Raw genomic sequence first — 72,089 nt, 5'->3', positions numbered from 1 at the left:
AAATAACTAGCACATATAAGATAGATACAGAGTACAAAATAAGGTCATTTTTAAAAGGAAGTGTTAAGGGGATCAGGAAAAGCCTCTTACAGAAGACAGAGTTTCTGTTTTCTTGAAAGAAGACAAGGTATCAAAAAACCAGATAACTTAAAAGAATGAAAATGGAAAATAGAGTACACTATATAAAATATATCAAGTAGGATAGTATTGCTGGATCATAGAGGAGGTGGAGGAATAAAATGCAAAAAGACTAGTAACCTAGGAAAGGGACAGGTTGTGAAAGATTTTAAATGACAGAATGTTTTTATATGGAGGTAATAGGGAGTCACTGAAGTTTACTAGGTCAGGGAACAGGGAGCGTTTGTGAGGTCTACATTTTATAGAATGGCAAAGAACCCCACAAGACCATATACTTTTAGGAATCAACTGCATAAAGAAATGATAGGTGGATGGATAAATCGATAACATTTAGCAAAAACTTACTATGTGATAAGTACTGTACTATTTCTGATGAGGATGAAGGTCAAAATAGAGATGGCACAGAAAATGAGACAAAGGCTTAGAGATGATAACTGACAATGTGGAAACTCATGGAAGCTGACAATATCACCAAGTAAGACAAAGATGAATATCCAGTAAAAGAGACTGAGAAGAAGCAGTAAGTCAGGTAGGAGAATCAAATTAGAGAAAGGATGGGATTCCTTTTCTTTTAATGACATTGTAATCTTTGCTCATAGCAAGGGTTCCCATTCCAGGGAAATAACATGTCTTTGGTACACATTGGTGATGCTTTTGCTCAAGATAAGAAATTTATCCCCAACCTGTGGCAATTCAGGAGTGCTAGTCTGTTGCTAGTATTTCTCAGCATTGTACTGTTTTGCCCCATGTACATTTAAAGTAATGTTTCTTCTGCAGACACTTTTGTTGTTGTTATTTTTGAGTTTACCTCATAACAGCTACTCAGGTTATTTTCTATTCTTATATTTGCTGAGCCTTTCTATAATTGTCTTTGGCAAGCATCTTGTTTATGTAGGATAGAATTATTTTTTTGAAATTCATTGATACATTTTGTTTTTATAATACAGTAATTCTAAGATATAATTGCACACACACACACACACACACATATATATATATATACCCCTAATGAGTGTTAATGTGTAACAAAATAAAAAATGTTAGGTGAAATCAAAAAAAATATATCTGATATCATGTAACATTTCACATTTGTTGTTCACAATTTCTCCAATAAAAGAAAGTTCATTTATTATCTCTCTCGAGGTTTATTGTATTTCCCAATATTTGGCTTTGCTTAAATTATTCTTTTTTTATATATTGCTATTGTCATTGTTTTCATGGTTCAACATATTCCATGCTGCATTAGATCATAAAAGTCTAACCATGTTTCTCTGAATCCTCTTATATATTCCTCTTATATATTTCTTACAACATAATGATAATATTCCCTTACCTTTACATATTATGGTTTATCAGCATTTCGCTAATTAATTGACATATATTTTGTTTCCAATTATTTGCTGTCTCAAAAATGCTTCTATAAATATTTGGGTATATAAGGAGCCACCTTTTCTATCTTGAACATCTGTAGGGTATATGTCTACCAAATGGAACAAATGACAGAAGAAAAGAATAGTTGTTCTCGCATATCCAAAGTGTTTCACAGAACATTTGACCCAAGTCACAGATTCTCCAATAATGTATTTCTGTGCCTCTCTTATATGGGTAGGCATTTTTGTTGATGAGACAGTTTTGTCCTTTAATGTTAGTCTAATAACTCAACAATATTCCTGAATAAACTGCTTGAAAACTGGTTGTGACCAATTTTCCATAGCTTTGAAAAAGATTAAATACTACATATAGCTTTATTTGAGCTTAGCAACACATGGACATCTTTCTTTATCCTCCAAAATTCATACTTGATTTGTTTTCTAGTTCTCTTTACACTAATTATTCTGCTAAAGTTTTTAGTTTTTTTTTAAATTTCATTTTATAATGTTGTTAAGTAACTGATATTTAGATTGTGCTTTACAATTTGCAAAACAGTTTGCAAGCAATATTTCCTTTGAACTGCTGTTTTCTAGACGAAGAAATTGAGTTACAAGTTCATGGTTAAATAGCTAATGATAAAATCACAATTCTAAACCAAATCTAAACCAAATAAGATAGAAACATAAAAATATGTTGCATCCAAGAAGCACTCCATAAATGTCAGCTACTATTACTATGACTGAAAGATCAACAAAGAGCATGATATCACTGAAAAATGAAGCTATTTAATACTAATAATAATATCTAATATTTCTACAATTATTTAGAATTTATAAAGTAGTTTATATATTATCTCATTTTATCCTCACAAGAATACTGTGAAATAGGAACTACATATGTTATCATGCATGTGTGTATATACATGTATACACACACACAAATGAGGAAAGAGGCCTAGAGAGACAAACTAATTGACTTAAAATTACATATGTAGTAAACTAATTTCTCTTACCAAAAAATCCTGGTCTTCCCTCCACTTTACTTTGCCTAAGATATTAAAATTTTCTAAAAAGCCAACATTATGGATCTATTTATCCATTAACTTATATGAACTTGACATTTTAATAGGTAAAAAGCTAAACCTTGAGTTCAAAGTATGATATGGAAGCCTTAAAGTTAAAGCAAACTCAGGCAACATCAATAGTGATAAGATGTCTTGAACAAAGATGATGAGAGTCTGGTTGAACCCTGCCATCATCAAAGCACATCAGGAATATTGGATTCAGTCTTGGGGATACTTTGGAAAGGACATGGATTACCTGGAAAGAATTCAGAGGATGGGAACCTCAGTGGTGGGGGAGAATTGAAATGAAGATTTGTTGAAAGAACTCAACTGAAAGGTGTTCAGTTTGAACAGGATATAATTTGTGAGGGATATTATCAGCAGGTTAATAGCTCAGGGACAGGTTAGATTCAATGACTGCTGCTATTCTTTCAACTTAGATGTTCCATAATTCTATAGAGTTGGCTATATTACCAGTTTCATTCATTAGATCCATATTTTTCCCTACCTATTGTGCTTCTATAATTTGTCCTAAACTTACCTCTTTTGATTAGTCAACCAATCAATGTTTGTGCCAGGAACCTTTCTAAGCCCTGAGAATACAAAGGAAAATAAATGACAGTCCCTGTTATCAAAGAACACATAATCTAAAGTAGGAAACAACATTCAAGCAACCGTGTAAAAGCAAGCTTTACAGGATAAATAGGAAATTTCTCATCTGAAGGAAGGTTTTGGAATTAAGGGGGATTGGGAAAAACTTCTTATTGAAGGTGAGATTTTAGTTTGGACTTAAAGGAAAATAGAAAGCATAGGTGAGAAGGAAGAGAATTCTAGGCATGAGGGTCAATAAATAGAAATGTACAAACTTGGGAAATGGAATTTTTTGTTGGAAGAACAGTACAGAGACCAGTGTTATTTGATTATACAATACATGGTGGGTAGTAACATAAAAGAAAAGTAGAATGGGGCTAGATTATAAAAGCTTTTAAAAGTCAAACAAAGGATTTTATATTTTATCTTAAAGGTAATAGGGAATCACTAGAGTTTTTCAAATAAGAGATGAGACTTGTGTTTAGGAAAATTAATTTGACAACTGAAGGAATGGAGGATAGAATGAAATGGGGATAGATTTGAGGCTGGAACACCCATAAAATTATTGCAATCATGCAAATCTCATCTGTCTTCAAAGACTAGGGCACTTGATTGATCAAACATTTAAAGCTAAAGATTTCTGGTACTCTTGAGTTTTGAGGGCAGCTAGGTGGTACGATGGGTAAAGGATGAAGCCTGGAGTCAGGAGGACCTGTGTTCAAATTTAGCCTCAAGCTGTGTGACCTTGAGCAAGTCACTTAATCCTGTTTGTCTCAATTATTCATCTATAAAAATGAGCTGGAAAAGGAAATAACAAACCACTCCAAATATTGTTGCCAAGAAAACCAGAATGGTTATTATAACAACAAACAATAACAAGTTTTAGTATTTTTCTCCATATTTTTCATCATTTTATAGACTATGGCACAGATCTTTAAAAAGCTATTGCACAATTCATGGGATGAACCATTTTTAAACAAATGTAATCTAATTTAATTGAGGTTTTGCTAATACTAAGTGTCAAGTATTTTACATTAAATAATATTCATGTTTTTAAAATGCCAGAGCTTTTGAGTGAGGGAAAAATTTCAGAGCTGTTTTCTTTTTAATTCTCCTTCTATGTGAAAAGGGTGGGGATAGGAAGATGAGTACAAGGAATATCACTAAGGAGATGAAGAGTTTGGAGTAGGGACAATGAAACAAACTATTAAGAAAATCACAGAATTGTAAAGTCCCAGAGCTGGAAGGAATCTACATAGATGCCAAATCCAGCCCATGCTAGATGAATGAAACTTCTCTACAAGTCTAGATGGTAGGTTGGAAAGTCCCTTTTGGGACTTTCCAACCCACCAACCAAATTCCAGCAAACTAAGATACCAAGAATTAATGAGAAGGATGAGAATTGCATTAATTCTCTTTTGCCAGCATAAACATATCTAATGTTGAATCAGGACAGTGGTTTTTGGACTGGACTTGGAATGGAGTAAGGAAAAGAGAATTAGCTAAATGACATATCATCTTTGCTTCCCTTTACTTCCTAGCCAACTTCTCTCTAGCTGCCCTGCTTCTGTACCTTCAGATCAGAGATTATGACCAGATGGAATTAATACTTTTTGTAGTGATCCTTCATTCCTACTGAGTGGTGAGTACCTCATATTGCCTACTATAATAGAAAACCCTGCATATTTGATGCCATTTTTATATCCTTTAGCCAGCCACTTTGCCTTTCCATATATACCTTCCGCCCCTGTTTGCAAGTTCTAGAAACATAATCAGTTTAATATTGCCATTATTATTAGAAAATATTTATTAGTCTGTTCCCTAATGGCTCCATTCACCATCCCTACAGGAATGAATGACAATTTATTAAACTCATCATGTGCCAAGCCTCTAGGGATACATGGAGCAAAGATAATCTATATCTTCAGGGAACTTGTGTTTTAATGAAGAAGACAAAACATAGAGAAATAGCACAGATACAACTGAGACTTCCAGCTAAGACTTATAAAGTAAGAGATTCATTGATTATACAAAAACTGACAAATTTTCCAGGTTATATGGGAAAAGGTTAACCTTCAGGACTTCAAGGACACACTCCATTGTCTAACTTAAAAAATAAAGGAAATAGATTCTTCTGTGACAATTACAGCAGGATCTCTCTCTTAGTTATTGCTGGCAAAATTCATGTCAGAGACTTCCTTAATAGACTAATCCTTCACTCAAAAGATGGTCACCTGAGAGTCAGTGTAGCTTTGGAAAGAGTTGAGGAACAGTCAATATGGTGCTTGCTGACTGACAACTCCAGAAGAAATTCTAAGAGCAGAGCAGAGGTCTGTATACAATATTCATCAATCTGACCAAACTCTTTGATGCTGTCAGTCATGAGAACTTATGGAAAATTATGTCAAAATCTAATTGTCCAAAGAAGTTTATCAATATTGTATTCAATTTCATAATGGCATGTTTGTCCAAGGTTCTTGGTAGTAGACAATGCTCTTACGCTTTCTCAGTCACCAACCGAGTGAAACAAGGCTGTGCACTTGCTCCCAGGATTTTTAGCATGATGTTTTCAGCAAAGTTGTCAAATTCCTCCAGTGAGGATGAACATGGCATCAAGGTGAGCTACCAGCCTGATGGTAAATTGTTCAATTTAAAAAGGCTACAAGCCAAGACTAAAATGGAGAAAGATTGGTACATGATTGTTTTTGTTTGCAGATGATTATGCACCCAATGCAGCCTTTAAAGCTGAGATGCAACAAATAATAGATCAATTTTCCACTTTATTTTTGGCCTAACAAGCATAGGCACTCCATCAGTCAGCACTGCACCATCCATATGTAGAACCATTGGTTACAGCAAATGGAGAAATTTTGAATTCTGTGGATAAGTTCAGTTACCTTAGCAGTAGATTTTCCAGGGATGTCCACATTTATAATGAAGATGACATAGGTAACATCAGAACTAGCTTAATGTTTGGGAAGCTCTGAAGGAATATATGGAATAAAAGAGAAATAAGACTGAATACCAAATTGAAGGTCTACAGAGCCATTGTACTGATCTCATTGTTGTAAGCCTATAAAATCTGCATGGTATACTAAAGTTATGTCAAGAAACTGAATCACTTCCATTTGAATGATCTTAGGAAGATTTTGAAAATCACTTAGCAGGATAAGATATCAGATATTGGGGTCCTTTCTCAAATTAAACTGTCAAGCATTCCAACTGTGAAGAACACAATTCTGATGGATTATCCATGTTGTCATGTTGTTCAAAGAGGAAACACACATTTGCCTTAAAGACTATTTTATGGAGAACTCACACAAGGCAAACACTTAAATGGTGTCAGAAAAGTTATACAAGGACATTCTCAAGGTCTTTCTCAAGAACTCTGGAGTTGATCAAATGACATGGGAAACACTGATATGGTATCCCCTAATTAGAGTGGGTGCTGTGCTCTATGAGTAAAGCAAAATTGAAGTAGCTCAAAAAATTAGAAATGCACAAATTTAGAGAATCCACCCAAATGTGCATTTGGACTATTTGTGCCTGAGTCTGGCACATTTTTTAAACTCATTTTGGTCTGATCAGCCAGTCAGATACAGTGTACCTTGACTCTAATATAGTGATGTCATGTTGGTCCTCTTAAAGAACAAAGGAAAACAACCAAACATGTTCCATTCATCTTTTTAAATGTACTACATGCATATCTAATAGAATATAAGCTCATTGAGGACAGGAAGCATTTTCTTTTTATCTTTTATTCTCAATATCCAAAATAGCATCTTGTACTTACTGGGAGTGTAACAACTGAATTGATGGTCAAACTGCAAAGTAGTAGTAGATCCAATCCAGCATTAGAAAAAGAGATTTTGCTCTTTCTTGTAGATGAGATGGTTCATCTATTCTTTGAATGCTGACCCTTTTAAAGGTTGAGAAATTGATGTGTAATAACTGCTAAGCTTATCAGTTTACACATAGATCAAAGACAGTTACTAGTCTCATTTATGTTTGGAACTTTCCATGGGTGTGTGTTTGATCTAGACCAAGTTTACTTAAAAGTCACACCTCTCCTATTGAAACTGCTTTTACTCATAACGTTTTACCTGTAAGATGCTACAAACATCATTACTTACAGAAACTAGTTCTTACTCCCCTGGTATACCATGACACATCTTTTCTTCTTGTAAGTATAATTCATTTTAGACAATGAATAATAGCGTAAGTTTATTTCTCCATTTTGGGATTTTGTTCCGAGTTGACTTTATGCTCATAGCATGTCATCTTAATTTGAGTCATAGAGTGTCTGTTCTCTACGGTTTACTATTTAAAAAGTAAGTTTTCTCCTTAATTTATCTTATTTTTCTTTCTTTAAATTAACATAATCTTAAAGATACTTGAAGTCCTATTTCAAAAATGTAAATCTATATAAATGATTTTTTTATCTTTTTACAGCTTTCTCTCCATGTACAGATTATCAAAATGAGTTATATACTAGAAAAACCAAGAAATCTAGGTGTCATGACTCTGACTTAATGGGCGAGTGACCATGAACAAATCATTTTAAATCCTCTCAGTCATAGTTTCTTTACATGCAAAACAGAGACGATATTGCTTGTCCTGCCCCATAGTGAGGGCAGGATTTTATCAACTTGAATGTATTGAAAATTATTGTTGCTATTATTATTATCTTTGGGTTCAGTGTAATGGCTTATGTGACTTAAGGCATTGAAACATTTGAGAGGTTCCAGAGGAATAGCATCATCTGATATAAAAGAGTGCTTTTCAGTTTAAAAAAGCAAAATTATTTCTATAAGAAAAAATTGTTTCAAAATACAACTTAGAAATGAGTTTTTGAACCACAACCAGTTTGTAAGTTAGGGTATGTATTTTGTTAAAAATAGTATCCATATTTGTGGTTTTCTGTTACTTTCAATCATATTTTTTGAATCTGGGATGTTTGGGGGGGTTGGTTTTCATCTTACTTGGAATGAAGAAGTTAATAGAGAAACATAATATGAAGTATGATATTTGGAGTATATTTCAGTGTGATGTGATCAATACAACCAGAGGAGAGTTTGTACATTAGAGTGTCCCACCACTGAAATAGTAAGTCCTTGACATATTTTCATCCCTACCTTTATGAGTGCTATTTGAAGTCCTTAACATATTTATATCACTACTTTTATGAGTGCTATTTGATGAGAATTTGTGATTTCATCACTATGAGATTCCCAAAATGGGAATTCCCTTCAATGATATAAATTGTAACCTATCTATTTAATTTGTAATCTCTGAGAGTTCCCTGAGACCTAGACAGTTAATAGACTTGCCATTAGTCAGTATATTAGTGTAAGAGATATGATTCAGACCTAAAAGAAGCAAAATTTGAAAACAGGTCATCCTAACTCTAAATCCAGCACTCTGTTCTCTGTGCCTATTTTCAACAATCATTTCTATGATATATGTAGATTGGTAATACATTTTATCATAGTTCAATAGAAAAGATGCTGGAATTAGAAGCAATGAATCTTTATTCAAATTCCAGCTTTAGCTCCTGCTTCCTCTATGACCTTGGGCAATTGATTTAACTTGTCTGTAATTTCCTCCTCTGTAAAATAAAATAGACTGGAATAGATTACATCTAAACTCTCTTCTCTCTAAATCGATTATCTTTGTTACCAGGAAAATGAGTAGAATAATCCTAAAGGAGGATGTCATCTAAAGACAAGTAAGAGGAATATGCTCTTATGTATGCTCACATGAATATACATTGTGGTACACAGACTTGTCATGTCCAAGCAGTATTCCCTCCACTTGTTAAGTATGGATAGAGATGGGAAAAGATAAAGCCAAGATAAGGGCATTTTAAAATCAGACTACAGATTTAATTCAGTAATGAGATGAGACCATCTTGACTTACAGGGTTTTCCCCTTTCTCTGTGTTAGGTAATAAGCAAAACAAGGAATTTTTCTCCCCTTTTTCCCTTAACATATACTATAAAGTTGGTACATTGGTTCCAAAGTCATGTCTATTGTACATTTTCCTCTGAACTGTCTTCAGTTCTCTTATATCTTTTTAAATGTTTCATTGGCTAAACAATGGAGTTTTGGAAAATAAATCCCCTTTTTCTTGAAACCAGGCCATCTCCTATCTAGAGTTGTCAAACATTGGTAGAAGCATAGAGTGAGGCGCTTATGAGATTAAAATAGAATTAGGAAATATTTAACAAAATACAACAGAACATATGTTGAAATGTGATTTTCTAAGTCAGTATGAGCCAATAAAGATCCTTATGTAGGCCCCTGTTTTTATTTAAGTCTGACACCACTGCCTTATAAACTATATGAGCTGGAAGCTCTGCTGTTATCTAATATGACCTTGCAACCCTATAAATGTAAATTATTATTTTTAATGTTTTATTTGTGAAAAGAAAATCCACTATTTTTGGTACTTTGATTAAAGGATTTAATTTCCCTTTTTTAGGAAGAACTAGCACTAAATAAATCAGACTAACATAAATAGTCTAGGTTACTAAATTTAGTGAATGGATAGATTGAGAAGACTTTATCATTTAGTAGCAGATAATTTAGAAAAAGACATAATAAAATAATTATAGGATTGTTTTTTATAAAAAGCTAAGTGTGGTAGTTAGGTAATATGTTGGATAGAGCACTGGCCCTGGAGTCAGGAGGATCTGAGTTAAAATCTTACCTCAGGCACTTGACACTTACTAGCTGTGTTACTCTGGAAAACTCACAATCACAATTGCCTCACCAAAAGAAAAAAAAAAGGTAATTGTTTTCCCTTTCTGGCAAAAAAAAAAAAAAAAAAAAAAAAAAAAAAGAGGCTTTCTGGAAGTTAGAGAAAGGTCAGTTCCTCTTTCTAGTTTTAGTAGGCAAGATCCTTCTTTCCCCCTTGAACTGGAGTCTAAATTGAGTTGTAGAATATTCTAAGATGAAGGGGTTGGGGTAACTGTTAACCACTGACCACAAGTTTCTATTTCCCAGAACATTTTTCTGGTTACAAAAGGAACTACCTGCAGGAAAGGACCTCTGGCAAAGGATTAAGAAAGTCTGGGAGAAGCTAACTAGTCAGGTGATTTTCCTTGTCCAATAGAATTACAGTCAAAACTAGTTTCTGTAATTTTTCCAATTCCTTTTTTTCTGTCATAAAAACCATCTCTGTAAATTGCTCCTTGTCTCTGACCTCAGAGAAGTCACGAGACCTGATTTGATATACTTATTAAATTATAGATGGCTTTGTAACTTTTTCTTCAGCTTTCTTTTTATTTGAGATAATCAGTTTTAATATTTGAGAGAGAAGGAATGTGGCATAGTAGCAAAAATGCTGTATTGTGATCAAAAGGTAGAGTTTTGAATCCCTACTCTGACACTAAGCATGGAAACAATTTTCTTCATTTTTAATGGAGGTAATGAGATTCCTGTAGAATTTCAAAGCCAAAAAAACCTTAGAATTCATCTGGTTGATCATTTTACATATGAAACATTGAGATCAAAAGAAAGCACATTACACCATATCTTATAGTAATTTAGCTACAGAACTGGAAATGAACCCAAATTTCTGTCCCAGTCCAGTGGTCTCTCCATTGCATCAGGCTGCCCCATGAGGTCAGTATGAGAAAAACACTTTGTAATCCTGGTGACTCCATTACTGCTCCTCCTATTCTGCCTCCTTCTTTGTCCCTATCAAATACAAAACTTTCCCAACCTAGTAAGGATTCTCCACCCTTCACTCCAACCCCATACCAAAGCACAGGTACCTGCAAACTCCAGTGATTTATCCAGGTTCCAATCTCATTGTAGTCCTTCACCTATTGTCTCTTCCCTCCTCCAACCCAGATTACAGCCTATGTCAACCTTCCTGCTTCCCTCCTCTTCCGTCTCCCTCCTAAACCCCTAGTAATATATTTCTCTTCACTAGCTCCCCAGTCATTGGAGTCAATTTCATTAATTATTAGAATGAAACTAGTTTTATTTAGCAGCCAAATACTTCTCTCCAATTACCCAGTTCTAACTATAAAAATAGTTGGGATTCTTGAAGAATATATAGGACAGGGTTTCTTAAACTTTTTTCACTTGTGATCCTTTTTCAACCGAGAATTTTTTACCAGGTATATAAAATAGGTGCAAAATCAAATATATTTACTGATAATAAATCATAATTTTGTGATCCTCAAATTCAGTTATGAGATCCCCCATGGAGTCATGAATCACAGTTTAAAAAGCTGAAATATAGATGGCTCTGTTTAATGTGGTCTCACCAACAGAAAGGGAAAAACTAAAGCTGGATCTACATTGGTAAGACCTGCACGGAAAATAATGAATTCATCTCTCTCTTGAGCATGTTGAGAGGCCCTAGTGAATTCTGTACTATAAATTTCCTAGAAATCCTTGCTGCTGTACAGTAAGGAGTACTGGAATTATATGAATTGTGTGATTTTGAATATTCTCCCAACAGTAAAACCCAGAAATATCCCAGACAAGGATAGGGAAAAATGAATCAATTAGGCAAAGTCAAATTGAAACTGCCATACTTTAGCTACATTTGTGCTTACAATAGTCTCTGACTTTGCTTCTGCTGGGCTTCTAAAATAACTTGTCAGAAACCCTCCCTTTGCTGGCATCCTAGAAGTCACTCACAGTGCACACACACCTGAACAATTGTCTGGTAACCTTTTTCTTATGTTAACAAACAAATCAAAAGTTAGTCCCACACCTGGGATGGCAAAGAAGTACAATACAGCAGAAAGAGGCCTGAGTTGTTAGGACTCTAGCTCTGTCACGACTCCCTGTGTATGACCTTATTTGGGTCACTTTGTATGAGTTTCCTTATCTGCACAATGAGGGAAGAGGACTAGATGATCTCGAAAGTTTCTGTGTTTCAACACGATGATCCTGTGAGTCTAATTATTCCTCAGGAAGAAGTTGCTCTTGGGAGAGAGAAAGAGAGAGAAGATGAAGGAAAAGGAATCATGCAGGAAAGCAGAAGCAGGAATCAAACTGAGTAGGAGATAATCCGGAGAATCCTTGCAAGAATCAAAATAAGAAGGAAATACTCTGGTAGTCCCTGACACAAGACATGACTTACAGATAATGTAATCATGCAAACAATTGTTCCTTCTTCATTCCTTTCTCTCCCTCACAAACTCCCAAAGGCAATTCTGCTACAGCTGTGGAAGGTACTTTGGGAAAACAAAATAAAACGTCACCAGTTTAGTGTTTTCAGAGAACTTGTATATTTAGAAGTAGAGAAAGTCCAAAAAGTCTCAAAAGCAGGAACATCATGCAGGGAATGACTTTTGGGGAGACTCTCAGGCAGGGTTAATCAGACTATTTAACAGGTTCCTTGATCAGAAATATTGTGTCTACATTCACTTAAAATTCTGCCTAGAGAGATTACTTTGAACTAAAAGTATCTTCTTTGGAAAAGTTAAATACATTTGGGAGAGGCTGTTCTATCAATTCTTTACACTTCAGTATAAATTAATTTCCTATAATCTTTCCTCAGAAATTCCTAATTGCACTGAAATTTTATGAGAAAGATTCCCTCACCCTCATCCCATGAAAGAGACATGGTAAATAAATAACTGGAGCATGGAGCACTTAGAAAACTGCTCTCAATGGAGTACAATAATGAGGACCTTAATGAAAGAGGAAGGCTCACCTACCTGCCTGAATAGTAATCACTATTCTAAAAGAACATTGTAGGTTGGTTAATTGATCTAAGTTCTTTCTTTGTTATCTACAGGGAGAAAAAAAGAGCAAAATCAAGAATTTATATGCAAATTCTAGTCCTCTAAATAAAATATTTGAGAAATTATTTCCTTGCCCCTTTAACCAACCTTATCCAATATAGCTAGAGACCCCATTTTTATAGGACACTCAGTCCATTTGGTGTCTGAGTGAAAATAATGACTTTCTTTGCCAAAAGCAAAGCAAAATGGATCTTCACTATTGCTCACTTGGATTGCCAGTAAGGCTCTAGAATGAATCAAAGTGACATAGAGCTCTGACTATAGGGCTCATTTTTGTCTTGCTAGAACCTGGCCTTGAAGGCCTCTGAAATCAATTCCAACTGGCAATCTGTGATTCTGTTTTTATAGCCCTGCCTATGCTAAGAACAACTTGTTTGTCCTTTGGAAAATCACTCCTAACATGTCTGGGCCTTAATTTCCTTACCTATAAAATTAGGACAGACTTAATGAATGTTAATGTCCCTTCCAATTTAAAAAATTCTATGGTGTAACTGAGTCCTTTTTACTGATTACCACCTGCTTTCCACTGCATCTGGTACCATGTGAGAAACAGCAGATGCATTTGCTGATTGCTCTCAATAACTTTACAAGTTAGTTGAGGAAGACAGAATGAATCTTCAAAAGTATTAGGGGAACATTTATATGAAATGTTAATTACTTTCTAGGAAAAAAAGCATGTAATCTTAATTAGAATAAAAACTACACTAATCTTATAGACAAAAATGTTCTTACTTCAAAAAGTTAACTTTGATTTACACTGAGGGATATCAAAAAAGTTTCATTCCAATTATATTATATTATGTATTATTTTATGTCATTATAGTATAAACATACATTAGGGAGAGACAGAGAGAGACAGAAACACAGAGACAGAGAGAGAGGAGAGAGAGAAAGAGAGGGGGGAAAGGGAGGGAGGGGAGAAAGGGAGGGAGGAAGAGAGGGAGAGACAGAGACAGAGAGACAGAGAGAAAGAGAGAAAGGGAAAAGAAGAAGAAGAAGAAGAAGAAGAAGAAGAAGAAGAAGAAGAAGAAGAAGAAGAAGAAGAAGAAGAAGAAGAAGAAGAAGAAGAAGAAGAAGAAGAAGAAGAAGAAGAAGAAGAAGAAGAAGAAGAAGAAGAAGAAGAAGTAAGAAGAAGAAGAAGAAGAAGAAGAAGAAGAAGAAGAAGGAAGGAGGAGGAGGAGGAGGAGGAGGAGGAGGAGGAGGAGGAGGAGGGAGGAGGAGGAGGAGGAGGAGGAGGAGGAGGAGGAGGAGGAGGAGGAAGAAGAAGAAGAAGAAGAAGAAGAAGAAGAAAGAGGGAGGAAGGGAAGGAAAGAGGGAGGGATGGAGGGAGGGGGGAGGGGGAAAGGGAGGGAGGGAGAGAGATCATTTAGGTGGCATAGTGGAGTGCCAGACCTGTTCCTGAGTTCAAATCTAGCTTCGGACAGTTACTAGCTGTTAGGCAAGTTAGCAACTCTGTTTGCCTCAGTTTCCTCACTTTTGGGAAATAGTTAATAATCCAATTTCCCAGAAGAAACATTAGATGATTTTAGGAAAGTAGGTTGGAAACTGAATGGAAAAAGCCTTGAATGTCAGACCAAGAAGTTTCAATTTCATTTAGCAAGGTATTCATACAATGTCCTAGACGATGTGGAACTTTATAAAGACTTTTATCTCTTTATCAAGATTTCCTCACCCTGGCAGGATTTCAGCATTATGTCTCCACATCTAAGTCCTGAATGAATAATTGAAATGGGTTCTAGTATATTCAGGGAAGTGGCAAGTGTTACTTGGGATAATAGACCCTCCTACTCAGAAGAAAACAGGCTGAACAGGTTGCTGCTGAGAACACACATTTATTATATCTATTATTCTTGCAATAGAATGGTAATATTGCTATGAAGCAACCATACCAGGTGGTATGTTAATGAGCACAGCCGACTGGAAACATAGAGTCTGAGCCAAATCTCTCACAAGAAAGCATCAAAAAACCTGCATGTTCCTCCCATTTAAGAGCTTTTATATCATACAAATAGCCCCACAGTGCATCCTGTGCTAGAAGGAATTCTGATGATACAAAATTTAAACAATCCAATCAGTAAAATAGACATCCCTTACTCAGCAAAATATGGTTTGAGTCATTATAAACAGAGGGGCAGTTAGATGACCTAGTGAATAGAGAGTCCTGGCCCTAGAGTCAGGAGGATGTGAGTTGAAATATGGCCTCAGACAAATGACGTTTTCTAGCTGTGTGACATAGGCAAATCATTAACTACAATTGCCTCACCAAAAAGAAAAAAGAAAAAGAAAAAAAAAAAGACATTATGAACAATAAATTAAGTCAAAATTCTATATAACTAAAATTAGGATATCTTGTACTACTATTTATGCCATTTGTTTCTAGTGTCTCTTTTACTGAATGCTCTCAGTCTCTCCAGGTCACTGTGACATCACAGTCCTGGACTTTTTCCAACTGTTCCATTGACTGGCTAGTTTTATAATTATTTTTTGCTAATACATTTTTATCTATTGGAAATTGATATAAGTTGTAACAATTAGTCAAGGTGAAAGTTAATAGATAATTACTCTGTGACTGCATGGGATCAGGGAGGGAGGCAAGTGGGACTTAAATTTTTTTTTGGTCTTTTAATTTTTTTATTTATATTTTCATGAAGTCTTTTATTTTCAAAGTGCATGCACAGATAGTTTTCAACATTCGTTCTTACAAAACCTTGTGTTCCAAATTTGTTTTTCTTCCATCTTTTCCCTATCTCTTCCCTTACATGTTAATCCTACATATGTTAAAACATGTGCAATTTTTCTATAAATAGTTCCATAATCGTGCTGCACAAGAAAAATCAGATTCAAAAGCAAAAAAATGAGAAAGAAAACACAATCCAAGCAAACAACAACAACCACAAAAATGAATATATATATACTCAGTCCCCCCAATCCTCTCTATGGGTGCAGATGGATTTCTTCATCATGGAAACTTAATTAAGCATGACTTAAAAAGTCATCATGGGACTTAATTAACTAGTTTAAACTTCAGTATTTTTCTATCCTTTCAGCTGTTTTACAAAATTATTCATTAAACTTTTAAAATTTTCTAATGTAAAGTTATACTTATCTTCTGAGTTTTGAATGATTGCATTTTAATATATATTATATCCTTTGCAAAATCATCATTAATTTTTTGAGGGGAAGGCCATTGTGATTAAGTGACTTGCCCAAGATCACACAGTTAGTAAGTGTCTGAGGTCAGATTTAAACTCAGGATCTCCTGATTCCAGGGTCCGTGTTTTATTGTCTGTATCACCTAATTGACCCATTATTAATTTTAGAAATATATGATGCCAAGTTCATAGCCTCATAGTTATTCTCAACATTTCCCTTTTTCATTCCCATATCCAATAAATTGTTATGTTAATGCTACTTCCATAAAAGATCTTCCACTCTTCCCCTTCTCTTCATTCATAAAGCCTCCAACCTCAGTTTTTCTTGCCTAGACTTTAGCAATTGCTTCTTAAATTCTCTTCCACGATCTCCTCTCTCAAGCTTCATCATAGTTGCTGAAGCAATATTCCTAAAAATAGTTCTGACCATACTCAAGAAACTTGAACAATTCCCAGTTGCTTCTGGAATAAAATACAAATTATTTAGTTTAGCATTTAAAATCATTTGCAATTTTGCTCCAGTTGCATGTCCATACTTAATTCACATGTCCCTCTTTATATGCTTACGTTCTAACCAAAGTGGCCTCTCTGATATTCCCTGAACTCAAAATTCCATTTTCTACCCCCATTCCTTTTCACAGGTTATTGCATATGCCCAAAATATAATTCCTTCTCATCGTCTCTTTGATAACTCATCTTCCACCAAAGTTTAAGTGTCAATGCCTAGAGCAAGCCTTTCCTGATCCTAGTTGTTAAAAACTTTCATATTTAAAATGTTATGTTTTCTTTCCAAATAGGATATATGCTTCTTGAGCTCAAGAATTGTTTTTGTTTGCTTATTTTCTCTTTGTATCCTCAGTGACTAGAATAGTGCCTTGAACATAGTAGGTATTTGATAAAGACGTTTAATTGAATAATCATGTTTCACTAAACTCTTCCTTTGATGATGCCTTTTCAAAGTGGAGATTTTGCAAGCTACCCCACAACTTTATCTTTGAGTTTCTGGAAATATCTAAATTAAGAGTTAACAAGCAAGAGGCTTAATAAGCATGAAAATATAATATTTTAAGATTTTTAATGTGCTTTATATACATTATCTCATTTAATCCTGTGAGGTGACTGCTATTATTCCATTTTACAAATGAGGAAATTGACTTGTCCAGGGCTGCAAATCTAGTAAATGTCTGAGACAGGATTTGAACTCAAGTTTCCTGACTCTAAATGAGAATAGGATAAATATGAGACAGCTAGCTTCATATGACTAAGTCACATAAAAACATCATTGATAAGCTGAATACCTGACAATATGTAAAGAGGAAGAAGGAAATGTAGAATGTGAAAGGAGAAATCTCAGCACTATCCAGAGGACAGCTCTGAGTTATTGCTCTCTGTTGGATCTACACACTCAAGTAACAAGAGCTAAGACTGTGATCCACCTGAAAAAAAAAAAAAAAAAAACTCACCAGATAAGCCAAGTGGACAAATTGTTCAACAACTGGGAGAGAATTGACAACTACCTAACAGTTAAGGAGATAATTTTGACTTGGGCTATGCAAATAAGGCAGAACCTTATATGTGACCACAAGGCATATGCATTAGGAATTTCACTCTCAAGCTATTCAAAGCAGAAGTTATTTGTCACTAGGAGTAACAAATGGGTGAATTAATCAAACTATTGAATAAACATTCAGAAGTAGCCACTTTCCAGAAGAATGATGTTGAAAAGAACTGGATGAGCGAGTCAAAGATTAGCACAACTTTATGGGTGGCCACAAGGATATGCAAAGATGTCCAAGGCTTTCCTTCTTCACCATGATATAAATGGGCTGGTATGAGGAGGAAATGTAATCTCTGAAGGCTCAGAAACCCTGAGAAGCCCTGTGTAGATGGGAGGAAAGAGTGAGATAGGTCACATTGTTACAGAGCAAAAACAGTGATTTAAAGCAAAAGCAGAAATGAATAAACATTTGTGAAGCACCAGCCATTTGTCAGACACTGTGCTAAGTATTTTACGAATATCTTATTTGATCTTCACAACAACCATGAAAGATAGCTGCTAAAGCAAAAGTATGACCCTGCCTTTTGCTCTTGTTGGGTTGTGTCCAATTCTCCATGACCCCTTTTTGGAGTTTTCTTGAAAAAAAGATCCTGGAGCAATTTGTCATTTCCTTCTCCAGTTTATTTTACATATAGAAAAACTGAGGCAAACAGGGTTAAGTGAATTCCCCAGAATCCTATACAATTAGAAACTATCTAAGGCCAGATTTGAAGTCAGGAAGAGGTCTTCCTCATTCCAGATCCAGTGCTCTGTCCACTATACCACATAATTGCATCATAGCACCTATCACTCAATAAATTTCACTGGTTCATCTAGAATCAAATATAAACTATTCTGGTTAGTATTTAAAATGTTCATAGCTTGGCCTCCAACCTACTTTTTCCAGGCCCATTAAACATTACTTGCTTCACGCAAACTAATGACCAGCTAAAATGATATTATTACACAGAACACACCATCTCTCTGCTTCTACACTAGTTTCATATATAGAAATCCCTCCTTCCTTACTTCTACCTTTTAGAATTCCCAGTGTTAAGACTCAACTAGAACACCATCCTCTACATGTAGCCTTTCCTGATTCCTCTGTCCCTCCAAAGGCTACTGTTTCCCTACCTCTGCCCACCTGATTTGTATCTATTTTGTCCATATCTACCCAAAGGCACAATGTTTGCTTTGATTAGATTTTTAAGTACCCTGAGGTCAAGAACTATTTCATTTTCATTTTTCTATCACCAGTACCTAGCACAATGTTTCACACATAATAGCTACTTTATAAATGATTCTTGATTCATTGAGACAATCATAACATGGCTCCCCTGATCCTTCTCTTTGTCAACAAAATAATGGGTATAACCTTATTCCCATCCCAGACAACATCTACTGTTAGGGCCTTGTTTCTTCATTCCATCATAGTGATCAGGACTAATTTTTTCCTGACGATATTCAAAGAGCATTTTGTCCAACACATTTAGCACTTTAAATTTTCATGTGGTAAATAATGTGTGATTTTTACATCAATTTGTTATCTTTTTCACTCTTCTTTTTATTTTATAGACACCCCCCAACTTTAAGAAAGTATGTATGCATAATTTTTAATGTATTGCCAAATCTAGAGTCTGAAAGTGAATTTTTAAAAGGTACCATTAATTTGGGATTTAAATTTATGAGTTTTTTAATGTCATCGATTATCTGACTGTTGGATCAATCACAACACTATAGTGAAGCATTACTGATCAAAAAGCCTAAGCACCTATGACAAGGGAAATGCTTCCAATTCACTATGTATAGCCTCTCTAGAACATTTAAGAATGGATATTGAAAAGAACACAGATTTTGATCAAATGCAGGCTACACATGTGGAGGAAGTGTATAAACTACTAAGATCTCAGATATAACAAAGTCTTGAATTATTCATAAGCCAAACATTTTTCCAAATCATAAATGAGATCAAAAGCACATGTTTATTACTAACTCAAGGAACCCAAGAATACATCTCAGTTTTTCATCAGCAGCTACAAGATGGTCAGAAAACCACATAAAGCAGCCATCAAGGGATCATGGTGATAGATCTAGAATGAGCTTAGATAACATCTGGCCAAGCCTCCATGACTTTACAAATAAGGAAAATGAGGCTCAGAGAAGTGAATTGATTTGCCCAGATTGGTAATAAGGGGCACAACTAAGATTTGAATTAAACTTTTAAAATCCAGCATTCTAAAATCTTTATTTTTTTTATAAGATTTTATCCAGAGACCTTCTGAACTGGCCAAAATACAATACTAGTCAAAAGTATTTTCCCAAGACACTTGCACAAATTGCAACATGAAAAACTTAGGCATATGAAGAACCAAATACTATTACTTAAGAAAGCTATTTGTTCACAATACAAATATTTGCTCCCATCATTGGTCTATCCTATGTACTAAACAATTTATGTTTATTGCTTATATTCAACCATTCATATCCTAAAATTGTTATTTGATGCAACTGTTTAGAATTGATGGAAGAATGTTCAAGTCAACAAACATTTACTGAGCACCTAATCATGATGCCTCTTGGTCAGTAGCCAATGAGCCATCTAACATTTATTAGGTATCTAATGTGTGCCAGGCACTATGCTAAGTAATGGGGATAAAAAGGCAAAACAACAATCCACCAAAAACACAAAGTTCTTGTTGTTAGGGAGCTCACCATCGAATAGTGGAGAAAACAAATGTAATTAAAAAATAATAAACAAACAAGAAATGTAAATTTGAATATACATATGTTTTTATATGTGATAAATTATAGGTAATCTCAGAGGAAAGGCATTAGAATTAAGGAATATTGGGAAAGGCTTCTTGTTGAAGTTGAGACTTCAGCTGAGACTTAAAGAAAGTCAAGGAATCCAGGAGACAAAGACAAAAACAAAGTAAAAAAAATCATAATCAATCTCTTGGACCAAATACAGGATTTTCTGGAATAGATGGCTGTCCTTCAGGCTGACTCTCAATTCATGACTCACTTATGAGTCACAATTTTTTGCATGTCTTTTTGTAGTGAACTCTTTTCAAGCATAGTCATCAACATGTAATAGATGATTATATATCAAATAATTCTGATGATGTTTGCAATCTGTTGAGCCAACTTTCTCAAGAGTCCAGAGGTATACTTTTGAAACCTATTTTCAGGTGTTTGATTATATGCATGACCAAAAGGACCTATTGCAATCATACAGCAGCTGAAGTTAGTAGCTCAAAAAGGAATGCTAAATTGAATGACAACAGAATACTGAAATAAGACCAATGTGTAAGTTTGCTAATGTACTTTCCAGCTTCTCCTGGCACTGCCATTATTCTGACTAAGCCACTGCTTGAAGCTACTTCAGCCAGCTACCCCACCTCAGTTCTCCATACAGGGATTAATTGTATTGTGAAAGGGTGGACCACACTGAAATTCTATCAGCACTCATCACAGAAGAATTTTTAGAAGCGTAGCTTATGCTGAGATTGGGAAGCAGAAGCATCAGAAGAACCCACCTAACATTCATCACTGAGCAATGGAGCATCATTTAGAGAAGGGTGTAGTAAAGCCCTACTCATGGGGTACTTTTGGTAGTACCTGGACTAGAGGTAGACAATAGTACAGATTGGTTGGAATGTCCAGAGTGCAGTGGGGAATACTGTGAAATAAAACTAGAAAATTAACATAGTATCAAGGCACAGAGGCCCCTAAATGCCAGTTAAAGGAGATGGCAGTTGGGAATTCCTGAAGATTTTTGAGCAAAATACCATAATCAAGATAACAAAAATATTCTTTTGGGAAGTAGAAAAATCTTCAAAAATTCTGAACAGAACAGAAAACAATTGCCATTTACATTCATTTTAAACCACCTTACCTAAAAAACAACCTACAAAGATTTTAGGGAGCTATTATTGGCCATTGAATGAAAGGCAGAGTAATTTGATTTAAAGTCATAGTCCTATAGTTCCACCTGAAACAAAATGAGCTAGTCCATAAAATCAATGGTCTCCTTTTTTCCAGAACCATTTTTCAAGAAATCATGAATGAAAATTACAGTCTTTGAACTCTACAATCCATGCATTCCCCCCCACACATACACACACAGTAATATACTTTTTCCCAGTATGGAGCATACATTAGGAAGAGGAAGGAAGAAGAAAGACCCCAAAGAAGGCTAGACAGGAAGTACATATTAAATATATCTATTAGGAAAATAAAAATAGGAATACATAGGAAGAGACATATGGAGACTTCATTACCCACTTGCACATTCTTAAAATCATAAGATCAGACATCTCTAGCCAAAAGTGTTCTCAGAAGATGTCTAGGCCATTCCTCTTCATTTTATAAAGGGAAAAATGGTTTTACCCTATTACTGAGTGGTAAGCAAGATGCAAAGAAGTAACATAGAGGATATGAAAATATGAAATGAAAATAGAAGGAAAGACCTGGAATCAAATATAACCCTTGTTATAAATGAGATTTAAGACAACCCAGAGCCAGTATTAGAGTTCAAGATGTCTTTCCTGCCACTCTAGTACTAAGTGGAAAAAGTAGCAATCAGGGAAAAGAGCTGGCAAAAAGGAATAGGTGCAAAAAAAAAGAAATAACCTTTGCTGAACTCACCATTTTGCTTTATACATAATGAACACATAATAAGTTATTTGGAAAATTGTACACATATTTGTTGAATGTTTACTATTTGCCCAGCATAGTATTGTGTGTTCTAGGGACACAAAGAAGTATATGAAATGCTTCCTGCCCCAGAGAGGATATAAATCAATGAGATAAAAGCAGGGAAAAAAACCAAAACATGAGAAACACCAAGGGATTAATTAAGCCCTAAATGTGGGAATGGTTGCATGTGCAATAAGAATTCAGAAAAAGGAGAGATTAGTTTCTGGGCTGTGTGAGCTGTAGTAGTTGGATAAGCTTTCATGGAAAAAGTAGGGTTTGAGTTAAGTTTTGAAGATGAGTAAAATTTAGATAAGTAAGGGAAAATGGGTAGAACATTCCAGGCAGAAGGAACAAAACAAGTTTTCTTCCTGTATACACATCAATTCTTCCTCCACACATATAGAGCATGTCCCCTTTGTGGTGTTCTTTTTCCAAAACACAGCCAGGTGATAAAAGTTCAGATCTTTTATTGTGTATAGCCCGGTTAGCTTAGAGACCTATCTCTCTGCTTGGTTCTAAGAGCTCCCTCCGAATGTCTCCAAATCCAAAGATTTGTCCTTCGGACTCCAGGCAGCACCAAGGTAGAAGATACAATGAATCTCTCTTGTCTCGGACAGAGGGTGTATGGGCTTCCTCACAGAGTGCTCCTCTCTGACCCCTGGGAATGTTCCCAAGTAACTCTCTCAAGTGGCTCACTGGAGCTGTATTTATTCTACTTCTCCGAGAGTGGGATTGTGGGATATCTCCCAGCATGCTCTCTGGCCCTAAGAACTTCAAAGGAGTTGTGAATTTCGATATCTCTTTCTAAACCCTGAAATCTCCCAAACATGTGAACTCCAGTGAGTACTTAAATATTTCTTGCTTCTATGAGCTCTCTAAAGGTATGAACACAAGCATCGTTTCTATCAGTTGTACTTAGTACCTTGTTTCAAGTTCTGGCCCAAAATATCTCCTTCTAAGATCAAATCAATCATATTGAACCATGCTAAATTAGATAATTATTGTCTCTATCAACTCTAATGGCTTAACACTTTGTAAAGATTCCAACACTCTCCAGTACATTAATAAATAATTTTCATGATTTGTAGTGGGGAAAAATGATCAACAGTTGGTGTCCAATCTTGTAATGAACTTCTCAAACCTTAGGGAGACAGACCTTCACTATATCTGTATTCAAAGTTTTCCTGGTTCATAAAGATGTGGGCTAGATGATAGATTCAGAGTTCTTTCAACAACAGGATCTAAAATGTAGTCTTTCAAATATGACGAATACAAAAGAACTGTAGAAATATTTACATGAACCAGTGCAGAGGGAAGTAAAGCCAAGAAGACAATATACAACAATTACAACACTGTGAACAGAAAAAGGTGCCATAAAACAATTAAAATTGAATGTTGAAAAATTACAAATAAGCCTGGCTCAAAATAATACATATGAGAAAACATCCCCATCTCATCATATCATGAGTATGGTACATTGTATATGTTTTCAGACTTTTATTGTATATGCTGATTTTCTTTCCTCCTTATTCTCTTTTTTCTTTGTAAAATATTTTTATTTGAATATATTTCTTGCATGGGAGAAATTAATAATAATAAAGGTGAAGAGTGAATCGTTAGAGGAGAGGCAAAAAGGAAGCACATTTAGATGACTGGGGTCAGTTAGTAGGTATAGTAATCAGTAGCTAGTTTGCACTTATGCAGTCACTAATCAACAGAGCTAGGTTTTAGAGCAGGAGTTCCAAAAATGAACAAATTAATTTTCTTGGGAAGGGGATGGGAAGGAGGGGTTGTGGCATAAATTCTGGAAGTCCAGGGTACAGAGATCCAGGTCTAGGATGAAAGGTACTTCTCTAGGTAGGGAAAAGCAGGGCAGTATCAGTGGCTGACCAGTGATAAAATAACTTACAGAAATAGACATCTGGATATCTTCATTCCAGCTCTTCGAAGGTTATTGTCTTCTGGCAATTAGACCACATGTCATTGGCCATCTTTTCCTGTAGTGACTGCAGAGAGGTAGGGGTCTTCCTCAAGCACTGATTTAAAAAAATTACAAATGCTGAGGTAGTCCCTTCTTAAAAAATCTATCCTTCTGGTAGCTATAGAACTAAGACTTTAAATCAAATTACTCTGCCTTTCATTCGATGGCCAAAAATCTGTTTCCATATAAGGAAAGAAACACAAAACCCAAGAAACAGTAAAAGGCCAAGGAAACTATCTCATACTCTCCTAAAGGAACCTCTTGCTTTTGTCACCATTTCTGTTATAAGGGTTGAAATATCCCTCTCCCAACCCCAGGGGAAATATGAAAAATATTATATGCCATATCTTTTAGAAAGTGGAGAAAGAGAAGAGGTCATCTTGTAAGATTGATCTAGGTTTGGAATTTGCATTCAACAGGCATAGTCTTAAAGAGGGTGAGATACAGAAGTTTGTTGATTTAAACAAAATATAAGAAGAAGAAACTTATAGCATAAAAGTAATACTCAGTTAACAAACACGGTAATCACCAAGACTATATAAGAAACAGACAATAAGACAACACACAACATACATCATCACTACATTGAGGAATCTCCAATATCTGAATTCCAACAGCTGAGAGAAGCTGGGTAACAACTATCCAGAGTCTTGAGTGGGAAATGATGTTAGGTACCAATTCCTGAGTTCTCAAAGTCCCTTTCCACTCACACTTATAGTCTGAGAACAAAGAAAGCATTATGGTAAATATTCTCAGTTGATACTTTACCCTTGAGACATTAGGTATAGGGATGCTTTATTGCAAGCAGTTCATCAAAAAAGATTATTTGTTTATTCCTTCAGGAGGATTTTGGTTGTTCCAATAACTGGCAGGTTTCTGGAGTTAACAAGGATATTCATTAATAAAGGTGTCAGAAGAATGGCCAATCTTCCTAATGCTTCCTGAGATTTATCATATATCTAGGAGTGCATTTCAAAACTCTCAGAGAACAAATTTACACAAACGCATGCCCGAGACTCACTGGGATTCCTCATTAGGATTCCTTACTGTAAAGGGCTGAAACTATTGAGTCGATGCACTGAGGTCAGGACTGCCGAGCACTTGAGGCTAACTACTGATTGGACAATATTCTATGGACATATGCTTGGGAAATGGTCCTTTCCACTATCCGTGCTGGCTCAATGATTGGGGTATACAGAGGATTGTAGGAGAGACTAGGGAATGGAGTAAGACTAGCCTGAGTCACTCTTTGGCAGTAGATGAGAGAGAAGGTGGTCATGGATTCTGCTTCCATCCTGTTCAATCCTGCGTCTAAGGACCAAGAATAAAGATTAAGGACTTTTGCTTATCCTGACTCTGGCTGATTCTGAGGTATCTGGGGTGCTAGCGTGGTCGTCACACCTTACACACTTCCATACCATCATGAAGCACTGAATAGAACTTTGTAGACTTCCTAGACACTACAGATGAATGAGGATAAGAGAATACAGGGCAAGAACAGTTCAGAATAGCAAGCATCATTGGAAGAAACTCTCACATCAGTGTGCTCACACATTTATTTAGGTATTTGAGAGATGGATAATGAGTTGGGCTTAAAATTGAATAAAAATAGAAAAAAAAAACCCGACATTCAAATGGAGACAACAATGAAATCTTTAAAAACTATGAGTAAAGGAATAAATCATTGAAACAATTAAATGACAACAATAAACAAAATACTGAAATTTCCAGGCTGTACCTAAAACACTCCTCAAGAAAAAAAAATACTAAAAATATACATTAACAAAATAGAAAAAGGTTTTATTAATGAGGATTAATGAACCAAATATGCATTTTTGAAAATTAGAAAGTCAATGGAGGGGAGGGGTCAGGAGGTAGGTGTGACTAGAATAAGCAAAGAAGAGGATATGTTAAAAACTAAAAAAGAAATAGATAATCTAGAATCCAAGTTGTAAGAAACCCTGTAAACATTTTCCCTCCTATCTCAGCTGAACATATTTGAAGTTTAGCTAATGGATTTTGAAATTTGCTCAGTTTTGCTTATTTGTTATTCTTATAAAGTTTAAAACAACATTAAGACTTTTAGGACACTGTGTGTGTGTGTGTGTGTGTGTGTGTGTGTGTGTGTATGTGTGTGTGTGATATTTTTAAATACAGATCTTCCTTAGGAGACTAGGGGAGGGGTTACCTATCCTTTAAATGACATATGAGAATAGAGTCAAGAAATGAAGTAAGAAGTCAGAATTCCCATGTAACATTCATTCTTAGCTTAAAAAAAATATGACTAGTTATAGGGGAGTTTGGGTTAGCTAAGCAAATCTGTAACTCCAGGAAAGCTGGCCAGATTGACAAGCCATTAGAGGACAAGAAGATAAATGGGATTGAACATTGGATCCAACCAACTCATTTAGGAACAGAAAAAAAAAACCTCAAAGAACAATAACTAAGATCACCCAGTTATTAAGTATTAAAGCCTGGATTTGTGATGTAGTGGCTACAGTAAAAGCCTTGGAGTCAAAAAGACCTGGTTTAAATCTTCTATTTGATATTTATCAGGATGATCAAGTCACTTAATTTTGAATTTTCACTTTTCTCAACTGAAAAATGGAGATAATATCTTAGGGACTTTCTTGTTTGATTGGATTTATATCCATAGCATTAAGCACAAATTCTAGCTCATAGTAAATACTTAATAGGTGTTTTATCCATTAAAAACAAAAAATAAAAATAAAATAAAGTAATATAAAAAAGGCCCACAGTCCCAGCAATGGTAGTACTTAGTGGTAAGTGCCAAAGCTAGTGTTCCACTGGCAGGCTTTTGAGGACCCAGGATCATTTCCATGCTTCAGTAGAGTATCACAATGAAATTTCAGTAAAAGAAATACCATAACATTCAAAAATCTCACATACTCTAGTTCCAACCCACCTTTTTAGTCTTATTCCTTACTTCTCCACATACTAACTTACTAGCCAGTTTTGACTTCTTTCCAAACTCATTTTTTGTCTCACTTTAAGCTGTTTTCTCATGCCTTGGATCGTGATATCTTTCATGCCTTGAATAGGATTCTTCTCAAACCTACCTCCATCTATTTCAAGGATCAGTTGAAGTAATACCTTCAGATTTCCCTAGCCATTCCCTCCCTTTTCTAAATGATAATGATCTTTCCCTCTCCAAATTTCTCCTAATACTTTGCCTGAATCTCTCTGAACCTCTTTTTCCTCATCTGTAAAATGGGAAAAATCATATTATGTCATTCGTGAAAAAATACTATACAAATAATAAAATAGTTTATGTGAGACTATTATAACCTTTATTTTTATCTCATTATTTTCATTTTAATGGGGTTCAGATGAAACAATCCTGGACAAATTATCACCCTCTCACTTTCCCCTTATATTCAGTCTTTTATGGATTACTCTGTTGAATCAAATAACTGTTGTACATTTGTCCTCCATAGGTTATCTGAAAGAATCATCTGTACAATTTCAGCAGCAAACAGGATCACAACAATTCTTATCCTATTCCCCACCATTTTCTCTTCGACCAGCTCCCTATATTTTGAAAGCTTTTTGTTCCAGATAACTTCAATATTACAGACAATTAGGATAGCAACAATTATAAAAAATCATTGTTTTTAAGTGTTTACAAATCAACTTCATGTCTGGATAATTGTGGTTGAATTTGAGCCATGAAAATTGTCTGTTTCTAGTACAATTCTTCAGTATTTTTGAAACATCTTCATAATTGTAGCTTAGGGATTTGTTGTCCATCAGTCCATGAAAGACAGAATGCTTCTGATGTATGATTGAAGCTATCAGGTCATGACTTGCTAGGTTCTTGGCACAAGCTAATTTTTGTAGGATATAGTGATGCTTTTTTAGTGTCCATTAATTCTTTACAATTACTATTATTTTATTACTAAAGAAGTATGTTCTATAATAGGCAAATGGATAGACCTACCATGACATGTTAATAAGATGAAATATTATATGATTATTAAATGACATTTGTGTGGATTGTATCCATATTAAATATAAAACACATGTTTGTGTATATATGTTACATGTGTATATTATATATATGTATATATGTCATAGTCTATAGAATAGGAAGGAGCTTTTAATATCATGATAACATGACAGTCAAACAACTTATTTTAAAGGTAGGGAAATTGAAGCCTAGAGAAGTTAAATAAATTGTCCAAGGTCACAGAGGTGATAAATCCAAGTTTTTTTGATTGAGGAAGAAGGGTTTTTTCCCTTATACAATCAATCTTGCACTACTATTTAACTAAATAGTAAATCTGAAGCCCCTAGAGAAGGGCAGCACCATAACAGGTTAATAGGAGAAATATGTGTAAGATTCCTGAACCTTTATTCAAATCTAGCTGTTTTAACAGCTACAGGACCAATCTTAATAGTAAATAATTAGCAATAATGCTTATAATAAATATGTTAAGGTTAATAGTTCATTTTAAAGTTGGTATCTACAATATTCTGTTGGTGAAAGGATTGAAAACCATAGAAAATTGATAATTATAAGACTATTATTCCTGAGAAATAGGAGGGTATCAAGATATTACAGGAGAATCCTGATTAATGTGGTATTCTCCATCAGTTTTATAGAGAAATTCTGGATGCAAAGAAATTACTTTAAAGTTGGCATTATTTTTGAGAAATGATAATGGATCTAGATAGGAGTATACTGTAAAAGTTTTAACAATCAGCTCTCCAAAAACACATGACATACTTTTAAATTAATCTGAATTATTAATATTTTCATCACTTTCTTAAATGTAGAGAATCAACAAAACAATAAATCAAAGCCTAATTTGTACCATTTGCCAGATTTCATGATATAATTACTTATACTCAACATTTAACAATGTAAAGTACAAGTAATGCTAAGGTACTGCAATGGGAAAGATGGCAAACTACAGTGTTTTGTAGAATATATAAATAACATCAGTTGACATGGTCAAAGGTCCAGAGGACAGAGTCAGGGCAGATAGATGGCAAGGCCTTCATGTCACTGGAGATATTAGACATGATGATTGTCATTGCATCTAGTAGTAGCATGAGCAGTCAAGGAGACAAGATTAATTGTGGGTGTCATGGGATTGGGTAAGAGGGGGTGAGAAAAAGGAGAGGGGCAGAATGGTATAGAAGGGAGTGGAAAAGTTAGTCTATTACTAAGATATAAATGAAAAAAAGAAAAGGAGAATATATGTATATATGTACACACATACATATATATATATATATATATATATATATATATATATATATATATATCTTAGACATCATAAGCTTAAGAACTGGGGTAAGCCTGGGGTAAGCCAAAAGTCAATAAGGCAGATAGATTTGTACAAGTCATAGTGGGATAAGAAATGACACAAATATGGAAAGGTTAGAGGAAAGTGATGAGAAATAACTTCTTGCTCTCACACTTTCTCCACTATATCATCATTGTTTCCCAGGTAACTTTTCAAGGAAGCAGCTATTGGGCTCTAAACTATGGAGTTCTCCCACACTTCCTCTGCTGGGTAGTGTCTGAGTATCTGCCATTTAGAGATGAGCTGAGATCCCCTTGTTGGGGCTAAGTTCTCAATTAGAATGCAACCCAGAGTATGTTTTGGGAAATACCAGAGAAGACACTTGGACTATCTCTGGGGAAAGAGCGACAAGATTATATGTTTGTAATCCACCTCAAGGTCCAGTGGTATAAATCATTCACACTTTACTAGTAAAATGGATAGGCCATTTCCTCTTGAATCTCTCAGCCATTTTTAGGTCATCCAATTCTACTACTAGTTATTGTGAATATATCATGAAGTGTTCTATCTATTTTACTTCACTGACGACAAATATGGCCTGAATACCACAGTTTATTATTTTTATTTGTAAACAGGGCAACCAATTGTTCATACCTTGCTGATGTCTTGCTAAGACCTGTCAAAACAGAAGCAGTTTCATACTTTTCAGTTTGCAGAGATCCACAATGAATAACTAGATTTCCATTTATGCTCCTATAAAGTTAAATGGTTATTTTTTTCTTGTGTACACATGGAGGAAAGACATCTTCCAAACAGCAAAAACCCACTATATTACCTTGTACCATCTCTTGCTCACTTCCTAATTATGATCAATTAATGTGTTTTTATCCAGCACTCACAGGGTGCCAAGCCCCCCTTCTATTTGCCTCCTTCAAACCAATTCTTGGGGAAGAAAGGACAGTCTGAGAATGATTTTAAACTTGTAATCAAATATTGCCCCACAAGAGCTATTACTTCTTCTCACAAACCCAGGTATTCTATTTCCTGTGTTCACATGTGGGTGGCCAGGTCTCCAGTGTATTGCCTTTGTTATAATTGGCTGACTCTACATAGTCTTGGCTCAAGCCGGTGGTGAGTTTATCAACTATTTTTAACCTGGCTGACCTAAACCACATTTTCTCTTGTTTCTACTGGTCAGTCTTTACTGGCCCTGGTCAATCTTTACTGTTCATTCAACTTTTTCTTATTATCTCTATTAAAAAAATTCTAGTAAAGACAACTTTTAGTTCTGCTTATGTATGAAAGTGTGTGGAGAAAGGACAGGAATATATTAAGAAAAATAAGAAATTGATTTGGAGGAGGGGAAGACAAGCTGTCTACAGAGAGAACTGGGCTTAAGGAGGGCACTTAGGGACACACATATTTCCACCAAGAGGAATCACAGAGAAAACGTTGTAAGTCAAATCATCAACCCATTTTTTCTCCATATAAATAACAATATGATCTCTCAACTTTAATAAAACTTTCAAGTTACTTAACCATTAGCTTAACAAGTATATGACTCTTCCAGCTTAAACTTTCTCCAAGTTTGGTTGAGTCAAATTTGATAATTTCTCCATGTGATCTGAAGCCTTGATTATGCATAGTCACCCAAATATGCACCTCACCCATAACCTACATATAGACAGCATTTTCTTTTTCATCAAGTAAGGAGATAAAGGCCCTTCTATTACCCAGCACAATGATATAGAACTTGTCCATTTTTATCTTTTTCTAGATTTTTAATAACTTTAAATAATTTAACTTGACAACCTCCAGAGAAGGAGGGAAACTTCTGTGCCCCACAGAGAACTGCTTCCAAACTAGAAGGGTGTGTCCCATAGCTTTTACCTGGGAGCAATAATGATCTTGTCAGGTATTTCATTGAGACCAGCCCAAGATTTTGGGGTGGGGATACTGACTGGGTTATACGTACCTTCAGTCCTTCCTTCACAAGAAGGCAGAAACATCTCAAAGCCTGCATGTAAGAACATCTACTAAGATCTTTTTTTTTTTTAATTAGGCACCAGAAGAGGGGGGTGGGAAGAAAAAAGAAACAGAAGTCAAAAACGTAACTCCCCAAGCCTTGGATGTAGGAGCAATCAGAAGCAATGGACTGGTTCCTGTACAGAACCGCTGCCGTTCTGTTTATTTTAGGGGTAAGTAGAGCCATTTTTTAACTCAATAAAATTGTCCGCATAGCTAGTGAGATCAATTTTGGAAGAGAGTACTTAATGCTATACTCTGAACTAACAGTTCATATTAATAACTAGGATGACTTTTATAAGTCACATTTGCAAATTAAGTTTTTTTCTTTAAGATTGTTCTGATACCTCACTCAGTTGTGCATTTTTACACCTCGGGATAATAACATACCAAAGACATGTTGGATTTTGAAAATTCTTTGCACTGCCTAACATTGAATTTTATCATTTGGAATACTGGTGTCTTCAAACTTTTTCAATTATCAAAGCACTGACATTCTCTGTCTCTCTCTCTCTCTCTCTCTCTCTCTCTCTCTCTCTCTCTCTGTCTCTCTCTCTCCCTCTCTCTCTCTCTCTCTCTCTCTCTCTCTCTCTCTCTCTCTCTCTCTCTCTCTGTCTCTGTCTCTCTCTCCTTCTCTCTTTTTCTCTCTTTCTTTCTCTCTCTCTCTCTGCCTCCCTCCCTCCCTCCCTCTCTCTCTCTCTCTATCCTCTCTATGTGTACACGTCTCTTATGCTTTCTCTCTTCTCTTTCTCTTTCCTTCCCCTCTCTCCCACTACAACCTGAGGATGATTCCCTATAAAATTTTAATCAAGGAAATAAAACAGGATGAATTCATTCTGTAGAATGTAACTACTCACATCTATAAAATGAAGAAGCTACTAAAGATAAACTCTAAGACCTCTTCCAGTTGTACATCCCATGATTCTAATTATCTTCCTGGAAACTCAGTCTAATCAGAGCAGGCTTTCATAGGTTTTCTTAAAAGCCCAAATGTCTCCAGGGTGGGAAAAGTGATTTTGTTATATTTGGATGGTTTCAATAAAAATGACAGTATAGAAGATTTATAAGTGATGAGGAATGTGAAAGAACTGTTATAATTAAAGGGTTATCGTGTAATTATTACTGTGGCTTTTCTCACCAGTGGAGAGTCAGTTTAGCATAGTGGAAAGGCATGGGATTTGGGGTCAGGAGACTTTGATTCAAAACCTTGCTCTCTCAAATCCTTTTGTTGCTGTGGCTTTGGGAAAAACATAATGTGTTTGCCTATCTGCAAAACAGGAATAATAATAGTAATACTAGTATAATACAATAATAATAATAATAATAATAATACCAGCACTGCCTGCTTCACAGAGTAGTTGTGAGGAAAGCACTTTAAAAACTTAAAAGCTGTCTAAAAATGTGACTGATTATTATAATATCCTACTTCCAATCTCTGTGAGCCCTGATGCAAGTCTGAACTTTCCTGGGCTTCAGTCTCCTTCATAAAATAAAGAGGTGGAATTAGAGGCTCTGAGGTCTCTTGCAGCTGTAGATTTATGATCTTGTGTTCCCCTTGCTTGAAATGAAAAGTTGTATTCAATAGTCAGAATATTACTTAGGACCAAAATGTTGAAAAAATTTACGTATATTAGGATATGGTCTAAAATGCAGAATCATGGAACTGGACAATTGGAAGGGATCTCAGTAATCATGTATTCTAAACACTCCAATTTAGTTAAAAAATCAGGGTTTTTTTTATTTTCAAACGTTGTGAAAAAGGAACAGTTATTCAAAGTTACAGGAAAACAAAATTTTCATGTAAAGTTTTATTTTTTAATGTATTTCACACCATGTAAATTCCACTCTAAAAAACAAACATTGTTCATCCTTTACAAAGAGTAACTTCTTGGAAATTTTCTCCATAAAGTACATAGTATTATATTCATTTATTTGATATTTTGCAAAATGCCACAGAAACATTGATTCCCTTTTTCACACAAAAGTTAAAGTAATCCCAAAAGGCAGATGCCAGCTACATTATCCTTGAAATTGGCAGGAGACAGTGTTTTGGTTCATATTTGTTTCTACTTGCTTAACTTAGGTCTGGAATGTTGGTTCTATTTAATAACAACTTAGGTCTTTGATTCAATGAATGGTGGTTAGCTAAAATAGAGCTGATGGGTTAAACTGCACTGCAACTTGCATTAAATTAAATATAAATGAACTTCATGAGGTGGTAGTGTGGCTACTTTAAATGGGCACTTGGCTAAACAATACTTTCCTAGAATTTTTGGATTTGTTAATGGGGGAAATGACGGGAAATCCCTCAATCTCTCAACATCCCTCAAATTATGATGGCATTGAGGTAGCTAGTATTGCAGTAGATAGAGCACTAGGCTTGTCATCAGGAAGATCTAAATTCAAATCTGAACTCAGATACTTTATTAACTCTGTGACTTTAGGCTACTTCTGTTTGCCTTAGTTTTCTCAAATGTAAAATGGGTTAATAATAGCACCTCCCTTTCAGGGTTGTTGGGAACATTTGTTTTCAATTAATAAATTTTGTAATTCCTTTAGTAATTTATTTTTATGTGATTTTTCTAATTGATTATATAATATTTCTACCTTATATAATAAAGTTTCTACTCTACATAATAAATCTCTCTGTTAATTTAGTAACCCTTCAATTCCTCGCTCCTTTCCAAAAAAATCTGTTCCCAGAATGAATTGTTCTCTGCATTGTTCTTCTATGGAAAGAGGTTTTCAGAGTCTGGTACATCTAAATGAATCTGACCAGCTTTTTTCTTCTATGTATGTTCAACCTAACAAACATCAATTAACAGGTTGCATCTAGAAAACTATGACAGGTGCTCAGAGATATGCAATGTTTAGATAAGGCTTAGTCCCTACCCTCATAGAGTTTATTGCCATGTTCTACTTGGTAACAATTACTTTTTTTTCTTCACAGTCCCATCTTGCATTTTCCTAAGTATTTTATTTTAGAAAAGTTATTTAATATTTGCCCTTGGTGTCTTAATCTGGAAGAAAATTATTTTCCTTAACCTTTCTTTGAACAGTTTAAAGACATTGTGAGATCACAATGAGATCATTGTCAACTTCATTCATTATATCATATATATGTATTTACAGATATATTTTGTATACATATATATTTTAACTAAGCATGTTAGAAATAGTAAGTAAAGGACTTCTTAGTGGTGGAGGAGAGAGATAGGAAATCTATTATAGATGAGAGCCAGGAGCAACTGGTTGTAGAGGTAGAGAAAAATTCACAAGAGGCAAGAAAAACTTATCAAAGAAATTCTAGTAACAAACATTTATTAAGTGCATACTTGTCAGGATACAAAGCTAGCTATGCCAGTAAGCTACATTTCAAGGACCGGAGAAATTAAAACCAAAGAAAATGATCAATTAGGAGTTTAAATACCTAATCTACCTAGCTTTCATTTGAATTTTTTTTTTCTGTGAGAATTTGTTACTTGGTCCAGCTCACCTCCTGTTGACTGAGAAGTTTGTATTCTTGTATGGAGAGTATTAAAACTTTCTGTGGATGAATGTGAAGGTGGAGAAGGGTGTGGTGTAGTACATGTGGGAGTAGCCCAAAAGAACAGGTTGAATTTCTGCCGACCTAATGATTTCTTTTTAATTACTTGCAAGTTTCCATCTGCAATGCACCAATCCAAATCAGGACAGAATCCAATGTCTGACTGTACAAAAGCAAACTCTTTCAACCTAATGAAAAAGAAATATTTTTAACTCTAGGGAAAAAAAAGAAAAGAAAAACCTTTTTTCCTGTATGTCAAGTGTGCTAACCTATAGAAAGTGAGGATTGTTGATCAGTTTAGTTCCTGTTTAAACTTTAGATGACAGCTGACCACCTGAAAAATTGTACTCTACTCTGATCACGGCTTATCTGTTTAATGCCTTTTTTTTTTCATTTCTAAATTCAAGTTATAAAAAGGAATTAACTTTTTTTAAACAACTCAAGCTATGAGGTTTACGTTTTCTGGAATATTTGTTGGTTTTCATATCTGAATAATCAAGAATCAAACTTACTCAAACAAGGAAAACGAGAACTGACCATTGAGAGTAGACCAGAACAGCTGAGAAACAAAAGGATCACAACATCATATATAGGTTCACGGATTTAGAGATGGAAACATTAAAGGGACCCTTACTTCATGCTTGTGGCTCTATTTCTAATTTAAAATACTGATTCAGGGAGAGCATTCGCTAAGTACCACCCACCATAGATCCGGCATTGTGTTAGGTATGGGGCATAAAAAGATACAATAAATTAATACCTACATTCAGAGAGCTAATAGTCTATTGGAGGAGACAACATGTACACATACAAATACAGAAAATATAAAGTAATTTCAGGGACACAAGTACTAACAATTGAGGGGAGGGGTGGAATTTGGGGGAGGGAAAAAAAAGTAAGGAAAAGTTTTATGCAGGAAATGGTACCTAAACTGAGCTCTGAAAGATTGTAAGAGGAAGATGTAAGGATGGTAAGCCTTCCAGGAACGGAGGATGGTCTTTGCAGGAATGGAGAATAATCTATGCTACCTATGCAAAGACGTGGAGAAGGGAAAAAGTGAATGCTGTGTATGAGAAATAACAAGGTCAATTCAGCAGTCACATGAAGGATGTGAAGGGGAATAATCTACAATAATCCTGGAAAGGTAGAATGGGGCAAGGTTGTGTAGGCCTTTGAAGGACAAATTTTTTTTTAATTTTTATTTTCCCCAGTTGCATGTAAACACAACATTTTTTTGGCTATACATTATACATTTATTTTTTAATATATTTCCTTATGAATCATGTCGGGAGAGAAAATTCAGAACAACAAGGGAAAACCACTAGAGAAAAAAAAACAGAAGAAAAAAGTGAACATAGCATGTATTCTTAATCTTCATAGTTCTCTCTCTATTTGGATGGTGTTTTTAGGGGATTAAGGCCAAAGTTTATATTTGATTCCAGGGACAGAGGGAGACATTAAAGTTTATGGAGCAACAGAGTAAAAATTTAAAATATCTGCCCAACTACATATATAGCATGTGTATATATGTGTATATTTATATATGTGTGGTTATATGTATATATATTCAGATATGCATTCAAATATATATATATGTATTTTTGTGTTTGTATATATATATATATATATATATATATATATATACACATATATACAACACACATACACATATATCACACACTGGAGAGGAAAATGGCAAACTATTTCAGTAACTTTGCCCAAAAAAGCCCAAATGGGGTCATAAAAAATCAGACAGAATTGAAATAATTGAACAATCCACATGCACATATATACATGTATGTATGTATGTGTGTATGTATATAGACAGACACATTTTGTCTCTCCTGATAGATTATAAGCTCCTTGAGGGTAGATATTGTTTTATTAATGTCTTTATAACAATAATAACAATAGCTATTAAGATTTGCAAAGTGTTTTACATGTGTTATCTCATTTACTCCTCATATAGCCTTGTAAAGTAAGTGCTTTAGTAATCAAACCCAATTTACAGATGAGGAAGCTAAAGCTGAAAAATGGCTAAATGACTTGACCAAGTAGTAAGTGTATAAGAGAGCATTTGAATTCAGTTCCTAACAATCTAACCACTGCCCACCTTGTTGAGTAATTGCCAGCTATATCCCCAGCACCCACCACAGTTCCTGACATATAGTAGGTGTTCAATAAATGCATATCCATTGTTTACCTAGGAGACAAAGATTCATATTTTTAGTGCCTGTGTAATCCTTAGGCCACCTACCAGTTCAAGCTTAGCCAGATGAACTGTTATATAAGCTTTAACTTACTCCATCTTACACATAAGCTATATCCCTTAAATGTCACTGTCCATTCTACTATTATCATGACCATCCTTTCAGGGAAGCATGATCTAGTGTTCAATTTAGTCACCAATTTGCAAACAGGAAGTAAATTGGAGAGAGTCAACATTCTACTCTCTGGAGAAACTTTTTAGCCAAATTGCTCCCAGTACTACTGAAGGAATCCCTAAGCATACAAATTTCTCCTCAGGAATTTAATTATGTCAAATGAGAAAAGTGCCTTTGGACGTTGTGGGTTAGTCAATGCAATAGCAGAAACTCAATATGCTGACACAAAAATCAACTTTGTAAAACTTAGGGATGTCTGCAGTCAAAAGAAAGATTTTATTTATTAGTGACAGATTATATTTTGCACAAGCTTTAATTCAGTTTAACATTTGGATAATATCCACTAAAATGATGCAACATAATTTCATTAGAGTCACCTCTACATTTAGAGCAACTGTGTATAAAAGACATATATATGCTTATTAATTAATCAGCAGAGATCCCATAACAAAATTGCAGATCATTTTTAAAATTTTATTATTATAGCTTTTTATTTACAAAACATATGCATGGGTAATTTTTCAACATTGACCCCTGCAAAATCTTCTGTTCCAACTTTTCCCCTCCTTCCCTTCACCCCCTCCACTAGATAGCAGGTATTAAATATGTTAAAGTATATGTTAAATCCAATATATGTGCATACATATTTATACAGTTATCTTGCTGCTCAAGAAAAATTGTATCTAGAAAGAAATTCAAAAACGTGAGAAGGAAAACAAAAATGCAAGCAAATAACAACAGAAAGAGTCAAAATGCTATGTTGTGGTCTGAACTCATTTCCCATAGTTCTTTCTCTGGGTGTAGCTGATTCTCTTCATTACTGAACAATTGGAATTGGTCTGAATCAGCTCATTGTTGAAGAGAGCTATGTCCCCAGAATTGATCCCCATATAGTATTGTTGTTGAAGTGTACAATGATCTCCTTATTCTGCTCATTTCACTCAGCATCAGTTCATATAAGTCTCTCCAGGCCTCTCTGAAATAATTCTGTTGGTCATTTCTTACAGAAAAATAATATTCCATAACATTCATGTACCACAATTTATTCAGCCATTCTCCAATTAATGGGCATCCATTCAACTTCTAGTTTCTAGCCACTACAAAAAGGGCTACCACAAACATTTTTGCACATGTGTGTCCCTTTCCCTTCTTTAAGATTTCTTTGTGATATAAGCCCAGTAATAACACTGCTGGATCAAAGGATATGCACAGTTTGATAACTTTTTGAGCATAGTTCCAAATAATTGCAGATCATTAATTAGGATTTTTATGATTTTGTTCAAAGTTGTCCCCTCTTCATTTAACAAACTAGAAATCACCCAATTAAGGAAAATGTTTAAGGGATGAAAAAAATGAAATCAGCATAATAGTAATATACATTTTCCATGTACTTTCCCAAGAAAAAAATCTTTCAAGGAAGGTAGTAAAAATATTGTCATCTTGCTTTGCCATTGAGGAAATTGAGATGTACAAAAATTAAGTGACTTTTCAAGGTAAAACAGCTAATTTCATAGATAGAGCTTAAGTACAAATCTAAACTCAGGGTAGAGTTTGCTGCCTAGCACCATTCTGTTTTTACAAGTCCATAGATGGAAGAAAGTCTCCATTATTTGATGATATTCCCTCTTCTACATCACCCCTGTAAAATTTCCTTGTGAATATAATTGATCTCTGAAGGAATTTTGCTACTAAAGACAGAGAAAAAAGAAATGCTTTAGGAAGGAGTCTCTTTCTGCATTGAGAAGTAATGTAGAGGGGAATTCAGGACAACCACAATTGCATTGAATATAATATTAAGGCTATGCAAGGTATCTTAGATATTATCTTATTCAATTGCCGCATTATACAAATTGAGAAAACTTGCAGAGACAGTAAATGAGATCAAATAGCCACTTGCTTCTATAGTCAGGACTTGAACCCATGTTACAACACATTGCTTTCAAATCCTAATTGTGAATTCATGAGATTCCCAAATTTTTGTTAATGGAAATGACATGTGAAAGAAAACAAATGAATGGATGAATGGAAGGAAGAAATAAAAGAAATAAGCATTTATTAAAAGCTTACTATGTGTCAAGTTCTGTGCTAAATTCTTTGCAAGTATTATCTCATTTGAGTCTCAAAGCCATCCTGAAAACAAATAGAGATTAAGTAATTTGCCCAATATCACATAAATAGGAAGTATCTAAGATCAAATTTCAGTTCAGCTCTTCCTGACTACAGAACCAGTACCTTATCCATAGCATCACTCAGCATAGAATGAAAATGTTAAAGGTTAAAGCTCACTCTAATGATTCAAAAATTAATTTTTAATGTAATTCTGGCACTGTGACAGTTTATCTTTCAGGATGGAAAGTATCATCTTTTTTTGTGTGTTTCCAACCAAGGAATAATGACAATGATATGGAGAAACTGGTTCTTAACTCAAAAGAGATAGTAATACATTTAAATAAGCAAAGAATGTGTGATATTTGGCATTGCACAAGAAGACACTTTGGAGAGGAGGTTGTCTTTTGTTGAAGGCTGGGGCAGAAAGATGGTACAAACCTATAACTTCTTCAATGTGGAAATTTGCTAGTGTAGAAACTCTGTCACTAATGACGATAGGCAACTCCTCTCTAATTTATAGTCTCACAAAGTTGCCTTGAGGCACTGAGAGTAAATCATTCAACTATGGTCATGCAACTAGGATGTTTCAGGACTCAATCTCAGGTCTTTCTGACTGTGAGGTCAACCCTCTATCCATTGTCTCCTACTGCCTGTTAGCTAGATAGTTAATTTTTTCTAAATTTTATCTTCTTAGTTATGGTGTAAAAAGGCTTTTTTAATCTAAACAGAATGGGCAAATGTAAATGTATAAGATTTGAGATTCAGAATTCATACAGTCATACTACTTCTGTGTAGGAAGGGCTTAGAGGTTCAACTTTGGAAATTTAAATGGGACTAATAAGTTATATTATAGTATATTTTATACATATGTAAAATATATGTATATATTATATTAATAATATATTATACTACATTTTATGACATTCCTATACATAATTCTTATGTTGTCTTTTATAATAAAAATAAATTGGATACATTATAAATTATAAAATAAATTCAGCCTTCTTTCCTCAAATTCTTTTGATTATATTCATTTAAGTAAAACATCATTAGATATGGGCTTGAAAACTTTCTCCAATATATAATAATCGATGATATAGCACATTAAAGCTTACAAAACAATTTTCCTGCATTATTTAATTTTGTCCTCAGAATAATCATGTGGCAAAAGCACTATAGGTACTATATTTCCATTTTACAGGAGAGAAATTAAGACTCAAATAGTTTAAGTGACCTGCCCATGGTTATAAGTTTAGTAAGAGTTGTAGATGGAATTCAATCTTGAGTGTCTCTTGATTCCAAGTGGTGTCCTTTCCAGTAACTCCATACAACTTATAGAATAAATACAAATTTGCTATGCATAAAAAATTGTAGGAAAAATCCATGTGACCAAACATTAAGTGTAGATTATCAACAAATACATCATACAAATGAAAGACTATAGTAAGTCTATAGTATAACTTTAAACACATGACTATGAGCCTATGCCTACACAGTAAGATAGAAGCAGAGATAACAATTATTCAGTTGTTGATCAATACTGACACCCTAACACAAGGGTGTAGATACTGAGCTCTGTGTCTAATCTCATGACCCTTTCATGGGAAAAATATGACACAGATTCAAAGACCTGAGATGGTTAATGAGTCATCCAGCATAGTCATCCAAAAGAAATACCTTCTACCCACTTCACTAAGAAAGAAAGAAAGGTTCACTATAGATAAAAAGTGGATATACAGTTCTGTTATTATGAAGAGATGTTTCCCAAACAATCAATGTACAGTTCCACCCCCATAGGTAAGGTAAAGGAGAATTGAGCCAAGGAAACAGAGGCCACAGGAAACAATGGTTCTTAAGGAGATGCTATCCAAAGCTAGAATGATCAGGCATTAGGAAGTCCAGGATATAATTCCATCTCCACCATTTCCTAGCTAGGTACAACACTGAATACATTTCTTGTTCTATTTTACATCTCTTTCCCTTGCCTATAAAAGGACATGGAGAACTACACCCTCCCTACCTAATAAGAATGTTGGGGAGTTAAATTATATTCTATTTGAACTCTGGAAAAAAAACTATTATGTCAATTCCAGCTTGTTTTTTTTTTTACCTTTTGATTTCATAATTTAAAAAAAAGAAAATGTGTTTCCGTCTGTTTATACTAAAGAAGAAACAAAGATTCTAAAGTGTGATAGACTACAGATCTTAACTCTGGCACATTGATAAACACATTCTTGCTTGTAGACTCCTTCAGTATTACATGTGCTATTCCAATGGTATCTTAGTGATCTGAGGATTCTGTAGAGCTTCAAGGAACAATTTGCTCAAGTCCAAGATCTATTCTAGAGAAGAAAGAATCTATCAGGAGATAATGTCAGTCTGTTTCTCTCTCAGAAATAGGAAGTGACCTAATTGTCTTGAACAAGAGTCAATCTTGAATGGTAAAAATTATTCATTTGTACCATAGGTCAAACAATTTCTGATCAGAAAACACGTCATCTCTTAAACTATATTTATGTTCATTACATCCCAAGTGGACTTCAAAACTAAGCTCAGCATTTCATATGGATTCTTGACAAAAAAAATTGCTATTAGAGAAGTTGATTATGCCGATATAGAGATCAATGCATTCTGATGCAGCACTCAACTGATAGGCTTGAAAACAGCTGAGGAGATCTGGGAGAAAGGAAATGTTTTTAGAGAAGGGAAAATGCTTTTTTTGCTCCAACCAGGGCAACAGTTTTCTGTATTTATTTAATTATCTTTCCTTTCTGGTTTGTAATGCAATTATAATGTCTGCTTTTTCCTATTTCCAAGAACCTATTTAGTAAAGATCACTATACTTAGTAAAAAGAATGTATACAAGAAATAGACTAAAGGAAACTATTAAAATTTGAAAAATTCAGCTAAAAATATATCTCTAATTTTCAAAATATAAATTTTTCTTGTCATCTGAAACTAAGGATCCCTCCTCAAATTTTATGAAACAGTTCTTCTTTGGCTCTCTTTTGCCTTCATTAGACTCTTTTATTGTACATATCTGCCTTGCCCCACTCACTTCTCACTGTCTCACACCAGTAACATGTAAATTCCTTGAAGGCATAGATTGTATACTGTTATTCATTTTTGCATTCCCAACATATCTAGTAGTACCAAGAAATTCAGTTTAATACCACAGACATTTATTAAGCATCTTCTATTTGCAAGACACTGTGAGGTAGAACAAAGGCATTTAATAAATGTTACTTGCATTGAATTTCCTGAATGCATTTATAAATGGCCTCCTGGCCTGATGAATATCCCTTTATAGCTCCAGAATATGGTTATTTTTACTATTATTAGAATAAACTTGAAAATCAATCTTCTAACTAGTTATAACTAAGTTGTTTCCCCACAAAGTCCTGAACTATAGCAAGGAATTTTTATTCATTATATAATGTTTTTATTATAATATTATTACTATTTTATATTTTTTATAATATTTTACTATATATTATTACCATTTTATACATTACATAATATTTTATTATACATTATCAGTAAACATAACTTAGCAGCTTCAAAGGGACCAGTTTCCCAAGTGGCACAACATTTAGAAAAAATGACCTCAGTTGTTGAATTCAAAAAGAACATAATTTGTATTGGCCAATATTTCTGTTTATTTGTAACACCAGAACACAACAGCATCTACTTCTATTTTAGTAGGACAATATTTGGCAAAAGGGTTAGGAGGGAAGAGAACAGAAATACAAGGATGAAAAGAAGGAAAGGGTTACATGTAAAGACAATTGAAGACAAAGATAAGTATCCTAAAACTAGTTAATTTAAAAAATATTTAATGTATTTATTTTCTCTGGTTTCTAGGTGGTGGTAGAGATCAACAGTGAATTTCGAGTTCAGGTAAAATATAATTTTTTCCAAAATTGGAGCAAAATAGAAAACAAATTTTTCAAATTCATATACATGCTAATTTATATGAAAGTCAGATTTATTTAATCATTTGAGTAAGGGCAACAAAAGTGAAAGTAAGTCGATTTGGCATTTTTTTATGTTAAAGTTAATACTCCAATGCTTAATGAAATGTATATTGTGAATAAAAATTAGTGCATGAAGACAGAATTTTAGAATCTATAATTCTTTTATCCAAGGTAAGAGACTATAACAGCAAAAATGGAACCATAAAATGGCATTCCATCAGAAGACAAAAGAGAGAATGGATCAAGTTTGCAGCAGCTTGTCGAGAAGGTGAAGATAACTCAAAGAGAAATCCAATCGCTAAAGTAAGTGTCAGTTATGGTAAGAGAATGAATACTTGGAATTTGAGTTGACCAATCTTGAAATTAGTGAAGTGAGAACCCTTTAAGGATTTCAGATCCTAATTCACTGCTATGAAAGAAATAGATAGAAGTGATATGTAATCATTCAGATCATCCACTGGAAGATATGATAGCTTTTAAAAATTCAGTTGAAGGTGTGAAAAATCCTTTCATATAGAAAGAATTGTGCTTTTATCAAATAATATTAGCACTGAAATTGTTTTTTTAATATATATTTCTATATCCTTTTTTTTATTTTAATAGCCTTTTATTTACAGGTTATGTGTATGGGTAACTTTACTGCATTGACAATTGCCAAACCTCTTCTTCCAATTTTTCCCCTCCTTCCCCCCCACTCCCCCAGATGGCAGAATGACCAGTAGATGTTAAATATATTAAAATATAAATTAGATACACAATAAGTATACATGACCAAACCGTTATTTTGCTATACAAAAAGAATCGGACTCTGAAATATTGTACAATTAGCCTGTAAAGGAAATCAAAAATGCAGGTGGGCAAAAATAAAGGGATTGGGAATTCAATGTGGTTTTTAGTCATCTCCCAGAGTTCTTTTACTGTGCATAGCTGGTTCAGTTCATTACTGTTCCATTGGAACTGATTTGGTTCATCTCTTTGCTGAGGATGGCCAGGTCCATCAGAATTGGTCATCATATAGTATTGTTGTTGAAGTATATAATGATCTCCTGGCCCTACTCATTTCACTCAGCATCAGTTCGTGTAAGTCTCTCCAGGCCTTTCTGAAATCATCCAGCTGGTCATTTCTTACAGAACAATAATATTCCACAATATTCATATACCACAATTTATTCAGCCATTCTCCAATTGATGGGCATCCACTCAGTTTCCAGTTTCTGGCCACTACAAAGAAGGCTGCCACAAACATTTGTGCACATACAGATCCCTTTCCCTTCTTTATGATCTCTTTGGGATATAAGCCCAACTACTGAAATTGTTAATATTAATGTTCCATCTATTTGAAAGACATTTAAATTATGACTCTGTGTTAAAATGTGCTGCAAATTAATTTAAGCAGCTTTTTGGCTTTGTTGTCATTACTATACTATTCCCTCTATTCCTTCTTTCCTGTCACTTCTCTCATTGTCATTTTCCCCTTTAAATAATCAGTACTCTGATTTTTTTTTATCTCTAGTCTCAATATATCTTGTCTTTTGTTCAACCTGTTATTGTTCCCTAGGAGTAGGGGATGGGATAAGCTATAAGTTTAGCCTCTTTCCATTTTCAAAAACTAAAAATCTCACAAGACCTGGTTGGAATTGACCATTTTAAGATCTATAGAAAATTGCCTCTGTGAATATGAGTCAGGACAGAACACTAGGAAGAATGGCCCATACTTAAGGGCTATAAGGGTGTGTTGATCTATTTGTTTGAGTAATGATTTACCTCATGCTTTTTTTATTGCAACATTGGTCATTACTGCAATATTTACTGTCATGATAGTCTGGGAGACAATAGTTTTTATTGTTTTTCAGTCATTTCAGTTGTCTGATTCATTGTAACCCCCTGGAGAAGGTAGGTTTTGGCAAACATACTGGAATGCTTTTTTCATTTTCTTCTCCAGCTCGTCTTTACAAATAAGAAACTGAGACAAACTGGGTTAAATGACTAGCCCAGGATTACATAACTAGTAAGTGCCTGTGGAAGGATTAAACTCATAAAGAAAAGTCTTTATGATTCCTGGTCCAGTGGTTCCATCCACTGTAATGTCTAGCGGTCTCTGTAGCTCTAATCATTTACAATTTTTTGCTAAGTGACTAGAAGGAAATCATATTCAAAATTTTTCAAGAAAGCACTGTGATATTAAAGATGGAATTGTTATTGTTTTTTATCTCTCTTAACTATAGATTCACTCAGACTGTGCCAAGAACCAACAAGTTACATATCGCATTTCTGGAGTGGGAATTGATCAGCCCCCTTATGGAGTCTTCATTGTTAATCCCAAAACGGGTGAAATTAATATAACAGCAATAGTTGATAGAGAAGTCACCCCATTTTTCATTGTGAGTACTTTATTGATTTGAATGTGAAACCAACTCTCCATTATTTATGGAAAATATTAAGCTCAGACTGAGAAAGTAGCAGCTTTAATCAGTCAATTAATATTTATTGTCAATTTTCTGTTACTTTTCTTACTTACCTGGATAATTTATTCAGGAAGTATTCTATGTGAAGCCCAAAGGGAATTGGGAGAGATTATTTTAAAGTAGAATTTGGTTTCCTTCCTTATCAAAACAGCCACTAAGAAACAATAGCTCACATTATACAAAAAGTGTTTTAGGTTTATAGAAATAATTTCATTTGATCCTCACAACAACCCTGTGAGGTATTATTATGTCCATTTTACAGATGAAAACAATGAGGCTCAAAGGTGTTACATAGTCATAATCATACTGTAAGCAAATGGATATCTTCTAAACAAATAAACTTGACTGATTTTCTTTACCCTAAACATTAAGAAAAATATGACTACATTCTTAGTTAAAAGTCTTGAAGGGAAAGATGAGAAGGAAGGGAAAGAGGACTTTGCCCCTTTGTTTTTAAATACAGATAAAGATATTGGTTCCCTTAAAGAGAGGGTTGGGGAGGAGGGAAGGAAAGAGAGCATCGGAGCCTTTTCCTCTGGTTTCTACTACTATTTGGAAAATCTTGTCAAGTTCACTATGACTTGTGTCTTTCTGTTCTCCTAGATCTACTGTCGTGCTCTGAATGTAAATGGTCAAGATCTGGAAAGGCCTCTAGAGCTCAGGGTCAGAGTTTTGGATATAAATGATAATCCACCAGTATTTTCAATGACTGAATTTGTGGGAAGTATAGAAGAAAATAGTTATGCAAGTAAGTAATTTCCACTTTATTATTTCTGGAAATAGCAAGTCCTATCCTGTTAAGAAAGAATTATTTTCTATTTAACCTCAATCTGCCTCTGCAATTCCCTCTTCAATGGAACAATCCTTTGATGTTTAAAGTAGCTTACCCACTTAATTGAGGACCCCCTCCTTCTTTGATACTGCCATGGCCCTTGTGAAGGGCCTCCTTATCTCTCTCCTGATCTACTGCATTTCTGGTAAGTCTCCCCACCTCAAGTCTCTCCTCATTCCATTCCATCTTTCACTCAGCCATCAATGGTCTTCCTAAAGCAAAGGTCTGACCATGTCAGCTCTCTATTCAATTGTTTCCATTAGTTCCTTATTACTCCCAAGATAAAATATAAAACCTTCTGTTTGGCTATTAAAGACTTATATAACCTGGCCCCTTCCTACATTTCTGGTTTTCTTAAACCTTCTTTTCCTCCATGTAACCTTGATTCAGTGAAACTGTTCTCCTTTGTTATTCCACACACACTAACTTAATCTTTCAATTTGAGCAGTTATGCTGGCTGGAATTCTCTCCTTCCTCATCTATACTTTCTGGCTTCCTAAATTCCTTACTTCTCAGTTAAAATTCAACCTAATTCAAGAAACTTTTTTCAGATCCCCCTCAACCCTAGTGACTTCCTTTGTTAATTATAACACTGTTCTTTGAAAACAAGGATGAACAACAATTTCCAATTTATTCTGAACATATCTTGTTTTTACATAATTGTTTTCATGTTGTTTCCGCCATTAGACTGTGAGCTTCTTGAAAGCAAAAATTGTCTCTTCCTTTTCTTTGTATTTCTAGCATTTAAAACAAGATTTGGCACAAAAGCCATGTTTAATAAATATTAAATAAATAAATAAAATGAATAAAAGTACCGACTTCAGTACTTCAAAAAATCCAAGGCCTTACCAAGTACATATACCTTCTACTATCCAAATCACAACTCTGTCCCACCTGTAGAGATGTTCTTCATAAATTTCTTTAGCTAAAAGCACCTGGTGATCAGCTTTCTTCCAATTAACTAATCTGAACCTAACTAAGCTGGTTCTCAGACAATATACATAGTTCCATATTCTTAAGTCTTTCTAGCTCATTTATGCTCTGTAAGCATAACATTCAAGATCCCAATTTTATCTCCAAATTATTATGTAACCTATCACTCAGGAAGCTTGATTGTGCAGTAGATAGGGTCTGGAGTCAGAAAGATTCATCTTTCTAAATTCAATCTAGCTTCAGATACTTATTAGTTATGTAATCCTGCACAAATCACTTAACCTGTTAGCAATTTCCTCATCTGCAAAATGAATTGGAGGAGAAAATGAAAAATTTTCTTTGCCAAAAAAACCCTAAATCAGATCACAAAGAATTGGACACATTTGAAATGCCTGGATGACAATCATGGTTTAGGATTGTAATAGGCAATATAAATTTTACGATGCTCTCTTCAATATCCCCAATATAATCTTTCCACCTTTATAAAAGGCAAAAAAGAATGTTACAGAAACTGAAGAAAAATATTAACATCTTTCTTTTATTTCAAAGTCATAAAAACTAAATAGATCTCAGGTGCAATAAAGAAAGGGGTAAAGGGAAGGATTGCTGCTAAGAAAAGGTCAGAAACTATTAGCTAATAATCATAATAATAGTGATTAGCATTTATATGCATTTTACAATCTGCAAAGAACTTTACAAATATTATCTCATTTAGTTCTCAAGAGCTCTAAGAAATAGGTGCTATATTTACAGATGAGAAAATTGAGGCAAATAGAGGTTAGATGACTTGCCCTAGCCATACAAGCTAACAAACATCTGAAGGTAGATTTGAACGTGTCTTCCTCATTCCAAGTCCAGGACTCTATCCACTTTGCCACCTAGCTGTCTAGATCATAAACATCTAGCCAGAATTTTAAAAACATTGTCTACATTATGCTAATAATACCTGGTATGTGAATGGTAAAGAAATTGCTTATTTGAAAAGTAAATTTTTTGATGTAACACAGTAGAAGTTTAAACTTTATAACAATCAACTTCTCTTAATTTCTAGATACTCTGGTAATGGTGCTAAATGCTACTGATGCTGATGAACCAAATAATCTGAATTCAAAAATTGCCTTCAAGATCATCAGTCAGGAGCCTTCAGATGCCCCAATGTTTATTTTGAACAGATATTCTGGAGAACTGAGAACCATGAATCCTTTTCTGGACCGAGAGGTAAAATTGTTGTTGCTGTAGTTTTGTTGTTGTGGCTGTTGCTGTGTTTCTGAGAAAGCATTAATGGAGGTAAAGGTACAATCTGCAGTACTCACTGATGTATCTTAGGAAAAAGAACCCCAAATCTGAAGGTTGGGGCTGAAAATTATCCATATTTTAATCTACCAGTCTCAGAAATAATGGATTGTTCTTTCTACATCTTCTCTTTGGAGTGTTATTAATTTGAATAAATCATTTGAGTAATGCTTATAAAGAGCTTTGCCTATTTTATAGTAAAGATTATTGTTATGTGTAACATTTTGTTTTATTTTATTTTTTAGAAATATGCTACGTATAGTCTTGTGGTAAGAGGCTCTGACAGGGATGGAGCTGTAGATGGGTTGTCAGCACAAAGTGATTGCAGAATTACAATTTTAGATGTCAATGATAATTTCCCAAGACTTGAACGCCCCACTGTAAGTATTTCTCACAAATTCTATTAATTTGAAATTAAAAAGGCATCTTTGAGGTCCTTGCATTAGAAGCATATATGGGATGTAGATTTTCTTTGGTGGAGACAAAACTTCACAAAATTGGAGTCTACATTTGGACATCTAGAGTAGCTAGAGTAGCTCATGAAAAATGGATTTATGGAAGACAAGAAAGGAGTGATACTGATATTGTACATATCATATAAATATAATTGTTTTCTAAACAATTTATAATTATAAACATGCCTTGAATTTCTAATTGATTTTACCCTATACAGAAGCTTTATTTAAAAAACAAATTTCACTTATCTCTTTCAGTACACAATAAATATCCAAGAGAATATGATTAGCCAGGAGGTGATGCGGTTCAGAGTTATTGACTTGGATCAAGAGGGAACAGATAATTGGTTGGCACTCTTCTTCTTTATATCAGGAAATGAAGGAAACTGGTTCGAAATTGTAACAGATGAAATGACTAACGAGGGAATTTTCAAAGTTATTAAGGTACAATTATAATGAATATTTGCTTAAGATTTTTATAAAATAAGAATTCATTTTTACATATTTCATAGTTTTAAAAAATTTACTTACATTATCTTAATTGGTCCTCACAACAATTCTATAAGACAAAGAATACCTCATTTTTATCCCCGTTTTACAAAGGACACTAGTGAGGTACTGAGAAGCTAAAAGATTTACCCAATGTCACACAGCTTGTGAGTGGAAGAGTTAGGATTCAAATCTAGGTTTTCTCATTTAGAAGTTCATTGCTCTTAATGCTTTATTGTCTACAAAATCTTTAATAAAGTAGCTATGTTCACACTTCATTCTAGAGTCGGGTTAATAAGCAAAAAATGCATATTAAAATGAGTTTTTGTGGAAAATTAATTTTGAGTTGCTTTGTTTTTTTTTAATTTAGAAAAATTTTATTTTGCTTCTCTTTTTGCAAATAGTCTACCCTATACAAAATTATGGAAATGGCCATTAATATTAAACAAGTACATATATAATAACAAAATCAAAACAGAAATAAACATTTTGTTTCATTTTAAGGTTTCTATCTTCATGTTTTTATGGCATATTATGATGCCATAATATTTGTAATGTACACATTTCAAGATCTGAAAATTGCTTTATATAGATGTCATTTAATAATTACTTTTTTTTAAAAACCATATTTAACTGGAACTTAACTTTTCCTTTTGGGAAAGTTTGGACATTTTGCAGTCTGTTGGTCACTGGCATTTAGGCCATTGTTAAGATCTCATCTAATTTCTTCTATATATAACTTAGCTAATTCTTCACCTAACTCCTAATTTTCCTAATAATTCTAGAGATATATTATGTTATTGGGATAACAAGTGTATTTCTCACTAGCTTGATCTAGTTCTTTTTAATCCATGAGTTCCTTTTAAAGAGATAGTGTGTTATAGAAGATAAAATGTTAGACTTAAAGCCAAAAAGATCTAGGGTCAAATCCTGCTTCTGCAATTATGTCACATGACCAGGTCATTTCAGCCTCAATATCCTTCTCTGTAAAATGGGAATAAAACCTTCTATAACTACCTCACAAAGGCAGTTAGGGAGAAATTTGAGTTTAAATCCAGCCTCAGGCATCTACTAGCTGGGCAAGTCATTTAACCCTGCTTGCCTCAGTTTCCTCATCTGTAAAATGAACTGGCGAAGGAAATGGCAAAATACTCCAATATCTTTCCCAAGAAAACCCCAAATGGGGGTCATGAAGAGTCAAACACGACTATGTGACTAAACAGCAATAAAAACTCAGGAGATTGTGGTGAGATTAATAATAAAGATTTAGAGCTGGAAAAGTTCTTAATCTCATCTAATCTTCTCATTTTATGAATGTAGAAAGTATAAGTGACTTGTCTGAAATCACACAGGGAGTAAACAAAAAATGAGATTTAAAACCAGGTCCCTTGCCTCCAAAGCCAGCATTTTTTCCACTAGAGCATTTTGATTTAAATGAGATAATGTATCTTGCTTTCCAAACTCTAAAGCATTCTTTTCAAAATGCTGCCTGGTAGAGCTAACATTCCCTATTGGATAGAAAATTAAAATGGAAGTTGAAAAACCTGATACTGAACTACCAATGAAACATTAGGAGGAAAATTTAAATTAAGTTCCTTTGATTCCACAACCAATAATCTTTCCATTGCTCTATAGTAGATGTGATATTATTTTTAAAACCAAAAAGTAATGATTCTAAATAATCTCTGAATTTTACCTTTGAAACCCTTCAGGAAAGTCAGACTTTCCTGACATTTTGGTTTCACAGAAATAAAGAAATATGAAAATTAATGTTCAACTAAAATTTCAATGAGTAGGAAACAGAAAGACTTGAAACATATACAGATAATGGCTCATGTAGTTGTCTTTTATTAATGAAGAAGGTTATTAAACATTTAACTATTCAAAGTCTTTCATTGTTGTGTGACATAGTCAATTGGAAGAAGATTAAATAACTAGATAACAGCTTTCAATTGTGTACCAATTAAAATCATCTCTCTTCCATCTTCTTTCACCTATAGTTCAGAACCTTAGATATGTAATAGATTGGTGATGTTTATAAATGCATCTTCTGAAAATTCATAAAAGATTCCAAATGTCCTGAACAGTGATTTTTGTTGGTTTCTTAAAAACAAAGTTTTCCTAACTTGTCCAGTTCAAAAGTGCAAAGGCTATTCACAGACCTATTAATCCCACTCTCATTGACACAAAAGCTTTGACCTGCTCTGTTTCCAACCTGAGCCTGGGTTCTCCCTTCCTTAAGCAGTCCCCAGAATCCATGACCCCCCCCAGATATAACATATTGATTCCACAATAGAATTGAGCTCACTGCAGCTCAGAATTCCTGAATTCAAGAAATACAATTACTTCTGCCTCCCTGATAGCACAGATTACAGAAATGCACCATCATGTTTGATGGGTCAATGGGATTTTATAACTTTCTGAAAACTATGTGTATGTGTGTGCTATTGTTCTCAACTAATTCTCATTTCTTAAAATCAAATTTAAAGCAGAGGAACATCGATTACTCTGTGAATATAGACACATGTATTAGTATAAATATGTCTATATTTAAGTGGAAAAAGAAAAAAATACAAATTCTTAGCAAATAGTCTTATGTTTCTGCTTTTTGTCTTTGTGTCCCCAAAATGAGAACAATACTTGGAATCATAGTAGGCATCCAAAAAGGATTTTTTGATTGGTTCTCTCTAGGTTAGAATCTTGTTTCATGTTAGATTAAGTAATCAACTAGCTTTTATTAAATGCCTACTATATACCAGATACTGTGCAAAGTGTTAAAAAGGTAAAATATAGTCATAGTTCTTAAGGAACTCACAGTGTAAGGGGGGAGACAAACTACAAGTATCTATGTATAACAAGGTAAATATAAGGCAAATTGCAGATAATCTCAGAAGGAAGGCACAAAGATTAAAGAATAATGAGAACATCTAGTTGTAGAAGGTTAGACTTTTGCTGAGATCTGAAGGAAGGCAGAGAAGTCTTCTAGCTAGATAGGTGATGAGGAGAAAGAGAGACCATTCCAGGAATGGGGAACAACTAGGGAACACACTTAGAAGAGAGATGGAGTATCATTGAAAGGAAAAAGGGTCATTATATCACATAGGATATGGAAAGGGGGAGAGAAGAAAGGATGTTGTAAATTATAAGCAGATTGGAAAAGCAAGAAGGGACCAGATTATGGATTGATTTTAAAAATAAAATATAGGATCTTATATTTTATTCTGGAAGTATTAGGGACCACAGGTGCTTATAATGGGTAGGGGGTCAAGGCATGGATGACATGATCAGACAAGTATTTTAAGAGGATCAATTTGATAGACATGGAACAAGGAGATCAGTCAGCAGACTGTTGCAGTAGTCTAATAATGAGGTGATAAGGGCCTATATCAGGGTGACGGCAATGTCAGAGGAGAGTAGAGAAAATATGAGATTGTGAGAATGACTATACTTTTCTTTTTATATTCTAGCCTCTTGATTATGAAGAAATACAGAATCTGCAGCTTAGCATTGGTGTTAGAAACAAAGCTGAATTCCATCATTCAGTTATATCTCAATATAAAATAGAAGCAACTCTTATCTCAGTATCAGTTGAGAATGTAATTGAAGGATCAGTATTTGCTCCAGCTTCTAATACTTACATCATAACTAAAAATATGCGCAAAAATGATGTCATTGGATCAATGGTAGCAATTGATCTGGACACAAGAGGACCTTCAAAAACAGTCAGGTAAGATGTCCAATTATAAGCATTTTTAAATAAAAATGTATTTTTCCCAAATTGTTAATCTTGTGGAATTCTTCAAAATACAGATATATAATGGGAACGAATCCTGGTGGCTTGCTAGCAGTTAATGAAAGAACTGGCCAACTTATCCTGCAAAATACAATAACCAGAGATGTATACCAAAGGATTGGAGGACGCTATGAAGGAACCATTCTATCTATAGATGGTAAGAAAATATTTTCTAAAATTTCATAGCCTAAAAGTTCACTAAATGTGAAATAAAAGTTCACAGTCATATTTACAACAAAATAACAAAATATTCATCATTTCTTTTGTAACCTCATCCTTCAATGAGTTACCAAATTAGTCAATATAGATTAGAACCATAAGAAATATAGATTTTTTACATTTATGGTAATATTTCATTAATTTAGAATATAAATTTTAATGAATTTTTATTATACCAACTTACATAAACAAACAAAAACACAAAATACCTTCAGTCCTCTAAGCTCTTTTTCTCCCCATGGGCACAAAGTATTAAAATTAAATAATTCTAATGGCTCAAAATTATTCCACTTATTGATGATGTAATATCTTTGTCTAATGGCTAATGACTTGGCCCTCTACTAAGAGGACAGAGCCATATCCTTTTTGGCATTTTTGTTCATTATAAAGCAAGCATGCATAATAAAGATATAATAATTAATGGAAGCACAGCTTATAGGTTCTCTATAAAAAGGTAAATAAAAATACTTATGGAACTGTTTTTTATTAAGTACCAAATATAACAATAAATCGGCAATTGGAGAGGCAAGACTCAAAGTGAGCAGAGAGCTCTCTCCTGTACAATATCAAATAACTTTCTCACTAATCTCCTTACCTCAATTCTCTCAATTCTACTTCATCTTTAACTCAACTGTTAAGATGTTTTTTCTAAAATTTATCCTCTTGTTCAATGAGCTCCACCGGCTTTCTGTTATCTACAGGATCAAATGTAAAGATCTCGATTTGGTTTTTTTATTACCCTTCCTACTTTCCAATTTGACCCCTCTTCATGAATTCTATCCCAGTTATACTAGCCTACTTTCAAGTTTTCAAACTTGATGCTTCATAACCTTTATGTGCCTTTGTACAGATTGTCTCCTCTGCATGGAATGTTCACTCATTTATTTCCACCTCTTAATTTCCTTAACTTTCTTCACAAATCATCTCATCTTCTATCATCTGTAGGAGGCCCTTCCAACTGCTGCCTTCTCCTTTATATTAACTAATCTACTCTTTATATATCATATACATATAGAGTTCTTTATATGTTGTCTCCTCAACTAGAATATACGCTATTTGAGGAGAAGAGAATGACTGAGTAGGGGGAGGTAGTTGCCCTTTCTTTTTATCCCCCAAAATATTTTTGGGCTGCCTTAAATTACAGATTCACTCAAGTATCAAAGACTAAAAACAAAGCAACACAACTATAATTCTTAAGACCATTCCACATTTTTCCATTGATTGACCTTTCTCCTAATTAATTCTAATTAATTAAATTTTATTTGATAATAAACATGATAAATGATTATTATCCCAAAAAAAGATTCTTTTAACTCAGTGCTAGTATAGTTTTATTGCTGAATTTCTACAACCTCTCCTCCAAATCTAGGTTATCTAAGTAGCTCCAACAGTGTAAATCTAAATGATTGAAACTGGAATAGTTAGCAGAAATCCTGTCCTATTTTTCTCAACTTGCCCCACATCAAATTGAGGCTCCTCTTTGGTCTAGATGCCTTATTGTTCTTTTGCTTTTACATACCCTTTATAGACCTATAGCTTTACTATAGTTCGTAAATACTTGTAGGCAAGTAAAGGGACTTTGCTGCCAAATATCCTATGTTCTTGCTATCATTCTGTCTCATGTTATCTCTAACATGGCATTTTCTTCAGTTTAATTATATGATCAACAAATGAAATTATTACAATTCTTAAACAAAATTAAATTTCAATGGATATAAGACAAATGGTACCCATGTTTTGTTAGATGGAAATTTTGTTTTTCTGAGAAATTTATCTATCTATGCAACTAATGTCACTTAAGTCTTAAAACATATTTGAACCACCATTCAGATTCAGAAAATAAGGTACAACCATGATGCAAATTTTATTTAGATTCAATATCTATTGGACCAAATTTATTCAAAATGAGTCAACTTGTTTAAAGTTATTTTGGAACAAGTGAGTAAAATGATGCCATCACAAGATGTCAGATTCAAAGTTGTGATATAGATTTATGTGCAACTCTCTCCTTTAGTAGAGTTACAATTTCCATTTGTGAAATCAGAAACTTAGCTGTCTTCATGGAATAAGGATCCCCTTGCTTCAGATGGAGCTCATTTCCAATTCCTTTAATGACTTTTATGAGAAAGAGGTCTTTAAGACAGAGGATGTCTTGCTGCTGCAGCTAGTTTTTAATTACATTTCTAAAGGAGCTCCTTATAATCTCAGTGAGAATTTGGCTCTTTAGACAGCTGTGAAAATCTAAACAGATAATGAGCATACATTCAGAACTTCAGATCTGTCTTGAGAAACTTTCAAAAAGAAAGCTATTCTGGTGGTAATGTACAAAAGAATATAAAAGAAACTGGCAATTTTGTGGAAATCAATTAATCAATAAGTCTTTATAAGCATCTGATATATGCTAAATGCTGAAAATATATGTACAGAGCTTCTGATAAACTTCATCATAATTTTGAAAAAAATAAATAAGCTAATAGATAAATACTTAGGGATGGCAACTGTATTTTACATGTGATGTTGCTTTAATATCTTACCATTTCAGATACTCTCCAAAGAACTTGTACCGGCACCATTCTTCTTGATTTAAGCCAGTTGGATGGTGGAATCAATGGTGGTAGTGGTGGTAGTGGTACCGGTGGTAGTAGTGGTGGTGATGGTAGTGATGGTGGCGGCTCTCGTGAAGACACTCATACTGATGGCCCTGGAACCTCAACTGATAATGGTGGAGGTGGTGATGGTGGTGATGGTGGTGATGGTGGTGGTGGTGGTGAAGTCAACACTGAGGGAAATGGTGATTATGTAGATGTCACCACCAACCCTACTGGTCCTCTAAACCCGGGACTGGACCGCCAAACACTTGGAGATAATGTACATCTTGGTCCTGCAGGCATTGGACTGCTTGTCATGGGATTCTTGATACTTGGGTGTAAGTACTTCATTTATTTATCCAGTGTCTATAGAGGGGCATGTTTTCTGTTTCTCTATTAAACTTCATCTCATATCTCTTTACCATCTATTAATATTGGAAGTATATGCCATGCTAATATGGAAGAAATAGGAGTATCTGATAGTGGGAGTGACTAGAGAAAAGTGTTGACTTGTAAAGAGGGGTAGGCGCCTCTAGTAAATACCTTCTTTTACTCTGTATTCTTTTACTCCATAAAATAGAATTATTATTTTCATTTAAATTATAGGCATTGTATTTGTTTTTGATGTTAACTGATTTTTATTAGATATTTCTTTCTTTTAAAGCTAGTTAGAATTCACTAATTCATTTAGAAAACATGAAATATTAAGATCCTTCTCTGTGCAGGCAACTAGAAGAAGCTAGTGGATAGAGCACTGAAGAGGCAAAAAGTCAAATCTGACCGCAGACAACTTATAATTGTGTGACCATAGGACAAGTCACTCAATTGCTTCCTATCTCAGTTTCCTCAATTGCAAAATAGAAACAATAATAGTACCATTTCCCAGTGCTGTTGTGGGAATCAAATGAGATATTATTTATACAGTACTTGATAAAATACCTGGAACAAACTACTATGTAAATGCCTATTCTCCATCTATATTATACTAGATCCTGTGAGGGATACAAAAAAAAATAAGATAGGATTATAGCCTACAAGAAAATTAGAGACTAATAGGAGAGAAAAGATGTAGGCAAGTTGCTAAGAATATAAAATATAGTGCAAAAGTATAAGATGGATTAAAACAAAGTGTATTCATTTAAAAAAAAAAGTATTGCTTCTTGTTTGAGTATCCAGGAAGTTTATTTCATAAACATAAACAATCCTTGAACTTTTGTTAAATTTTTGACAGAGAGTAGATTTTGATATTTCATGGAAGAAGTTTGTATAATTAACAAAAGTGAGCTTTGGACTTCATTTATTCCAATGCTACATTATCATAAATAAGCAAGAGTTCAGTGGATAAAGAAATTCCTGGAGTAGCTGGAGAATTGTTCTAGGTCATAATGAATTATTTGGATTTCAATCATGAGTAGAAAAGAAGAGCATTGCCATTTAAAGGAAGAGATGTAGCACATGCAAAGACATGAAGGTATGAATGATCATGACATACTTGAAAGGCAGTGAAAAAAAGACTGGACTGACTTAAAAGAGTGGGTTTTAAAGACAAATGACAATTGGTTTGATAGGTAGGTAGATATCAAATTTTCATGGGCTTTGAAGAGCAAGGTTTTGTACTTAATGAGACCAACTAGAGAGAAGCATCTTGAATTCTCAAGAAGGAAGTGAATTGACGACAGGAGTATTAGAAATGGCTACCCTGTACTATAATGTAATTGAATATAGTCAGTGACAGAAGTTTAAATTGATTCCAGTGTTGGAAATATTTCAAAGGGTTTTTTCATCTTTTAATTGCAATTTCAGAGCAAAATGTGTTGACTGTGAAGCTTTCTCAGTTAACAAAATATAATCTTAATTTTTAAAAAAAACTGTTTCCATGAAAACATAAAACTATTGCTAATTGCAATCTATTTCTACTTTTCTTTTTAGTGGTCCCATTTTTGTTGATAGCATGTGACTGTGGGGGTACCAGTGGTGTGGGAGGAGGTTTTGAACCTGTTCCAGAGTGTTCAGAAGGGGCAATCCATTCCTGGGCAGTAGAAGGACCTCAGCCTGATGTAAGTACTGATCTTGTAGAAATGTCCTTTGCAATTCAGCTGAAAACTGAGTTCTAAACAAATTAATTAAGTCAGAATGCTAAGTAGATCACTTTTTTCTTTGCATAATTTGGAAAGAGAAAAGATATGATTCTTACCAATTGCTCAGGTATAACACAGAAAATATTGAATACTTTGCAAATAGTTGAAACCTCAGAAATTAAAGACAATTAAAAATTGGAACAGGATAAAATGTATACCTCATAAGTCAGGATACAGTTCTTTAGTCTTGTAAAGGTCTAATCCACTCAAATTTTGGGTTTTTTTTTAAATATTTGACTTATTAATTTCTTTATTAAATTTGTCTTGAAGAAGGATTTGTTTAACTTGTAGATTAATTATGAATGTGGCATTCAAACATACTAAATTGTATTAAATTGAACTAGTATCAGTTATTTCAATGGAGAAATGTCACTGATACTTATACTATTTTTAGCATATCAGTATTGTAAGTCATGATAATCAGTTGTTGCTTACCTAAGTGCCAGGGAATTCAAATGATTTTTTTTATCACCAAGATTGCTTTAAAATATTACAAAATTATGAATGAAAATATTTATTTTTGGAAAAGCTCTGCTGTTAAATCTAAATCTTTTAACAAACTTGTGAGATTTCTCCCCTCATATTATTGTTGATGTACCATAATTTTACTGTTAAGCAATTCAAAAAGGAAATAGCACTATATACAGGGTAAAAATGTATCACATGTACACCTCCTTTTTGTGATCCTCATTTTTAAAATTTTGCTGCTTACATATCTGTATATAGTTAGGATAATAATTTATAGAGAAGACAATTGAAGAGAGGAAAACTTATAATAGATTCTGAAAAAAAGCCAGAAATGCAGCAGTCCACATTTATTAAAATCTAGTGGGCATGAACTTTCCTGTTGGGTCCTGGCAAAGGATAGGAGTAGGGGTAAAGAAAAACAATATAAATAGAAGCAATAGCTCATTACTTCAAGAAACTAACAATGTAATTGGAGAGATGGAACATACCCAAACTGGAAAATGATTTGAATGCAAACAAATTAATACAGATTAATACAAAATTAATAGATAAACTGACTAAATGACTTATCAAAATAGGATTAAGTTAATCAGGAAAAATTTCCTAAATGAAGTTAAAATACAGCGGGGTTCAAAGCTTTTTATGTATCTCAGTAAGTTTATACATTATTTAAATATGAGAGTGATATAGTGTAAAGATAGCTGGCTCCCAAATTGGGAAGACATGGATTCCACATTGCTTCTGTGTGATTAAAAAATAGTTATGTGATATGGGCAAATCATTTAATTTTTGCAGTGAATCAGATAGCCTTTGAGACTCCAAGACTTTGAAGTTGCACAGCTGGAGCTTATCTGCACTGACAGAGGGAGTTTCTTCACTGGAAGTTCCTAATGCCAAATGAAGATGCAAATCTAATCATTATACAAAGACAACCTTAGGAATCTAAGGGAAATAGCAGGGAGGGAAATAAAGAATATGAAATATATAATGGAAAAATCCATTTTTGTTTGTTGACAAAAGGAAAAAAAATAATGGTTTCCTTTCCTTTAGGATATAAACAATATCTGTGTGCCAGTTATACCAGTGATAGATGCTACTGGAAATATGAATGAATGTATTGATACCACTGGTAAGTAAGATACAAATGTGTGTTTTCTATTATACACTTTAAATAGTGAGGAAAAAAACCCTTTCTTTTTATTGTCGAAGGCAGATCACATTTTCATTTTAAAATTTTAGTAGATTTTTTTTAAGATTTCTTATTGTACGTAATTTGTTTCTGGAGAAACTATTTCTAGTTTTATTCTTTCATACCCCCATTGTTCTGTGAGCTCAGCCCCAAAGCTTTAGGAATATACTGGTAAATGTGTAACAACAACAAACTGTGTACACAGAAAATGTGTAACTGTGATCTAAAGTGGAGTTGGGGCTAGGGAGTAGGGAGGGAAGATCTATGCACAAAACAAGTATAAATTTAATTTGCATTATTAACATTTTCTCCAACACTTTCAGATTAAACTTTCTGTATAGCCAATCAATAAAATAAATCAAGTCCTGGTTTAGCATTTGTTGATTTCTAAAGCATAAATGCTAAAAATGAAAATATTTAAGATATACTTCCGTGAGCTGGCTACTCCTTCCAATAATGAAGATATATACCTTTTCATTCTGAAGCATTTTGTCATATCATCCCCTAAATCCTCTTTAGGGGTCCATCCAGAGTGCTGCAGTTATTCTTTTATTCTCCATTATTGACATTGAGTAGGATTACCAGAGGAGCCATCTATCAGTTATTCCATATTCTCATTCCTTAAAGAAGTCAATTCCTTTTGTTCTCATGTCCCTGCTGACAACAATTTCATTGCTTCTTCTCTGAAAAGTCTGCCGTAGTAATGTGCTGTAGCCTACTCATACCTACCACAACCCATACATTGCCATTTGAAAGAGCCATAATGTTAGCCCTTTGAAGACCATGGTATTTAAGGTTTATACTTAACCTTTGGAAACAATAGCCATGAAATACCAGGAGGTGGCATATTGATAGAATTCTAGATGAGGAAACAGGAAAATCTGAGTTCAAATCCTGGACATATTTTAGCTAAATAAGTACCTTAATTGTTCTCATCCCCACTTTTCTCATCTACAAAATGGGGAGAATTAAAGCATCTACCTCACACGGTTGTTATGAGAATCAACTGTGACAATATATATATAAAGCACTTTATATATAAAGTAAACTTTAAAATGGTGGTTTGTAAATGTTAATATTATTATTAGGGCCAGGTAAAGAAGAAGTATAGAACTTTATAGATGATCTGTTTAGTTTTCAAATTATAATCATTTAGAGATTAACTCCATTCTGTGAGGGATCACTTGTTATGAAGTAAAAACTAACAATGACCTCACCTAAAAGGATATACAATGTGTTACCCCTATAATACACCCTCCCCAAACACTTCTTTATTTTTAAGTGTGGTTTTAACTAATAAAAATCTATTCTTCTCGCCCCACTCTGGAAAAAAAAAGACAAACAAATCCTTATAATGTAATCAAGCCAAACAAATTTCCTCACTGGTAGCATACAAAAATATTCATGTCTTTTTCTGTACTCAAAATCTATCTTGTCTCAGTCAGGAGGTACCTAATATGTCATTGTCAGTTCTCTGGAATCACAGTTTTAGAGCTGAAATAGACTCAGAAATTATAGAGTCCATGCCCCTTATGCTACAAAAAAAGAAACTTATTCAAGATTACCTAAATAGTAGCAGAGTGGGGATTAGTACTGATTCCACAATTAACATTCTTTCTATTATGCTACTCTGCTACTAGGTTCTGCCTCAGTGGAAGTATTCATAGAATTAAGAATCATTTTTATCTCTTTTTTTTTCTTAGTGAAAGCCCAGATTCTTAAATTGTGGTTCACAACCCCATGGGGAGGGGAGTCTTATAACTGAATGAGAGGGTTGCAAAATTATGATTTATTATTAGTAAATTTTTTATTTGTATATCTATTCTATGTATATACCAAGGATTACTTTAAAATTTCTCAGGTGAAATGAGATTGCAAGTAGAAATAGTTTAAAAAGCCCTGGAAAGGATTCTAATTTGGACATGAATTAGACAAGATGGTCTATTAGGCCTTTCCAACTCTGAAATTCTGTGATTCTGAATTTGTAATAGTATTTCACTCTTTTGCAATGATGATTTTGTCTTTCTTCATCTAAGTTCTTTCTTTGTTTTTAAATACTCATGAATGGGTTATACTCTCTTGATAAAGTATTTCTGTAAGTTTCTTTGGAGTCCTAAACATTTAAATGAATAATCTTTTTAGGAGTTTATACAAATGAATATGGAGAAAGAGAAATGGGAGACCTAGGAGAAGGAGGAATGGGAACATCAAGATATGAAATATCAACTGGAGTAAAAACATCTGCAGTCCCTGAAGTATGTCAAGGATATTCTGGAACATTAAGAAGGAATTCCATGAGAGAATGTAGAGAAGGAGGCCTGAATATGAACTTCATGGAAAGCTACTTTTGCCAGGTAATGAACATAATAGCAGCTTCTGCATTATTTATGGCTCTATCAGAATAAGCATATAAATGGTATTTCCACGATACATGACCAGGTCCTATTCCATTCAACTCTAATATTATAATTCAACTTTATCAGATGGAGAAGTAAATAGAATGATTATAGTGGGAAGGTGACATTGGGACAGCCATGTAAAATCCTCCAAAGTATATCCCCCTTTACCAATTGGCCCTAGGCTCAAAAATAAACTCTTCTCTCTTTGGCTTTTAAAGCCCCTCAACCAGAATTCAACTTATTTTTATAGCCCTATTATATTACTCCCCTTCCTACATTTATTACTCCCCTTCCTACATTCTACATTCCTGACAAAATGGCCTTCACTCTGTCTCACACCCATGGCACTCCATCGCCTACTTTCCATCTCCATGCCTTTTAATTATCTTTCTTCCTTGTGTATAATGCACTTGGGATCCACTGCAGTTTAGAGAGTAACAAACTGCACTTTGGCAACTGGAAGAGGCAGTAAGATGGAGATAGACTTGAAGCAAGAAGATGAATTAAGAGTCCATTGCAATATTTAAGTTAAAGGTATAGACTTGAACTGGAGTTTGGCTCTTTGGTTAGTGAGAAGAAGATAGATGCAAAATGCTGTGGAGGTAGAAATGATAAGTTCTGGCTGCTGGTTGAAAATGTGGGGTGAAGAAAGGATAAATTTAAGGGAAAAAATAAGTTTCTGTTTCAGAGAGGTTGAATTTGAAATGTCTCTAACACCATCATTTTAAATGTCTGACAAGTTTCTGTTTTAGATATGTTGAATTTAACATGTCTATGAGACCAGCACTTTTAAATGAAAGATAAGTGGTGATATACAAATTGGAGCTTGACAGAAACTTGGACTGGATATGGAGTTCTTAGTTTCTCCTGTAGAGAGATACTAATTAAACTCATAAAAACTAACAACACCACCAAATGAGAGAGCATACAAAGAAAAAGAGAAGAGGGATCAGAGCTTAGGGTATATACCTAGAGTTAGATCTGATGATATGAATGATGAACTAGCAAAGGGGGCTGAGGAAGAATAGGAAAACCAACAGAAAACAATATCAGATAAGAGATAAAATACCTAACAGAAAGAGATCAACAGTAAATTCTGCAGAGAGGTCAGAAATAATTAAAACTAGAGAAACAGAAATAATGGAAACTAGAGAAAAGGCCAAGAGACTGGTCACTTAACTCTTTGGACCTCAGTTTCCTCTTCTGTAAAATGAGAGGGTTAGACAAAATGACTTCCAGGATTCTTTCTAAGTTCTGAATCTATCATCCCATGATATCCCTTCAACAGCTATATATCCTAAAAAACTTTTTTTTTGTATCCTAAAATTCTTATAGACCTGTACTTCTCATATATTTATCATGTATTATTATGGATTTTGATTATTTATGTAAATGCCAAATCTCTGGAGCTGGATTGCATATTCTCTAAAGAAAGAGATTAGTTCTAATATTTTACCTCTGAATACAGTGCTTTGCATGTAACATATATTTTTGAAATAAGGGGATGGGGAAGGTGAAGAAGAAAGATCTAGAAGGAGGCAAAGAAAAGAGATAACTCAAAAATTAGGCATCTGATAGATTTTTTTTAAAAAATATTCTCATTTATCATTTGTTTTAAGAAATCAGTAAAAACAAAACAAAAACAGAAAAAGGGACAGTTTAACATGTTTAACAGTATACATAACTTGTTTATTTTTTCCTTTTACAAAATTTAGAAAGCATTTGCCTATGCTGATGAAGATGAAGGTAGACCATCAAATGATTGTTTACTTATTTATGATATTGAAGGAGTTGGCTCTTCTGCTGGCTCTATAGGCTGTTGTAGTTTCATTGGAGAAGATGAAGATGACAGCTTCTTGGATACTTTGGGGCCAAAATTTAAGAAATTGGCAGATATAAGCCTGGGAAAAGAGATTGATTCCTATCCAGATGTTGATCATACCTGGCCACCAGAGAACACTGAACCCAGTTGTCCTCCCCAGGGAAATGATATTCCTGTTGGACACCCACCAATGTCTCCACATTTTGGTACCACCACAGTTGTTTCTGAGAGCACCTATCCCTCTGGGCCTGGTGTTCAGCATCCTGTACCGATACCTGATCCTCTGGGCTATGGAAATGTAACAGTGACTGAGTCATATACTACTACTGGATCCCTGCAGCCCCAAGTACCTATTCATGATCGAAATAGCTCAAATGTTGTGGTAACAGAGAGGGTTGTAGGACCCATCTCTGGCCCCGATTTCCAGGATATGTTAAATCTAACTGATTTCAGAGAAGGATCTAATGTTGTAGTGACAGAGAGGGTAATTGCACCAAATTCAAGACTACCTACCTCCTTGAATATCTATGATCCCAGAGATACATCAAATGTGGTAGTAACTGAAAGAGTAATTAGACCAACTTCTGGCCTGATGGGCAATCTAAGTATTCATCCTGACTTATCCAGTGCCCATAATGTAGTTGTTACAGAGAGAGTTGTTTCAGGTGCCGGGGTAACTGGTGGTGGTGTTAGTGGTATGGTTGGCAGTAATGTGAGCAGAGGAGCTATTACAATGAGTGGGGCAGGTGTAAGCATGAGTGGAGGTGGAATAGGTTTGAGTGGATCTGGCATAAATGGTGGAGGCATTGAAATGAGCAGCCTGGGAAGTGGGGGAGGTGGCTTGAGTAGTGTGGGTCTGAACAGCAGTAATCTGGGTGGCAGTTCTACACTTGGCCATGTGAGGAATTCTGATCATTTTAACCAGACCATTGGATCATCCTCCCCAAGTACAACTAGAAGCCGGATCACAAAATACAGTACCATACAATATTCTAAGTAGTGAATGTATCTGAACCTTTTTCTGTGGCAATTATGACCAAAATTTAGCTATTTCACCCTACACCAAAATAGCATATCAGGGTTATTTATGATACATATCTATACCCTTAAATTATACTGAAATGTAAAGGGATAACCCTATAGTATCACAACAGGAGAGAAAGATCCTGTGACATTGTTATCAGGAAAACTTCTCTTGGGTACAATTCAGTCATTTCTTCTATTAGTGCTAATGAAAAGCTGAAAGTGGACTAGAGACATGAGGTAGATGTTGCATTTATCTATATATGGCTTAGGTCATGTTGCAAATTTGGAATAAAGGAGGCCATAGTCATAGAACATCATCTTTGTGCTTGGGGTTTTCATTGGTTAGCTTGCTCTGGATTGAACTTCCTGCCATATTGCTCTGGTAAAAGGGCACATGTACCATACTCATTCATTCAGGAAGAATTTGAATTGTGTAAAAAGCACTATTTTGCTTTCATAGATAATATATATGAAAAAAATATACCATGTACTTGAGTAGAAGTTAACCACAACATAATTCTTTTGGATGTTATTGGATATCTATTTTAAGGATTCCCTAAATGTCCTCATCTTGATGGTAAAAAGAGCTTTAACTAGAAAATAGGCCCTGCAAAGGAAAACTGTATAGGAAAGTAACAACAGGAAAACAATGTTTCAGAGCAAACCTGCCCATGTTGCTGGAATATAAGGACTTGAAATCCTCATCCTCAGAGTCCTCAGAGCCATCACAGCTCTAAGGACCCAAAGAAAGCCTTACATTTCCTAGCTGGTGATGAGCAGTGAGAATGGGCATGGTTTCTTCTGTAAGCTCTGACTAACGTAGCAGTAAAGCATGTTTGTGTTGCAGAGTAATAAAGTCACAAGATTCCAGATGTACATCTTTATTTAATTTCTTCTCTTTTTGATCATCGTTTGAGATTGTGAAAGAAAAATTTTAAAAAACAAATCTAGCAGGAATACTGCATTTGCATATTAAAAGAAGTCACGGTTGCTATTGCCACTCAAAACTAAACAACCTCTGTAATCAGTGACATTACATTACTTTTATCTCTCAATTCTCATTTTCCTCAAGCATCATTTATGCATATCTAGTCTTTATACATGTCTTCATACAAACATCTTACCACAATTTAGTTTACGGGGCTGAGAAAAATAAAATGCTCACAAGTACATCTGTTAGGGGGTAGGGGAGTACTGTGGGAATACCCAAGGGGACCTAGTCTGATACATGAAAAATATTAAATGGGAAACAATTAGAATGGAACTTTTCTGTACAGTATTTGCTTATAATGTTGGTGGCTTTGATTGAGCTTCAGGTCTCTGCCTTCTCTCTGCCTTTTTGAAGGGTTTGACTAGGAACTTAAACTGTTGTCTTTTTTGTTTTAATAAAAACATAATAGCACTGAACAAATCCATTTCCCTAATCCCCTATTTGGAATATTTAATTCTCAATCCCATTTCTCAGACATTGCCAGTTTGAATTTCAACCACTCTTTGACCTATCTTACACGTTCCTTTTTTAAATTATTTTCCAAATGTTGACATGTGCTATTTTTATGCAGAAAATAAAACAAAGGTCAGCAATGTCTTGTTTTTATTAAATTGTTTATGTATGGTTGCTATATACTTTGTTATGTAGTCAAAATTTCTAAAGCCTAATTAATAAAAAGTTAATATTATGTGCCTTGAAAAATGTAATTTTGAAAATTACATGAAATCTTGTATGATAGAAAAAAGATATGTTTTTCTTAAAATGTTCATATATCTTGGTATTATTCCCAGTAAAATAAAATTGAGTGTACTAAAATTTTTAAAAAAGTTATTTGCACTAGACTTGTGAATAAAATAAATAAAATTCTTTATTTAGCTTTTTTCCTAGCACACAGAATAAACAAGATGTCATGCTTATTCATTCCTTAAAAATACCAAGAATGGAGGAAGAGTTTCCAATACTGATCAAAAATTATTTTTAAAAATTTAAATTCATTTATTTTTATTTGCTGTTTTTCCTTACCTTGGAATCTAACCTATAAGAATATTTGGAATTTAAAAACAAACTGAAATATTTTTTATTGCTTTATCCACTATATAAAATATATCATAGTAACTCAAGGGGTACAGTCAACAAATTGATAAATTTTATTAAGTAGATACTGTGCTAAGTGTTACAGATAAAAAGAGCTAAACATCTCTCAAGCGGACAGGCCATTGGAGGAGAGAATACAAATAGCTATGTAATAAACCAGAGAATTATCAACAGAGGGAAGGCATTAGAATTCAGGCGCATGAGAAAAGGCTTCCTGTCAAAGGTGAGATGTTATCTGAGACTTGAAGGAAGCCAGAAGTTGTAAATGGGGAGGAAGGATTCCAGGAATGAAGGACAAGTGAAAATACCTAGAGAAGGGAGCAGAGTCTTGTTTGAAGAGCTGCAAGAAGGCTGATGTCAACAGATAACAAGAGTACATGGAAGGGTGGAAGCACATAAGTAGACCAGAAAGATGGGGGAAGGGCACAAGTGTTAAAGGGTTCTAAAAGCCAGAGTATATTATATTTTACATACTACTGAAATTTATTGAGTAGAGTGGAAGAAAAGAGAATGGCATAAATGTCATTTGTGCTGTAGGAAACTCTGACAGTTTAGTGAAGAGAAGATTGAAATACAGAGAAATTTATGACAGGCATACAACCAAAAATATCAAATACAATAAAAATCATCCCAAAGATCTTTTTATTTCCTTTTTATTCTTTCTCCCATTTTTGACTCAGCAATAACTGATGGGTAGGTTTTTTAGATAGTTAGATATCAAGTAGTAATTTAATGCCTATTATATAAGAAAAACCCCTCTTAGGAGCAGGGGGAAATAAAAAAACAACCTGAAGGCATCATTGGTGCATCCAGGTAATTTAGCATAAATCAAAATCAACTCCATGGAGCTTTTCTATGAATACAGAGTAGGATTGATGTTGGAAGAATTTTTTTTTTAGAATGGAAGCAAATGTATTTATACAGATCATCTATATTATGGGATGTTTTCCCTTCCTTAGGAAAAAGTGTTATGGCCATAGGAAATTAAAAGGGCTCTTTCCTTAGCTTTAAAGCTGAAAAGGTCCTAGAGTTCATGTAGTAAAACTGCTTGGTTTGACAGGTAATGAAAGTGGAACTTAGGTTAGGTGACTTGTCCAATATGATAAAGTAAGTAGCAGAGAACAATATTGCCTGTTTTTAATCCTATAAAAGTGTAATACCTGGTATAGTTGAGGACTTGACTTACTTTCTATTCTTTCCCTTATATTTGATTCAGCAATAGCTAATGGGTAGACTGTTTAGAGAGACATAAAGCAATTTAGGGCCTACTATGTGAGAAAAGCTAGCTAAGTTTGTTAAGTAAGCTCCCAAATGATTTCCCTTTCTATGCTACATTTATTTATTCTTACTTTTTAAGTCTTGAAATTTTTTGAGTTATGCTTCTGAGCATTAGCAACTATGCTAACAATCATTTTAACCTATTTACATTTGCCTAATTTACACACACACACACACACACACACAAATATTTTTGTTATCCCTTTAGAGAAAGTATTCTTCTACCTTTCACCTTTATGCTAAGTCATCTGTTTATCAGTCTTTAGGCACAAAACTAAAATTAATTTATGAAGAAAAGAAAAAGTATTTCAGACCAGTATCAGAATCTCAGATTAAATTATAAGTATTCCTTTTTATTTGTTCTATAAGTTACAAAAGGAGAGATAATAAGATGGAAAGGAAAAGCATAATAAAAACTTTTGAAGTTAAAATTACTGCAATATAAATTCCTTATTATCATCTGATATTAGACAAAATAAGATTTTTAATATTAACTTTGACACTGAATTCCAGGTATATTGTCTGCATATCACTTATTTACTCTAAAAACTAGAAATGTGATTAGTTATATTTGTACTGGCTTTGTATTGTTCTCTATACAGGATCCCATTTCCTAAATATGATTTAAATTCTGTCTTTGTCAGAATGTTTGAGTCTTTTTTATGAATTTATTTAGGATCACTTTCAGAATTCAGTGCAATGCAATGAGGCAAATTTAAAGACATTTGCCTAAATAATTGAATTTTCCCTTAATTTTCATTAAGAAAATGAATTTTTTTAAGTGATAAATGCAGGGGTAGAGCCAAGATGGCAGAGAAAGCACATGTGACTTTCTAAGCTTCTCTCATACCCTCATGACCAATTATTAAATTCAGCCTCAAAAATAGTGCTTGACTGGTAAAATTCACAAAGATTAGAAGTACAACAATTTACCAGTCAAAGATAATCTGGAAGCTCGCCAGAAAAGGTTTGTCCTGAGGAGTGGGAACAGACCAGCACAGGCAGGGATAGAACTAGAGGCTAGCATATGGAGCAGACCCGGCAGGGGTGACCTCTGTGATTAGAAAATCTACAGAGATGACTTTGCCATAGGCTGACTGCTCTGCTCTGCTTGCAAAACAGCAGACCAGCAGAGAAATTAAAGCCAAAGGTAGAGGGTACTCTAAGAAACACCAGAACCTAACAAGATCTGGCTATACCCACCCAAAACCAGAAGTGAGTGACACAGCACAGACCACAGAAGAGCTGTGCAGCTGCATTCTGCAGCATGGGGCTTTCACTTGGGGTATCAACAAATCTGCACAGTAGGGGGCTCGACCTGGGGCAATAGAACTTTCACAGTGCCTGACTGTGTTTCCCTGGGTTTAGACACTTCTGGTCCATGCACGGCTATTCCCTGATCAGCTGCTAATACCCATAGCCCCACACAGGCTTTGGCTTGGGGCAGTGACTTTCGTTGCTCAGCCTCTAGCCCCAAGGTAGTTGCTAATCCACACAGAAGGGTTCTTCACTGGGCACTTCTGCAGCACAGCCAGTGATACCTAGGTGTCAATCAGTTCCACTGGGGAACTTTTTCCCACTCCTGTACCTCACTGCTCTTTGCAGCCCATTTGCAGGACAGCTACTGTCCATACACCTATCTCTGTTCTGCAGAGGAAGCTGGTAACCTCCTTGCCCTGAAAACAGATCCTACAGGCTTTAAAAAATGAGGATGATAGATAGCTTCTCAGAAAGAGAGCAAGTTTTCAACCCCGAGGAGACTAATAGCAAACAGTCTCTAGACAATGTCCCAAAGGGAAATGTTACCTAGCCCCCATCACATAACACTCTCCTAGAAGAGTATAATAACAATCTAAAAAGAGAGCTAGAAGAAAAATGGGAAAAGGAAAGAGAAGCTATGCTTCATTCATTCACTTCCTGAAATGTGAATTGGAAAAGGTAAAGAATTCCCAGGAAGTGCAGGGAAACAGAATTTGTGAATTGGAAAAGGTAAAGAAATGCCAGGAAAGTAGGATTTGTGAATTGGAAAAAGAAAATAACTTGCTAAAAAAAATTAGTGAAATGGGAAAAAATTCCATAGAGCAAAACAATTCATTTAAAAACTCAATTGGACATATACAAAAAGAAGTTTAAAAAGCTAATGAAGAAAATAACTCATTCAAAATCAGAACTGAACAAATAGAAATGAATGATTCATTGAGATATCAAGAATCAGTCAAGCAAAACCAAAAAATTGAAAAATTAAGAAAAAATGTTAAATATCTACTTGGAAAAAAATAGACCTGGAAAACAGAAGTAGGAGAGATAATCTGAGGATTATTGGACTTCCCAAAAATTATGATGAAAAAAAGAGCCTAGGTACTATTTTACAGGAAATCATCAAAGAGAACTGCCCAGATGTAATAGAATCAGAAGGCAAAATATGCAGTGAAAGAATTCATTGAACATCTTCTGAAAAAGACCTTAAAATAAAAACTCCAAGGAATATTGTGGCCAAATTTCAGAACTATCAGACTAAGGAAAAAATATTACAAGCAGCCAGGAAAAAAACAATTCAAATACAGAGGTGCCACGATAAGGATCACTCAAGATCTAGCGGCCTCCACCTTAAAGGATTGAAGGGTGTGGAATCTGATATTCCGAAAAGCAAAAGAACTTAAAATGCAGCCAAGAATAAACTACCCAACTAAGCTGAGCATTTTCTTCCATGGAAGAGGATGGACATTCAATGAAACAGATGAATTCCATTTGTTTTTAAGGAAAAAAACCAAATCTAAACAAAAAATTTTATCTCCAACTATAGGACTCAAGATAAGCAGGAAAAAATAAAAGGAAATCTTGAGAACTGTATTTCTATTGTGGATATATATAAAGACCACATGTATAATCTGATTTTACTGATACAACATAAAAAAGGGAAGTAGAAATGGAAAGGGGGTAGTGTCAGAAAAAGGGAAAAGGGGAGACAAAAATAGGGAAACTACATCC

The 72,089-nt window shown here is 34.3% G+C and overlaps 1 protein-coding gene across 1 annotated transcript; it reads left to right on the top strand.

The window, feature by feature from the left end:
- The first annotated feature begins 31,562 nt into the window (after positions 1-31,562).
- Positions 31,563-67,416, top strand: DSG1 (desmoglein 1). The gene is made up of 15 exons (XM_031946485.1): positions 31,563-31,784; positions 43,516-43,551; positions 43,800-43,931; positions 45,854-46,009; positions 46,697-46,841; positions 48,910-49,076; positions 49,397-49,531; positions 49,865-50,050; positions 53,563-53,822; positions 53,906-54,045; positions 56,650-57,033; positions 58,625-58,752; positions 60,352-60,430; positions 62,633-62,844; positions 64,605-67,416. Exons 1-15 carry the CDS (start codon positions 31,737-31,739, stop codon positions 65,709-65,711), a joined length of 3,315 nt encoding a protein of 1,104 aa, XP_031802345.1. The 5' UTR covers positions 31,563-31,736; the 3' UTR covers positions 65,712-67,416.
- Positions 67,417-72,089: the final 4,673 nt, after the last annotated feature.

This window comes from Sarcophilus harrisii, chromosome 1 (assembly GCF_902635505.1).
Source record: "Sarcophilus harrisii chromosome 1, mSarHar1.11, whole genome shotgun sequence".
Taxonomy (NCBI): Eukaryota; Metazoa; Chordata; class Mammalia; order Dasyuromorphia; family Dasyuridae; genus Sarcophilus; species Sarcophilus harrisii.
The sequence above is the reverse complement of the archived record's forward strand: the minus strand, read 5'-3'. Positions and strand labels throughout refer to the sequence as shown.

What these genes read in the sequence shown, in the direction of transcription:
- DSG1 (XM_031946485.1), top strand. Translation starts at nt 31,737, where the DNA reads ATGGACTGGTTCCTGTACAGAACCGCTGCCGTTCTGTTTATTTTAGGG. An exon ending in CCGTTCTGTTTATTTTAGGG is followed by an intron (nt 31,785 to 43,515) that starts GTAAGTAGAGCC and finishes TCTGGTTTCTAG; the next exon opens with GTGGTGGTAGAGATCAACAG. An exon ending in GAATTTTCAAAGTTATTAAG is followed by an intron (nt 50,051 to 53,562) that starts GTACAATTATAA and finishes TTTATATTCTAG; the next exon opens with CCTCTTGATTATGAAGAAAT.